Source organism: Bos mutus, chromosome X (genome assembly GCF_027580195.1).
Source record: "Bos mutus isolate GX-2022 chromosome X, NWIPB_WYAK_1.1, whole genome shotgun sequence".
In the NCBI taxonomy this organism is placed as follows: Eukaryota; Metazoa; Chordata; class Mammalia; order Artiodactyla; family Bovidae; genus Bos; species Bos mutus.
Genome location: NC_091646.1, coordinates 14,215,174 through 14,287,262, shown reverse-complemented (window position 1 = coordinate 14,287,262; position 72,089 = coordinate 14,215,174). Strand labels below are relative to the sequence as shown.

Here is a 72,089-nt window from a genome sequence, read left to right as displayed (position 1 = left end):
GTCACACTGGGAATCTGTTATCATCGTCTATAACTTAATTTTGCCTACTAGGTCTATTCAGGACTAATTCTATAACTCATACTTGCAACCTGATAATATGCTGTTTATTGCCAGGCCTAGTTGTATCACTTGCAGTTTGGATAGTACATTGTTTATGGAGGGAAGATTGGATTATACAGTCACACAATGTCCTGTGGTCAGACTTTCAATGTCCTCCAGACCCCTGTAACATGCCAGGACCTTTATATGAAAGAAAAGTTACTCAATGAAGGCATCAAGACCTTGCTGAAAACCTGTGTCTAATTCTCTTGAAACTTTCCTCCTTTTCCATCCAGCTTCCATATCAGCCACAGATACCTCTGGAACCATTGTGTCTGAGGGGTCAGCCCACTCTTAAGCTAGTGGTGTTTTCTCAAATTGGTTGATAGGGGGGAAAAAAAGTCCTTTTGGTGTTTTGAACACACGGCCTAAAGCTGTTTTTGAAAACACATGTGTGTGTAGTGGTGACCATAATGAGGCTGGAGCACAGTCATGCAATAGACACAGGAAACCCAGTGTGATGCCAAAACACTATTTGATTAAGTGATTTCCATGCAAAGGAAAGTTAAACATAGCTTCCTTGTGGAGAACATGCAAATAGCTGATGTTGGCTTTTACTGAACAGGAGACAGGGACAGAACTGTGGTAGGGAAACAGGTGAAGGAAGTAAACTTTATATATATATATATATATATATATATATTTACACATTTACACATTTCCCCCAGCATCTGCCCTGGTTGTATTTGTTTTATTGACAGTAAGAGAAAAAGCTGAATTGCATTCTCCTTGTCAGACTTCTCGGAGAAGGCAATTGCACCCCACTCCAGTACTCTTACCTGGAAAATCAGCCCTTCATTAAGAAAGAAAATAAAGTTGCTTCATGAACTGAAGCAGAACAAAGTAAAATGACAACAGCAATGAAGCCAGGTGACTAACAGAAATTAACACATTTTTGTGACAAACAAAAGAAATTAAGAAGTGGAAAACTGGTTGTGTTGTGTTCCTACTGTGGTCTATTTAATTGACACCAGGCTGCTTCTTACTGTGGAAGCAGCATTTTCAGTTACATGAGTTATAAATACGTTTTCCCAACACCAAGCCAAACAGCTCATTAACTTTTATCTCTTTTTTTACCTGAATGAAAGACCTTGTATCATATTCCTGTGAAAAGTACACAGCCAAACTATGCCAAATCCTAACAACCGTCTGCAGGAGTAGCCATGGGATGGCTCTATTTCTGAGCCACCAACTCTGTAGGTGTGTAAAAAAGCAGCTGGCTACCACCCCCAAATGGACACACTTTCAAATGTAGGATCACCAGCTGACTTTGCTTTCCATGGTAGAAAAATATGGTGTACATTTTGGTCTGGCTATTTACAATGAAAAAAGGTACAAAAGAGAAGGGAAGGCCCAATGTTAATAATGATCCAGGTCCATAAATATTCAGGGAGAATGTATGCCTTTTAAGGTCATCAGCACAGAAATTCTATGAAAGAAGTTTGTCTCAGTGAACAAGTCAGGAAAATTACTAGGGAGCCTTTTGCACTTATGGCACAGACCAGTGCAGAAAAAAGAATTATTACTGAAAAGGTCAGGGTTTCCCTCAGACTCACATGATGAAAGCATAAACATTGAAATCATGTTACTAAAGAGACAGTGCAAGTGAGAGAAGCTGCATGTGGACACCTGTACACTCTCAAAATAGCAGCATTTGAGAGGTGCTAATAACAACTATTCACATGATAATTTGGATTCTTACTACTTCTCCTTCTCCCTTTATCTTCTGTCTCCTGCCCTCTCTCTCTCTCTCTTTTTTTTTCATTAAATTTCCTTTAACTGTCTGACGTCTGTCTTCTCGGCATTTACAGTCAATTTAATTCCTCCCCCCGGAGAAGGCAATGGCACCCCACTCCAATACTCTTGCCTGGAAAATCCCATGGGGTGGAGGAGCCTGGTAGGCTGTAGTTCATGGAGTCGCTAAGAGTCAGACACGACTGAACAACTTAACTTTCATTTTTCACTTTCCTGCATTGGAGAAGGAAATGGCAACCCACTTCAGTGTTCTTGCCTGGAGAACCCCAGGGACGGGGGAGCCTGGTGGGCTGCCGTCTATGGGGTCGCACAGAGTCAGACACAACTGAAGCGACTTAGCAGTAGAGTGCTCAGGCTCCCACTTATCAGGATTACATGTTAAATTCTGGTGAAGAAGCAGTTTAAGGTGCTGGAAGAAATAGGGACTTAGCAGACAGAGGTGCCAGGTTGTCCTTCTGGCTCATCCCTTTTGGTGGGTGATCCTGGAGAGGGGTCAGGGGATGTTATTTAAATTCACTGACGCTCAGCTTCTTCACTTTTGAATCAGAGCTAATAATACCTGCCTTAGCTGTCATCAGCACACTGCCATGTCTGGCTCAGAACACCCTCTCTTCCTGAAATGCCTTCCTCTGTATCTGCAACTTAACATATCCACTGACCTGCCCTTTGAGTTTCCATCACAAAGCCTTCCTAGAAGGAAGCTTCTGTGCACCCTCAGTACCACATGACCTATTTCTATTTGAACACTTTATGTAGCCCATCAGAATTATATTGATGTTTCTGTCACTCACTGAACCAGGGGCACTGTGAAGATAGAAGTCATGCTTTTAGACCTCGAAATTCTAGCATCGAGGACAATTCCTGTTCCAGGTGAATGGCTAAAGAACTAAACATTTAGATAACTATGTTAGTCTTTGAATCTGACTTGTCTTAAAGATTAAATTACACATTGTATGTAAAGCACCCAGTGTGCCCAACACTAGGTTAGTTGTCATGTCTGCTTAATTAAAAAACAAAACACATAACAACTCCATGAGAAAAAGATTATTTCATAGGCTGCTTTTGTTTCTTGGATTGATGTTTGTCACAGAGTAGATGGCCTTGAGGCATCTATCAAGCTTTGCTCTTCAAGGGCAAATAAGAACACGCCAGTGCTGAGCCCTCCTGCCAGGTGCTTACTGGGCACAGCTGAAGGAATGAAATAATGAAACATCATCGCCCTGTAAAGCCCTTTTTTCCTCTTCTTGACATATTTAGATTCTTCTTTCTCTGAGCTCTCACATAACTGCTTATATTTCTATTACAGAGTTCTTCAGACTCTGCATGTCTGTTTTCCCTACCAGAGTACTTCCAAGCAGGTGCTCTTCTGCATCTCACTCATTCTCAGCATCTAGCACAGTGCCTGATAGAGTCTAAGTGTAATAAACATTTATATAACTGGGCTTTACCCATGTTTACTGGAGTAACAGTCAAAAGTATTCCTCTGGATCATCCTCTCATACAATGTACTCAAACTCTAGAAAATCAAACTTTCTTAGGTCTAAAATGATACACACTGCAGTGCTATCACCTTATTTCATAAATTAGAAATTCCAAAAGAGTTTATTAATAGATCCTCAAAACGGAAAGCTTAGTACAGAGAAGTCAAAGTTATAAGGTATTTCAAACTGGTGAATTTTCTGTAAATTTTCCCTATAGGATTCTAAGTCATCTATTGCCTATTTCCATTCAATATTGCTTGACTTGAGCTGACATTTACATAGACTGCCCCCATCCTAATGGAACGTGGTAGGAGGAATTGTAATCCATTGCAGTTTAGGCACATGCTCTTCAGCAGAAGTGACTTAATCTTGTAAGTGACCTGCTTCTGATGTTTCATTGTGCAGGTAACATACCATGAATATATAATAATGAAAAATTATGAATTTGACAGGAAAGGGAAAAGCCATTGATGATTTTAGTTTCCAATGACCTTTCTCTTCCATAAGAGGTTCCTTGGACAAAGATATACAGGCGATTTTGGAGAGCTACTCTGTATTCACAATTCATTCTGTTTGCTCCAAACATCTGTGTCTATTATTGGTGGAAATTAAGATAAATGAGACCTCCTGGAGATCTTCTAGCATTGAGAAAGTGTGCTCAAGTATAGCCAACTGTGGAAGAGATTCACTTAAAGCTAGTCAGAAGGCAGAAAATGGGTAATCATTCTCATTGCTGCTTTTAAGCCAGACCACTGGCCTTACTAGCATAGTGGGAGCCATTTGCATGCTTCCTGTTCAATGTGACAACATGGGGAATTACAAAGATCTTCACTGTGATGAGAGACAGCTCATGGAGTTACAATGTTTGATGTGGTAATAAGTGAATAACAATCCATCATACAAACTAGTTGAAATATAGACAAGGACAAAAAGTTGACAAAAAAAGTGCTAAGTTATGGGTTTAAGAAAGGAAGTAAACATAGGGAGAAAACAGATGAATGGAAACACTAGTAGTCATTCTGAGATCAAATCATTGGATACAATGTAAGTGAATGAGAGATGCAAGCAGACAAGGTTTTAGTCAAAGACTGAAATACTTTGGTTTAATATATATTAGAAGAGGACAAGAAATACCAGGTTATTATTAGGATATATTTATCAGGATGAGGATATTATCATGGGAATGGTTGGCTGATGTACAGTGAAAGTGAATATCAGGAAACGGAAGGGTTCATTATTTGGGGTTCAAAGAGGTGAATGGCCTGTGTGGTAACAGAAATTGGTATGAAGTTGAAATTATGACTAGGGCCAAAATTCTACAATGAATATGTAGGATTTTCAGGGGGTTTGGAGATGACAGCAATACAGAGAAGAAGGGTGTTGCAGCAACTACATAACTTTATAAGAGCAGAAGGTTTTGCCAACTTAATACAGTAATCTAGTCAGTTCAGGCTGCTACAAAGAAAACATCATAGACTGGGTGGCTTAAATAATAAACATTGATTTCTCACAGTTGATGCTGAGAAGTCTAAGATTAAGGTCTAGCAAATTAGATGTCTGGTGATGGCTCATTTCCTGGCTTATAAATGGCCATCTTCTCAATGTGTCCTCATATTGTAAGGAGCACAAGAACTGTCTGAGGTCTCTTCTGTAAGGGCACTAATTTCACTGATGTGGGTTCCACCCTCATGACCTAATCACCTCCCCATAATCCCACCTCCAATACCATCCCATTGGGGATTAGGGTTCAACACATGAATTTTAGAGGACACAAACACTCAGTCCATAGCAAGGAGTAATGGGGCAAAGAACAAGATAGATACCTCCTAAACTTGAGGTAACTGAGGAGGGAGAGAATAAACAAACTCTAGTCAACATACCTGCCTTGGAGGCACTGCTCTTGGACTACAGCCAATTTTGGTTGTGGAAAGTTAAAGAGAATATCATGACAAGTTTTGAAATCAAAAGAAAAAGGAAGTGGTTGGGATAGGAGTTTGTATAGCACAGAGCTATACAAAGCAGAATCAGCTGATGAACATGGCTTATATTTTGAGAGATAAGTACAATGATGATACAAGGGATTATAAAAGAGTGGGCTGTGAGTATTCTAATTTGATTATTCCCAGAGTATCCAGGAAGATGGCATGACTCTGGCCTCTCCAGAGAGTCAGGAGAGATATGAATTGAGGGTGATTCTGAGTGAGTTCAAGGCCAGGTGTATAGACAACGGGATTAACTAGCTTCCAGGATCCTCACTATATACTGAAATAGGTGGTGCATTCTGAATGCATAGGTTAAGAAAATCAATAAGCTCTTAAAATAAGCAATCAGATCATTCTGGTTTCTCTAAGAACATTACTAGTAGAGATAGAAAATCTCAGATGATTTTTGTCATAAAATGTATTTTCCCCGATTTGAGGACAAACATGTTAAAATCAGAAGGAAGGTGAATGGAAATAGCATCATCATTCCTGGCAAGATAAAACTATGTGATGTTTAATACTGTCTGAGATTTCTGGTAAGGTTGTTGAAAAATTGGAAACATGAGGATATTCCTCTTCCCTTAATCTCTTTTAAATACCTGTATTAGTATTCTACTGCTGTGTAACAAATTACCTCCAATTTAGTGGCTTAAAACAGTAAGTGGTTATTATATCAAAATTTCATGGGTCAACAATCTGGGCACGGTTTAACTGGTTTCTCTGTTCAAGGTCTCACAGGGCTCAAATGGCTGCTTTCCCATCTGAAACTTATGGTTCACTTCCAAAATCATTTAGGTTTTTGGCAGAATTCATTTCCTTGCAGCTGTAGAACTTATGGCAGCTTGCTTCCTCAAGGCCAGCAGGAGCACTTTGCTGCTGCTTCCAGGCTCTGAGCTCAGGGAAAACCTAAGCCCTTTTTTAAAGGATTCATCTGATTAGGTCAGGCCTGTCCAGGACAACCTTCTTTTTGATCAACTCAAAGTCAACTGATTAGGGACCTAAATTACATTTGCAAAATCTCTTTTCCTTTGCCACATAACATAACATACTCATAGGAGTGACATTCCATCATATTCAGGTTTAGTCCACACTCTAGGGAACAGAGTTATTTAAGAGCAAGTGGGTATCCTGGGATCCATTCTAGAATTCTGCCTAACACAGTATCCAAACAATAAAACTCCAGGCTGTCCAAAATTCTGATACACTTGTCCATAAATAGCTATTCACTTATGATCAGATGAAAAACTTCACCCTCTGACTATATGGTCTCTCAATCACACTGCATTTTTGTCTGGTTCTAGCCCTATAAATATTCTGTAACTGTGCTGGTCAACCTTTTTGTTTGTTCATTGTTACTCACCTAAAAAGTCTTTTTTCTAGACTTTTCTTCTTCCCAAATACCCTGCCCATGAAAATGTAAAACCACAGATAAACTGAATATTTGTTTGTATGCTATATATGCGTTTCATACACAAAATAGTGCAATTAAGTCCCTTCGTCCCCAAAGAATCAACTTTTCTCTCCTTGGGAGTGACACAGCCTCTGGAGTAATTATATTCTATATGATCAATGGACCATTAATACATAAATAATCACTGTGCCTTGTTCTTCCTTTTACTTTTGCTCTCTAGTCCTGATACGAGTTCCCATGTTCTATTCGCTACAATTCTATAATGGAATGCTGTAATGTTTAATGATGAGTAGGGTTTGCTATTGACTAGGATTTGGATAACCTGTGTCTGAGTCTGATTTTGCAACTGATTTTCTATGGGACTTTGGCAAACCAAACAAGATTTTTGTGGTGCCATTTCTTCAGTCTTTCAGAAGAGTACAATGTTGTAAGGTAAACCTTGGTATAATAGAGAAAATTAATTAGACATGCCTAAAGTCCTTAGAAAACAAAAGGACAATTCTTTATCATTTTAAAAGGAGATGAGAAAAATGAAGATTCTATTCCAGGAGCAGGGATTTAGAGATAAAAGATGTATAAATTATGTCAAATGTACTTTAACGATGTTGGCAGATCTCATTTGAATTCTGTGGAGGTTCATTATGTTGGCACAGGGGCCAAGGACAGCACCTGCAGTCATAAAACAATAACTAAACTTGTAATCAACTACAGTTCATGGAATCTTAGGCTGTTTTTTAACATATTCTCACCTTGTAGCCCTTGGGGACAGATTTGCCACCTGAAACATTCCTTCTGGAGCCACCACACTTTTGTTTTTGTTACAAAACAAGGAGAAGGGCTGGTGCTATTTCAACCAATACCCCAGACATCAACACATGCTAATGCTTTCATATACACTACAAGCACAAGGCTTTTAGGAGCAAAACAAGGTCTAGATCCTCATGCCATTGGTTCTACTGCCATAATTGCAGCAGTTTCAAAATATGACCAATATTCCAAGGTTTGAGATGTAACTTTCATTTGCCAAACCTTCAGTTTAACATTTTGATTTTCCATAAACCAAGAGCACATGAATAATGGCACTTCACACAATATCCTACCAAGATTTACTGGGGGATGGTAGGTGAAAAAGTGTGGAGTCCAAAGCACATCTAAAGAATTAGATTGGAGTTAATTAACATCACACTTTTGAAATTAAATGAAACTTCACGTTTTATGTATATTTATTTAAAAATGTGCCTCTGTTCATTTTGCCATAAGCCAAATGCTCACGATTTTTGAAAGCCCGTCTATTATTCTGTTTTCAAAGCCATTTCTACAGCTGTGAGAGTCTGATTGCTTTGATGAAATCAACATTATTGTTTCAGACTCAGCTAGGATCTGTGCTGTAAGTAAATTATTTCAACATCATTTTGCACTCAGAACACTAATAAAACTATTATTTCCTTGAACAGCATCTGGGAAATCACATCATTGTTATGATGAAAGTGACACATATGTTACACTTGAGTTGATGGACACAGTATGGAATCACCCTTGCCACAGTGTAGCAGCAATGAAGCTCAAAGACTAGACTTCAAGAGAGTTAGAGAAGGATTTCTAAGCATTTAGAGAGCAGAACACATCCCCCATGGATTAAAACTGAAGTTTTATTTACAAACTCATTTCATTTCAGACTCAAATGCTAGATTTATCTTCATCTCTATATGTGGAAAGCAACTGTTGAGCTAAAGAAAATTGGGCTCAGTGGCAAGATCCAGTGTGGCAGGAAAGCAGGCCAGGAAGTTATAGATCCTCCAGGCTGCAAGTAAAGCCTTTCTACCAACCCTTGCTCAACAAATACTTCCTCCTTTCCATCTGCAATCATCTTGATTTCCCTTTAAAACACTATGGCAGAAACCAACACAACATTGTCAAGCAATTTTCCTTCAATTAAAAAATACATTTAAAGAAAGAAGAAAAAAACACTAATGAAACTGAAAGAAATGACCTCTAAAGCCTTATGAGTTACTTGACAATACTTACAGGGACAACTTACTCAGTTCTCTTCATCAGCATGTAAACAAAAAGAACAAAGAGGATCATTCATCATCCCTTTACACAATGGTTAAGTTGAAACGCACTGTAGTCACCCTGAGGGGGATTTAGGATGGGGAAAAAAAAGATTGAAACATTCTCTGCTTTGGATATATGGGTCCCTAGATATTTAAGATGCATATCTAAGGAAGACTTTCAATGACCTCAGATTTTTGCAAGCAGTAAAATCATTAACTCTAGATGTCTGTTCTTTGTGATCTGCAGTAATCTTTTACCAAGATGTATGCTTGACTACATGTATTTCCCAGCCCCCATATTCTTATATTACCTGCCCCTCCCCTAACTTGTTAGGTGAGTCCCTTCAGATTTACTGAGAGACTTTTTCCCAGGCTATAGTCCTGTGTAATGTCCTTGTATAAAATTTAATTCACAATGCTTTTTAAGTGACAAGAGTTTGGAAACAGGCACAGGGTGAAATGATACATTGCAGAGGATGAGAGATGGTAGGCCATGCTATTCCACCAATGGAAGACTCTGTAGAGAAAACTAGAAGTCGACTTTTAAAATATGGTATTCCTAAAATTGTCCCTTTAATTACCTGTGGTGAACACACCTGGAATAGTTCTTGCCTGTAAATCACTTGTTCATATCTTGCTTATCCATCAGAATACAGCTCCCTGGTTACAGGCAACCCTAGTTCCTCTCTCCTTGTACCACCACCATTTCTACAAGTAAAGTAGCACTGCTAGCTCATGTTACAATGCTGTTTCTGCTTCTGGCTCAGGGTGCAAACTGACAGCTCTTCTACAGCAGAAGCAGTGCTTTATTTATCTTCATTTCTAACATATTCCCAGTGCCTGGCACTTAATATGTGATCAGGTGAATACATTCATAAATAAATTAACAAATGACTGAAAGTCTATAATTCTTAAGACTTCATCTTCTCCAAGCCACTTTTTAAAAATTGGAATAGATCAAATACTTTGTTCAGATGCACATGTAGTGATTGGGCTTATACAGTATTAACACAGATTTATGGAGAAGCTACAGTTTTGAGAGAGAAACATCTTTCATAACCACTTATCCATGAAGGTAAGCAGAGGGTATTTCTGCTACCTCTACAACTTAGTTCTACATTCTCAAGCTATTTATTGACCATCTGTTATGTGAACAAAACTGTCTTTGTTTTGGGGTACAGCAGTGAAAAAAAAATAAGACAAAAGGCTCTAACCAACGTGTAGTTTATCTAGCAGATGGAAATTTATTTGTGCTTCTTTTTTGTGTTAAGCACTCCAGTAAGTACTTGATGTGTATAATTTAATTTAATCTTCAGTACCACCCTATGAAGTAGCTAAACTTATTCTCAGTTTTACAATGGGGACATTAAGGCACAGAGGAGCTTACATAATTTTCTATAAAGTTTCAAACTTGCTTTTATGGCTTAAATTTCAGAGCTTTTTAAAAATTATAATTGCTGCCATCTTGGCTATGCTGTGATTCATAGAATTTATAGCAAGAAGGGTTCTCTAAATTAAGAATGATAGATCAGTATATTCTTCTTAGAATGTACAGTAAAGAACGATTCCCACAATGGGAAGAAGCAGTCTCAGACGAAACAAGGTCCTAAGTAAATCTATCTTCTCAGAAAGAAAACTATTAACATTAAACCAGAAAGTCCAATAATGTATTATAATAAATAAATAACATAAATCATATTATAATAGGGAGTTCCTGGTGCTAGAGGTTAGGGCTCTGTGCTTTCACTGCAGAGGTCTCAGTTTCAGTTCCTGGTCAGGAAACTAAGATTCTGTAAGTCATGTGGCATGTCCAAAAAAAAGAAAAAGAAATCATATTAGAGAAAACATAGCAAATCCATACCCATCCATTTATTTTCTTCATGTACATTATGTTTCAAATCTAGCCTGATTTTATTTTCAAGTGAACGTAGACAGAATTTGCTTAAAAAAAAATAAACCAACATATGCAGTTCAGAGCCTGAATATTTTATAGTTGTCAATTGTTTTCAGTCAGATCTCTGGGACTTATATGTGTTCACACACTGTGACCACAAGATTTTAAAAACATTAACAAAATCCAAGTATACTAGCTCAGGAAAACAAGATTTGAATAAAAATTTTCATAAAACGATATGAAGTGACATCAGAAAAAATAACACAGATTCGAGCTATAATAGAAGCATCATATATTCTTCTAAACCAATATTACTGTGCCATTATCAAATTTTTATATATCAAAGTTACTAATGTCTCCATAGCAAAAGGTACCTTTTTTTTTTTTTTTAAATCTGTCACTCTGTTTTACCTCATGTTCCTGCCTTCCCTCCTTTATCTAATCTTTACCCTTTTTCACTCAAAGATAATCCACCATCCTTGGATATTCCCACTGAACTCTGCTTGCAGTTTTGTTAAAGGCTGTACTTTGCACTCCTTGGTATTTGAAGAGTTAGTTGTTTACTTGTCTGCCTCTCCAATTAAGCTGTAAATTCCTTGAGGGGAAAGGCTATGACTTATTTATCTTCCTAGCATCCCACAGCACTTAGCACAGTGATTTACACAAAAGAGGTACTAAGCAAATGTTTGACAAATGAGTGAACATCACTCTACTAAAAAAAACAAAATCAAGAGCATTAAATGACACTAGTCATTTATCCATATGCCATCTTGCCCCAAAACATTTTAGAATGGTCTTGGTGGGATATGTCAACCCTCTTCATTTATTTTCACAAAACCCAAGTCCATTCAAGGATTGCTTCAGAAGATTATAAACAGTCTTATTAGAGAGCCTTAAGCATCAAATTACTTTAAGGCCTTATCATTTCTTCCACAGATCAAAAGGACTAGAACTTGAAACCAGCCATTCAGTGACTTGTTAACAAACTGGAGGGCGCTGCCTCAGGATGAGGAGCCTGGACTCTGGAGTGAGACTGTCTGGTTTCCAAATCTCTATCATTCACTAGCTCTTCAACTTTTACTTATAAGGAAAGATAAGTTAAATCTAAGGAAAGGGTCTCTTTTCCCTATAATGTTACAATGGTGGAAGAATTTTTGTGAGGATGAAATCAGATAATGCATATGAAGGAATACACACAGTGCTTGAAACTAAGTGACCACACCACTATCATCAGGCCTGGACCTGGTTTACAGACTTCACATCTCTAGACTTAAGCTTGTTTGACCCCAGGGCTCTAGAATTTCACTCTACTGCCCACCTTTGCTCAGCTTCGTCTATCAAACACCAGTGGTTGTGAGGAGGGTTTCCACATAAAATACAGGATACCAGTTAAATCTGAATGTCAGATAAACAAAAAATACTTTTTATCATAAGTATGCCCCGGGTAGTATCTTGGATATACACATACTAAGAAGTCATTCATCCTTTATCTGAGATTCAAATTTAACAGGGAACCTCATATTTTTATTTGATGAATCTGGCAACTCCTGCTCCAAAACATCAACTGCACTCCCTTGCCTCAAGCCCTTACAGATGAACACGAGTTTGCAGAGTTTGCATTTTAATTGCTTCCGCATTTACTCAGTTTCAAGTATTCACAGTTGTCAATTAGCTGGACCCAAGCTTGCAAGGAAAAGCTGGGCAGCTGTACTGTAGCTTCATGTGACTAAGGTTTTTACTTCTGGATGATATTGCATATTTGATATGAACTAGCTTTGGGTCAAACTCTAAATCTCCAATTCTGTTATTTTAATACCCTTAAAGTAGTTGGGGATGGTTTATAGAGATGACCTAAATAATTCAGCTCCAGTACATTCTAGATGATTTGTCTAAGAAAACACGGCTACATCAACACACACATCCAATAAAGAAGAGCCCAAACCAGTTCAAAGCATTATCTCGGGAGAGGGCATTGGGTGACATCTCCAACAACCAGTATACGTGTCTCTCTCTCTCTCTCTCTTTTTTTTCCCCCCACATGTGGTTAACCAGTATACGTGTCTCTCTCTCTCTCTCTCTTTTTTTTCCCCCACATGTGGTTGTTGTGATAGTTATTGTGTTCCCCTGCTCGAGCATATCTTAGCCTGAAATCAAAGAGGCAATATTAATTGTACTGGGCAGAATCCATCCCAACCTCATGCTTATTTCTGACATTCAGAAATTTGACATAAGGGATCTTTATCAGAGTATGTGGTGAGGTGCTACAAATACTGGTGCTACAAATTCTGGTGTGAAGACCATGTGATCTTTTAAAAATACATGTTTATGGGGCTTCCCTGGTGGCTCAGTGATAAAGAATCTGCCTGCCAATGTAGGAGATCTGGGTTCAACCCCTGATCCAGGAAGATCCCATATGCCTTGGAATGGCTAAGCCTGTGTGCCACAACTATTGAGCCTGTGTTCTAGAACCTGGGAATCACAACTACTGAGCCCACATGCTGCAGCTATGGAAGCCTGTGAGCCCTTGAGCCTGTGCTCTGCAACAAGAGAAGCCACCGTAATGAGAAGTCCATGCACCACAATTAGAGAGTAGCCCCCATTCGCCACAACTAGAGAAAAGTCCATGTAACAATGAAGACCATCACAGCCAAAAATAAATAAAACTATTTAAAAATACACACACACACACACACACACATATATATATATATATATATATATATGAATATGTGTCTATATTGGAGAAGCAAATAGCAACCCACTCCAGTATTTTTGTCTGGAGAATCCCATGGGCAGAGGAGCCTGGTGGGCTACAGCCATGGGGTTGCAAAGAGTTGGACATGACTGAGTGACTGTCACACACACACACACACTCATATGTCTATATATATAATTCAAGACTGGACAGTCGTTTCTATTGAGTTATAGTTGACTTACAACATTGAGTTACCAGCTGCTGTATAGCAAAGTGATACCATTCTACACATATATATATGCATCCTTCTTTATATTCTTTTCCATTATGGTTTATTATAATATATTAAATACTGTACTCTGTACTATGCAGTAGGACTTTATTTTTTACCCATCCTATGAATAAAAGCTTATATTTGCTAACCTCAACCTCCCACTCCATCCTTCCCCCAATCCCCTCCCCCTTGGCAACCACAAGTCTGTTCTCTATGGACATTTTAATTTAAAGATACTTTATTCTGGGTAAACTGAATTATTGCTATTAGTTGTTTAGATTTAGAGAGTTTTCTGGCTACCTCTCTTGAAGATATTCCACATGTCCCATATGATTCTCAAAGTTTTTCCTGATAACCATATTTGAAAGAATCAACTACATCTCTATTGATCCCCTTATCTTGATTTATTGTGTTTCTTAGTACTTGTTGCCTAGTTACTTTATCATAGCATGGACCTCTCTTATATTTCCTTTCACTGGAATGTAATAACAATAAGGACAGAAGTTTCATTTATCATAGTCATGGTCAGTGTTTAGAGAAGTGCTAGTAAGCCCATGGTAACCATACAATAAGTATTTTTAATGAACACACAAATAAAATAGAACAATAATAGCTGTTATTCTTTGTTGAGTGGCTACCGTGTGCTAGGCACTGTGCAAAATGGTTCTTCTATGGCAGAAGAAATGTGTTTTATTGTTCATACACATCTTCAAGAATGGATCCTGACAACTAACAGATGATTATTTCCTTGAAGGAAGTAATAACTGATAGGTATGGCAGAAAGTGAAGAGGAACTCAAAAGCCTCTTGATGAAAGTGAAAGTGGAGAGTGAAAAAGTTGGATTAAAGCTCAACATTCAGAAAATGAAGATCATGGCATCTGGTCCCATCACTTCATGGGAAATAGATGGGGAAACAGTGGAAACAGTGTCAGACTTTATTTTTCTGGGCTCCAAAATCACTGCAGATGGTGACTGCAGACATGAAATTAAAAGATGCTTACTCCTTGGAAGGAAAGTTATGACCAACCTAGATAGCATATTCAAAAGCAGAGACATTACTTTGCCAACAAAGGTTCGTCTAGTCAAGGCTATGGTTTTTCCTGTGGTCATGTATGGATGTGAGAGTTGGACTGTGAGGAAGGCTGAGCGCCAAAGAATTGATGCTTTTGAACTGTGGTGTTGGAGAAGACTCTTGAGGGTCCCTTGGATTACAAGGAGATCCAACCAGTCCATTCTGAAGGAGATCAGCCCTGGGATTTCTTTGGAAGGAATGATGCTAAAGCTGAAACTCCAGTACTTTGGCCACCTCATGTGAAGAGCTGACTCATTGGAAAAGACTCTGATGCTGGGAGGGATTGGGGGGCAGGAGCAGAAGGGGACAACAGAGGATGAGATGGCTGGATGGCATCACTAACTCGATGGACGTGAGTCTGAGTGAACTCTGGGAGTTGGTGATGGACAGGGAGGCCTGGCGTGCTGCGATTCATGGGGTCGCAAAGAGTCAGACACGACTGAGCGACTGATCTAATCTGATCTGATGGAAAGTAAGAACTGAAAGTGCTTTATGACCCTTAACAACTGTACCTTTAAAACATAAACATAAATACAGATTGTGGAAGATTAAGGAATTAGTATTGGAACTTTGGGGAAAAAGGCAAGATTAAGAGTAAGGGGCACTTGAAGAAAGAGTCTGGGAAAAAACTCAATGGCTGGAGTCAAATGGACTTTTCTGGTGGCAAAAAGATATCTAATATGAATTTTAAAGAGAAATTTTGTAATCACATAAATAATTCTTTATTTCTTCAACCAAACATTCTGTAAATTTTTTTATTTGTTGTTAGTGTCTATGTGTTTTCTCTGGTAAGATTTCAGAGAAGTGCCATGGTTTGCTCCAAGACATCCAGGAGAAGACAGCAGAGCTGCCAATACAGGATCAGTCACAGACATAAATAGAATCATTTGGGAGTCACCATGTAATCCAACTTTCCACCTAATATGAAATTAACTCCATCAGACTCTTAAAATATGGCTTCTGAACTAGAATGCCAATTGATGACAGATACACTTCCCCCCATACAATGGACAGATAAGTCCATTGGGTTTTTTTGTTTGTTTGTTTCCTTTTAACAGCTCTATTTTCCCCTTATTCAGATAATTTTTTTTTTTTACTGACCTGAAACCCTTGTGTCTATAACTTGCTTGTGCTTAGTGTCCAACTCTTTGCGACCCCATAGACTGTAGCCCACCTGGCTCCTCTGTCCATGGGCATTCTCCAGGCAAGAATACTGGAATGGATTGCCATTCCCTTTTCCAGGTGATTTTCCCAACCCAGGGATCAAATCCAGGTCTCTCGCATTGCAGGTGGATTCTTTACCATCTGAGCCAAATGTTATTTAAATGGTTTTTTTTTTTTTTTTTTTTTTAGTTTTTAAAGTAAGAAATGTATTTAGCAATTGGGTCCTCTTCTGGAGCTTTAGAAATACAGAGAACCTGAACATTACTTCCTTATATGTGCCATTGTGTCAACACAATGAAAATATCTATATGACTGGCAGTAACATGGACTTGACAAACACTTGTTAGGTAAATTAACAAATGAGCTTCTGTACTACTATGCCCTCTAGTCTTTTCTAAGAGTCTAATCGTTCTTCTCCTTGGGGATCCTTTCAGTATTTTTTGAAAATAACAATAAACTCCGTCTCATAATACCAGAGACATCTCTATACTCTAGTTGCACTTTTAAAGGGAAGTAAACCAAGTCAGAAAATAGTAGGCTTTGTTCATAGTTATAATGGCACATAAGAGGCTGTGTGCAAAGCAGATATTATGCGTTATGACACTTTGTCCATTTGAATATCTACTTGAAATGTCTGATAGGATGTGGCACATAGACCAAAATATCAAACAAGGAAAAAATTAGTCCCTTGACATACTTTGGCAGATTGAAAGGAATGAAGATATTAAAAAAATGATACCAACCTTTTTCAGTTTCCTGGATGAACCCCAAAGAACATAAACTACATTTTTCTCTCCAGCATTGGTTTTAAACACCATTCTCCTTCTTGAAATATGTTAGCATTTGGAAATAACAACTACCAAATCTCAAAGGACCAGAAGCACATCCTATCAAGTGTTGGAGAACTGTGTTCTTCCTCATTCATACGCAGAACTGTATTTGAAAGAATTTAATCATGGAGATACATGAAGAACAGGAACGGTGGGACACACTTTCCAAGAATAAGGATACTAATGTCTTTGCTAGGTACTAACTTATAGCAGGCACAAAGAAGTTAAGCCCATAACACCTTCAAAATAGTTTATGTTTTTAAGTCAGGTAAACAAACATGTTCACGAAGGAGTTAAGTTCAGTTCAGTTCAGTCGCTCAGTTGTGTCCAACTCTTTGCGACCCCATGAATCTCAGCATGCCAGTCCTCCCTGTCCAACACCAACTCTCAGAGTTCACTCAAACTCACATCCATTGAGTCAGTGTTGCGATCCAGCCATCTCATCCTCTGTCGCCCCTTTTCCTCCTGCCCCCAATCCCTCCCAGAATCAGAGTCTTTTCCAATGAGTCAGCTCTTCGCATGAGGTGGCCAAAGTACTGGAGTTTCAGCTTTAGCATCATTCCTTCCAAAGAAATCCCAGGGCTGATCACCTTTAGAATGGACTGGTTGGATCTCCTTGCAGTCCAAGGGACTCTCAGGAGTCTTCTCCAACATCACAGTTCAAAAGCATCAATTCTTTGGTGCTCAGCTTTCTTCACAGTCCAACTCTCACATTCATACATGACCACAGGAAAAACCATAGCATTGATTAGATGGACCTTTGTTGGCAAAGTAATGTCTCTGCTTTTGAATATGCTATCTAGGTTGGTCATAACTTTCCTTCCAAGGAGTAAGCATCTTTTAATTTCATGGCTGCAGTCACCATCTTCAGTGATTTTGGAGCCCCCCAAAATAAAGTCTGACACTGTTTCCACTGTTTCCCCATCTATTTCCCATGAAGTGATGGGACCAGATGCCATGATCTTCATTTTCTGAATGTTGAGCTTTAATCCAACTTTTTCACTCTCCACTTTCACTTTCATCAAGAGGCTTTTGAGTTTCTCTTCACTTTTTGCCATAAGGGTGGTGTCATCTGCATATCTGAGGTTACTGATATTTTCCCTGGCAATCTTGATTCCAGCTTGTGCTTCTTCCAGCCCAGCGTTTTTCATGATGTACTCTGCATATAAGTTAAATGAGCAGGGTGACAATATACAGCCTTGACGTACTCCTTTGATTCAATTAAGTGACTAGGGTGATTTAATCTATGAACAGAAAATGCAATTTATCCTGTTGATCAGACAAAAGTCAGCAGTCCTCTGACAGGGGCAAAAAGAGCTTATCCTATTGTCCAGGCAATCTTGGTGCCATAGGAGGAGTTTCACCAAGGGCTTTACTGGGAGCCGAGAGGAAAAAGACATGAGCCTCACCAGCTCACTTTCACAGTAAAGGAGATTTCACCAGAAACCTGACCCGGCCTCAGCATTTGACATTCAAGAGACGTGTGTTTATCTTTCCACCTGCAAAAAGGTGGTAGTCATTTAGCTGTACCTAAATTATTAGCCTGAGTAGCCAAATCTGGGCTCTTGTTCCAAAGAGAAGCTGGCTTCTGCAGTCAGCTGTGGGCATGGCAACCATCCATTGGCGTCAACAGATTGGCCTGGTAAAATATTCCAGAAATCAGTGTATGCAAATGCCAAACATATGAAGAAGACACTTGGAGCAAACATGCTGTGAAGAGAGGAGACACAAAGAAAGGATTGAAAAGGATATAAGAGGAAATAGCTCTCCATCTCATGTCGTTTCTACCAGACCTTGGAAATCTTGAAGGAAAAATGTGATGTTATCTCCAAGTTTTTCATCACCATTTTTTGTTATGGGTATGGGGTTCAGTAATGGTTGTGCACTCATTTCAGTAAGATGATTTCCTTCAGAATATTTGCAATGTCTCCTTCTGTATGGAGATGTTAAGTGAGCTTCTGAAAATGATAGTGTAAACTAAAAACATGAAATAAGTTCATTTATATTTTAATTAAACCTAGTAGCTCTGGGTCCACTCTGGGCTCTCCTTGGATGAAGAGGCTCTATCTTACAGGACTGAAACACATAAAGACAAGCAATATCTTTCATCTTTCTTTACTTCCACTTCTTAGGGACAAAATATGATAACATAGGCAGGTACAGGAGGAGATAGGTTATCTGGGGTTGGGATCATGGAAATATGTTAACTGAGATTTCTTGTACATTGAGTTTGAAGAGACAGGTAAAGAGTTTCAAACATGTGGTTAGGGCCATTGCACTGTGCAGCCTTTTGAAGCTTGAGACAAAGTAGGGGAATATGTGGTTCCATTTAATTTCTGCATGACTATTTTAGACAAATTGGCTCTTGATTAAATTACTAGAACAAAAGTCCAAAACAGGGCTGGATGGCTATATATAGATATGAGTTATATAATATGTACCAAAATTATGAAGCTAGAAAGTAAATACACAATAATTCATATCATTTAATAGGCAGAATTATTTACAGGCTTCTGTTACTGTAATCAAAACCAAAAACAGCTTCTCTCTCTGGAAACTACTCTTCTCAATTATATATTTTTGCCAAAAGGCATTTATAACCTATAGAGGCCATGTACCAACCTCCATCTCCATCTTTCTAATTTTGGAAAATGATTTTCATGGATATTTAGGATCTGTGAACTATACCGATAATGCATTTGGAATGATCTCATGAAGAGATTATTATCAAAACTCATTTAGAATAATGAAGAAGTCAATTTTAGACTTAGGAAGAAAGGGAACAAATGATTTCATACTGAGTATCTTATTGAAGAATAGGTTTAGCTGTAGAAAAAAAAAGGAATATTATGAGGGTGGTAAGAAGCACATGACCATATGAGTCTATTCCATGGTTAATAGAAAATACTTTCAAAATAGAAAAAAAAAATTGCCTCTCAGGGAGAAACAAATATGACTAAATGTAAAAGGTTCACCAAAGAAGGTCTTGTTTTCTTATATACCTAGGAAAAAATAAAACACAAAACACAAATCTCTTAAAAGCTTAAGCAACTGCATAAAAAAAAGAATGTAAGACCTTTGTGACTACACTTGCTGCAGTTGACATTGATCACCAGTGTTTTGCAGCCAACCATAATTATGTTAAGCTTCTGTATACTAACCTGCCATTTCTGAACATGGTAGGCAAAAAGAAGAGATGACACTGATTGTTATATGATCAATCAGCCCTACTTGATCTGGTTTATGGGACAAGGATGGGTTTGAAAAGTATTTTTCACAGTAATTACAGAAGTCATCAGAGAATGGTATTCTTCTATGTGATACTAGAAATGAAGTCTGTTTAGAGGTTGAATTAGAAATCATGCATGATTTGTGGCTATAAGTAATTGTCTTGAGAGTCTAAAATTATGGCTAGCCCAAAAGAGCAAGCATAATACTAAAGGAGAAAAAATGTCTCCAATGGTCATAATAAAAACCGTATTTTTAATCACCAACACATTAAATGTAGTAGATTTGATATGCAAATGTAAAGAAATGATTTCCTCATGATAATCTTGGTTACGTGCACAGTATAGACTGGGTATTCATGATAGTCTTTGTTAGACAGCCAACGTCACAGTTAGTTTCTGAGATTTCCTCTTGAATGAAGCAGTAATATGAAAAGTTCCAGGAAACAAATTACTCTTCTAGTCTCCTAAGATCTGATTTCCAGCCACTTTAGAACAAATGTTCCTGGCGGCTCCTTAAGAAATTCATCTAAGTGTTACTAGAGCCATCTTATGGAAAACACAAATGAACTCTTTGGTCAATCCAATACTTGACAAGTAATTGGATACTGGTGACTCAGTTATTTTCCTTACATACCAGGCTGAGTTTTCTGTTCTCTCCACATGCCTTATAGTGATCTTGGTACTAAATTTATTAATCCTTTCTTTCCTTCATTCCACTACTTATTGAAAGACAGAGAAATGACAGACACTGTACTTTTTATGGGGTATTTAATAATGAATACAAAAAAATTCATACTCTCATGCCTTTTATTTTAGGGTAGAATAGCATAATGTCAACTCCATACAAACACAATTGTATGGCCTGATGTTAGGCTGGTGGCACAAGAAATACTAGAGGAAATAGTTTAAAGTACAGACTCACCTTAGCTCCCACTCATACAGATTTTATTTCACCAAGTTTGGAATGAAATCTGGCAATTTACAGTTAAAAAACAAAGAACAATCTTTCTAAGTGTGATTTATGGTTTTTTTTAATATGTATTTATTTATTTTAATTGGAGGCTAATTACTTTACAAAATTGTAGTGGTTTTGCCATAGATTGACATGCATCTGCCATGGGTGTACATGTGTTCCCTATGCTGACCCCGCTCCAACCTACTTCCTCATCCCATCCCTCTGGGTCATCGCAGTGCACCAGCCCCAAGCACCCTGTCTCATGCATCGAACCTGGACTGGCAATCCTTTTCACATATGATAATATACATGTTTCAACGCTATTTTCCCAAATCATGCCACCCTTGCCCTCTCCCACAGAGTCCAAAAGACTGTTCTATACATCTGTGTCTCTTTTACTGTCTTGCATACAGGATTATCATTACCACCTTTCTAAATTCCATATATATGTATATATATATATATATATATATATATATACATATATATGGTAGTATACTGTATTGGTATTTCTCCTTCTGGCTTCTTCACTCTGTAAAATAGGCTCCAGTTTCATCCACCTCATTAGAACTGATTCAAATGTATTCCTTTTAATGGCTGAGTAATATTCCATTGTGTATATATACCACAGCTTTCATATCCATTTCTCTCCTGATGGACATCTAGGTTGCTTCCATGTCCTGGCTATTATAAACAGTGCTGCAATGAACATTGGGGTACACGTGTCTCTTTCCCTTCTGGTTTCCTCAGTGTGTATGCCCAGCAGTGGGATTGCTGGATCATAAGGCAGTTCTATTTCCAGTTTTTTAAGGAATCTCCACACTGTTCTCCATAGTGGCTGTACTAGTTTGCATGCCTACCAACAGTGCAAGAGGGTTCCCTTTTCGCCACACCCTCTCCAGCATTTATTGCTTGTAGACTTTTGGATAGCAGCCATTTTGACTGGCGTGAGATGGTACCTCATTGTGGTTTTGATTTGCATTTATCTGATAATGAGTGATGTTGAGCTTCTTTTCATGTGTTTGTTAGCCATCTGTATGTCCTCTTTGGGGAAATGTCTGTTTAGTTCTTTGGCCCATTTTTTGATTGGGTCATTTATTTTTCTGGAATTGAGCTGCAGGAGTTGCTTTTATGTTTATGAGATTAATTCTTTGTCAATTGCTTCATTTGCTATTATTTTCTCCCATTCTGAAGGCTGTCTCTTCACCTTGCTCGTAGTTTCCTTCGTGTGCAAAAAAAGATTTTAAGTTTAATTAGGTCCCATTTGTTTATTTTTGCTTTTATTTGTAATACTCTGGGAGGTGGGTTGTAGAGGATCCTGCTGTGACTGATGTCGGAAAGTGTTTTGCCTATGTTTTCCTCTAGGAGTTTTACAGTTTCTAGTCTTACATTTAGATCTTTAATCCATTTTGAGATTATTTTTGTGCATGATGTTAGAAAGTGTTCTAGCTTTATTCTTTTACAAGTGGTTGACCAGTTTTCCCAGCACCACTTGTTAAAGAGATTGTCTTTTCTCCATTGTATATTCTTGCCTCCTTTGTTGAAGATAAGGTATCCATAGGTGAGTGGATTTATCTCTGGGATTTCTATTTTGTTCCATTAATCTATATTTCTATCTTTGTGCCAGTACTGTACAGTCTTGATGACTGTAGCTTTGTAATATAGCCTGAAGTCAGGCAGGTTGATTCCTCCAGTTCATTCTTCTTTCTCAAGATTGCTTTGGCTGATCGAGGTTTTTTGTATTGGAAAACAAATTGTGAAATTATTTGTTCTAGCTCTGTGAAAAATACCGCTGGTAGCTTTATATGGATTGCATTGAATCTATAGATTGCTTTGGGTAGTATACTCATTTTCAATATATTGATTCTTCCAATCCATGAACATGGTATATTTCTCCATCTATTTGTGTCCTCTTTGCTTTCCAACATAAGTGTTTTATAGTTTTCTATATATAGGTCTTTTGTTTCTTTAGGTAGATATATTCCTAAGTATTTTATTCTTTTCATTGCAATGGTAAATGGGATTGTTTCCTTAATTTCCATTTCTGTTTTCTCATTGTTAGTGTATAGGAATGCAAGAGATTTCTGTGTGTTAATTTTATATCCTGATACTTTACTATATTCATTGATTAGCTCTAGTAATTTTCTGGTGGAGTCTTTAGGGCTTTCTATGTAGAGGATCATGTCATCTGCAAACAGTGAGAGTTTTCCTTCTTCTCTTCCAATTTGGATTCCTTTTATTTCTTTTTTGGAGAAGGCAATGGCAACCCACTCCAGTACTCTTGCCTGGAGAATCCCATGGACGGAGGAGCCTGGTAGGCTGCAGTCGGGGTCGCTAAGAGTCGGACACGACTGAGCGACTTAACTTTCACTTTTCACTTTCATGCATTGGAGAAGGAAATGGCAACCCACCCCAGTGTTCTTGCCTGGGAATCCCAGGGACGGAGGAGCCTGGTGGGCTGCCATCTTTGGGGTCGCACAGAGTCAGACACAACTGAAGTGACTTAGCAGTATTTCTTTTTCTGCTCTGATTGCTGTGGCCAAAACTTCCAAAACTCTATTGAATAGTAGTGGTTACAGTGGGCACACTTGTCTTGTTCCTGACTTTAGGGGAAAAGCTTTCAAATTTTCACCATTGAGAATAATATTTGCTGTGGGTTTGTCATATATAGCTTCTATTATGTTGAGTTATGTTCCTTCTATTCCTGCTTTCTGGAGGTCTTTTTATCATAAATCGGTGTTGAATTTTGTCAAAGGCTTTCTCTGCATCTATTGAGATAATCATATGGTTTTTATCTTTCAATTTTTTAATGTGGTATATTACATTGATTGATTTGTGGATATTGAAAAATCCTTGCATCCCTGGGATAAAGCCCACTTGGTCATGATCTTTTTAATATGTTGTTGGATTCTGTTTTCTAGAATTTTGTTAAGGATTTTTGCGTCTATGTTTATCAGTGATATTGGCCTGTAGTTTTTTTTTGTGTGTGTGTGTGTGTGGCATCTTTGTCTGGTTTTGGTACTAGGGTGATGGTGGCCTCATAGAATGAGTTTGTAAGTTGACCTTCTTCTGCAATTTTATGGAAGAGTTTGAGTAGGACAGGTGTTAGCTCTTCTTTAAATTTTTGGTAGAATTCAGGTGTGAAGCCGTCTGGACCTGGGCTTTTGTTTGCTGGAAGATTTCTGATTACAGTTTCAATTCCTGTGCTTGTGATGGGGGTGTTAAGATTTTCTATTTCTTCTTGGTTCAGTTTTGGAAAGTTATACTTTTCTATGAATTTGTCCATTTCTTCCAAGTTGTCCATTTTATTGGCATATAGTTGCTGATATAGTCTCTTATGATGTCCTGTATTTCTGTGTTGACTGTTGTGATTTCTCCATTTTCATTTCTAATTTTGCTTGATTCTTCTCCCTTTGTTTCTTGATGACTCTGGCTAATGGTTTGTGAATTTTATTTATCTTCTCAAAGAACCAGCTTTTGGATTTGTTGATTTTTAATCTTCTGTTTATTTTGCATTTATTTCTGCCCCAATTTTTAGATTTATTTCCTTCTATTAACCCTGGGGGTTCTTCATTTCTTCCTTTTCTAGTTGCTTTGGGTGTAGAGTTAGGTTATTTAGTTGACTTATTTCTTGTTTCTTGAGGTAAGCCTGTATTGCTATGAACCTTCCCCTTAGCACTGCTTTTACAGTGTCCCATAAGTTTTGGGTTGCTGTGTTTTCATTTTCATTCATTTCTATGCATATTTTAGTTTCTTCTTTGAGTTTTGCTGTGATTTGTTGGTTATTCAGCAGTATGTTGTTCAGCCTCCATATGTTGGAATTTTTAATAGTTTTTCTCCTGTACTTGAGATATAATCTTACTGCATTGTGGTCAAAAAGGATGCTTGGAATGATTTCAAATGAGAGTGCCAGGCTGCGTTGGCACAGGAGCAGCCGAGAAGAGCTATCCCATGTCCGAGGTCAGGGGCGGCGGCCGAGACGGGCTACCACATGCCGGAAGTCAGGGAGGCGGCTGAGAGGTGCTACCCCATGCCCGAGGTCAGGGCAGCGGCCAAGAGGGGCTACCACATGCTCGAGGTCAGGGGAGGCAGCTGAGAGGACCAACCCCACGTCCAAGGAATGGCAGATGCACAGGCACAGGAGGGCCTAGAGGAGCTACTCCACGTTCAAGGTCAGGAGGGGTGGCCGTGAGGAGATACTCCTAGTCTAAGGTAAGGAGCAGTGGCTGCACTTTGCTGGAGCAGCCGTGAAGAGATACCCCATGTCCAAGGTAAGAGAAAACCAAGTAAGGCATTAGGTGTTGCTAGAGGGCATCAGAGAGCAGACACACTGAAACCATAATCACAGAAAACTAGTCAATCTGAACACATGGACTTGTCTAACTCAATGAAACTAAGCCATGCCCTGAGGGGCCACACAAGACGGACAGGTTATGGTGGAGAGGGCTGACAGAATGTGGTCCACGGGAGAATGGAATGGCAAAACACTTCAGTATTCTTGCCTTGAGAACCCCATGAACAGTATGAAAAGCCAAAATGATAGGGTATTGAAAGGGGAACTCCCCGGGTCATTAGGTGCCCAATATGCTACTGGAGATCAGTGGAGAAATAACTCTAGAAAGAATAAAGGGATGGAGCCAAAGCAAAAACAATACCCAGTTGTGGATGTGACTGGTGATGGAAGCAAGGTCTGATGCTGTAAAGACCAATACTGCATAGGAACCTGGAATGTCAGGTCCATGAATCAAGGCAAACTGGAAGTGGTCAAACAGGAGATGGCAAGAGTGAACGTCAACATTCTAGAAATCAGAGAGCTAAAATGGACTGGAATGGATGAATTTAATTCAGATGACCATTATATCTACTACTGTGGGCAGGAATCCCTTAGAAGAAATGGAGTAGCCATCATGGTCAACAAAAGAGTCCAAAATGCAGTACTTGGATGCAATCTCAAAAACGACAGAATGAACTCTGTTCGTTTCCAAGGCAAACCATTCAATATCAGGGTAATCCAAGTCTATGCCCCAACCAGTAATGCTGAAGAAGCTGAAGTTGAACGGTTCTATGAAGACCTACAAGACCTTTTAGAACTAACACCCAAAAAGATGTCCTTTTCATTATAGGGGACTGGAATGCAAAAGTAGGAATTCAAGAAACACCTGGAGTAACAGGCAAATTAGGCCTTGGAGTACGGAATGGAGGAGGGCAAAGACTAATAGTGTTTTGCCAAGAGAACGCACTGGTCATAGCAAACACCCTCTTCCAACAACACAAGAGAAGACTCTATACATGGACATCACCAGATGGTCAACACATAAATCAGATTGATTATATTCTTTGCAACCAAAGATGCCAAAGCCCTATATATTAAGGGAAAAAAAGACAGGGTGCTGACTGTTGCTCGCATCATGAACTCCTTATTGCCAAATTCAGACTCAAATTGAAGAAAGTAGGGAAAACCACTAGACCATTCAGGTATAATCTAAATCAAATCCTTTATGATTATACAGTGGAAGTGAGAAATAGATTTAAGAGACTAGATCTGACAAACAGTGCCTAATGAACTATGTACGGAGGTTCATGGCATTGTACAGGAGACAAGGATCAAAACAATCCCCATGGTACAGAAATGCAAAAAAGGAAAATGGCTGTCTGAGGACGCCTTAAAAATAGTTTTGAAAAGAAGAGAAGCGAAAAGCAAAGGAAAAAAGGAAAGCTATAAGCATCTGCATGAACAGTTCCAAAGAACAGCAAGGAGAGATAAGAAAGCCTTCCTCAGTGATCAATGTAAAGAAATAGGGGAAAACAACAGGATGGGGAAGACTAGAGAGCTCTTCAAGAAAATTAGAGATACCAAGGGAATATTTCATGCAAAGATGGGCTCGATAAAGGACAGAACTGGTATGGACCTAACAGAAGCAGAAGATATTAAGAACAGGTGGCAAGAATACACAGAAGAACTGTACAAAAAAGAGCTTCACGACCCAGATAATCATGATGGTCTAATCACACACCTAGAGCCAGACATTCTGGAATGTGAAGTCAAGCGGGCCTTAGAAAGCATCACTATGAACAAAGCTAGTGGAGGTGATGGAATTCCAGTTGAGCTATTTCAAATCCTGAAAGATGATGCCGTGAAAGTGCTGCACTCAATATGCCAGCAACTTTGGACAACTCAGCAATGGCCACAGGACTGGAAAAGGTCAGTTTTCATTCCAATCCCAAAGAAAGGCATGGCAAAGAATTGTCAAACTACTGCACAATTGCACTCATCTCACACGCTAGTAAAGTAATGCTCAAAATTCTCCAAGCCAGGCTTCAGCAATACGTGAAATGCAAACTTCCAGATGTTCAAGCTGGTTTTAGTAAAGGCAGAGGAACCAGAGATCAAATTGCCAACATCTGCTGGATCATGGAAGAAGCAAGAGAGTTCCAAAAAAACATCTATTTCTGCTTTGTTGACTATGCCAAAGCCTTTGACTGTGTGGATCACAATAAACTGTGGAAAATTCTGAAAGAGATGGGAATACCAGACCACCTGATCTGCCTCTTGAGAAACCTATATGCAGGTCAGGAAGCAACAGTTAGAACTGGACATGGAACAACAGACTGGTTCCAAATAGGAAAAGGAGTACATCAAGGCTTATTTAACTTACATGCAGAGTACATCATCAGAGACGCTGGGCTGAAAGAAACACAAGCTGGAATAAGATTGCTGTGAGAAATATCAATAGCCTCACATATGTAGATGACACCACCCTTATGGCAGAAAGTGAAGAGGAACTTAAAAGTCTCTTGATGAAAGTGAAAGAGGAGAGTTAAAAAGTTGGCTTAAGGCTCAACATTCAGAAAACAAAGATCATGGCATCTGGTCCCATCACTTCATGGGAAATAAATGGGAAAACAGTGTCAGACATTATTTTTGGGGGGCTCCAAAGTCACTGCAGATGGTGATTGCAGCCATGAAATTAAAAGACACTTACTCCTTGGAAGGAAAGTTATGACCAACCTAGATAGCATATTCAAAAGCAGAGATATTACTTTGCCAACAAAGGTCCATCTAATCAAGGCTATGGTTTTTCCAGTGGTCATGTATGGATGTGAGAGTTGGACTATGAAGAAAGCTGAGTGCCGAAGAATTGATGCTTTTGAACTGTGGTGTTGGAGAAGACTCTTGAGAGTCCCTTGGGCTGCAAGGAGTTCCAACCAGTCCATCCTAAAGGAAATCAGTCCTGGGTGTTCATTGGAAGGACTGATGGTGAGGCTGAAACTCAATACTTTGGCCACCTCATGCGAAGAGTTGACTATTTGGAAAAGACTCTGATGCTGGGAGGGATTGGGGGCAGAAGGAGAAGGGGACGACAGAGGATGGGATGGCTGGATGGCATCACCAACTCAATGTACGTGAGTTTGAGTGAACTCTGGGAGTTGGTGATGGACAGGGAGGCCTGGCATGCTGCTTTTCATGGGGTCGCAGTGATTCGGACACGACTGAGTGACTGAACTCAACTGAACTGAAGGCTAGACCTATGGCCCAGGATGTGATCTATCCTGGAGAAGCTTCCATGTGCACTTGAGATTAAGGTGAAATTCATTGTTTTGGGGTGAAATGTCCTATAGATATCAAGTTGATATAACTGGTCCATTGTATTATTTAAAGTTTGTGTTTCCTTGTTAATTTTCTGTTCAGTTGATCTATCCATAGGTGTGAGTGGGGTATTAAAGTTTCTCTCTATTATTGTGTTATTGTCAATTTCCACTTTCATACTTGTTAGCATCTGCCTTACATGTTGTGGTGCTCCTGTGTTTGGTGCATATATATTTATAATTGTGATATCTTCTTGGATTGATCCTTTGATCATTATGTAGTGTCCCTCTCTGTCTCTTTTCACAGCCATTATTTTAAAGTCTATTTTATCTGAAATGAGTATTGCTACTCCTGCTGTCTTTTGGTCTCAATTGGGGTGGAATATTTTTTACAGCCCTTCACTTTCTGTCTGTATGTGTCCCTTGTTTTGAGGTGCGTCTCTTGTAGACAACATGTATAGGAGTCTTGTGTTTGTATCTATTCTGTTAGTCTTTGTCTTTTGGTTGTGGCATTCAACCCATTTACTTTTAAGGTAATTATTGATAAGTATGATGCCATTGCCATTTACTTTATTGTTTTGCGTTTGAGTTTATACACCCTTTCTGTGTTTCCTGTCTAGAGAAGATACTTTAGCATTTGTTGGAGAGCTGGTTTGGTGGTGCTGAATTCAGCTTGTGCTTGTCTGTAAAGCTTTTGATTTCTCCTTCATATTTGAATGAGATACTTGCTGGGTACAGTAATCTGGGTTGTAGGGTTTTCTCTTTCATCATTTTAAGTATGTCCTGCCATTCCCTTCTGGCCTGAAGAGTTTCTATTGAAAGATCAGCTGTTATCCTTATGGGAATCCCCTTGTGTGTTTTTTGTTTGTTTGATTTTTGTTTGTTAGTTTTTCCCTTGCTGCTTTTAATATTTGTTCTTTGTGTTTGACCTTTGTTAATTTGATTAATATGTGTCTTGGGGAGTTTCACCTTGGGTTTATCCTGTTTGGGACTCTCTGGGTTTCTTGGACTTGGGTGACTATTTCCTTCCCAATTTTAGGGAAGTTTTACACTATTATCTCCTCAAGTATTTTCTCATGATCTTTCTTTTTGTCTTCTTCTTCTGGGACTCCTATGATTTGAATGTTGGGGTGTTTAACATTGTCCCAGAGGTCTCTGAGGTTGTTTACATTTCTTTTAATTCTTTTTCTTTTTTCCTCCTTGCTTCATTTATTTCTACCATTCTATCTTCCACCTCATTTATCCTATATTCTGCCTCCATTATTCTACTGCTGGTTCACTCCAGGGTGTTTTTGATCTCATTGATTGCATGTTTAATTATATATTGACTCTTTTGTTTCTTCTAGGTCTTCGTTAAACATTTCTTGCATCTTCTCAATCCTTGTCTCCAGGCTTTTTATCTGTAACTTGATTTTCTTTTCAAGATTTTGGATCATTTTCACTATCATTCTTTGGACCTCTTTATCAGGTAGATTCCCTATCGCTTCCTCTTCTGTTTTGGTTTGGTGGGCATTTATCCTTTTCCTTTATCTGCTGAGTATTTCTCTGCCTTTTCATCTTGTTTATGTTGCTGTGTTTGGGGTGGCCTTTCCATATTCTGTCAGTTTGTGGTTCCTCTTTATTGTGGAGGTTCCTCACTGTGGGTGGGGTTGGACAGGTGGCTTGTCAAGGTTTCCTGGTTAGGGAAGGTTGTGTTGGTGTTCTGGAAGGTAGAGCTGGATTTCTTCTCTCTGGAGTGCAATGAAGTGTCCAGTAATGAATTTTGAGATGTCAGTGGGTTTGGTGTGACTTTGGGCAGCCTGTATATTGAAGCTCAAGGCTATGTTCCTGCATTGCTGGAGAATTTACGTGCTATGTCTTGCTCTGGAACTTGTTGGCTCTCGGGTGGTGTTTGGTTTCAGTGGAGGTATGTAGGTTTTTGATGATGTATTATCGATTAATGTTCCCTGGAGTTAGGAGTTCTCTGATATTCTCAGGTTTTGGACTTAAGCCTCCTGTCTCTTGTTTTCAGTCTTATTCTTACTGTATCCTCAAGACTTCTCCATCTATACAGCACCAATGATAAAACATCTAGGTTAATGATGAACAGTTTCTCCACAGTGAGGGACACCTGTAGAGGTTCACAGAGTTACATGGAGAAGAGTAAGAGAGCAGGTAGATAGAGGTGACCAGGAGGAGAAGAGGGGTGATCAAAACGGTAGAGAGCATGCTAGCCAGTAATCACTTCCCTATGTGCTCTCCACAGTCTGGACCCCTCAGAGATGTTCACAGAGTTACACAGAGAAGAGAAGAGGAAGTAAGGAGACAGAGGTGGCCTGGAGGAGAAAAGTGGGAATCAAAAGGATAGGGGCAGATCCAGCCAGTAATCAGTTCCCTAAGTGTTCTCCACAGCCAGGAACACACAAAGAGATTCACAGAGTTGGGTAGAGAAGAGAAGGGTGAGGGAGGAGACAGAGGCGATCTGGTGGAGAAAAAAGGAGATTCAAAGAGAGGAGAGGGCAATCAAGCCAGTGATCTCACTCCCAAGTGAAAATGGGTACTGAAGATTGTGTTCTTAAAGCTACAAAATTGATAACAAATACCACAAAGCAAAGATTAAAACTCTAGAGTAGAAGTTAGATTCTCAAAAATACAATATTAAAAAAAAGAATAAAGTCACAAAAATTGTAAAATATACATATGAAGCTTGCTTTAAAAATAGAGTCCTTTTTTCAGGGTAATTGTAGGTTATAAAAATGAAAATTAAAGGAATAATAGAGGACTTAAATTTAAAAATTAAAAAAAATGATAATAGTAAAATTATCTAAAAAAAAAAATTATCTAGGAATTTCTCTGGAGCTGTTGTGGACAGTGTGGGGTCAGTTCATTTTCAGATAGTTCCTTGATCCCTCTCATGCTTCTTCTCAAGATTTGTAGGCCCCTTCCTATGTAGTCATTGCTAACTACAGGGTTTTAATCTGGTGCACCTGTTACTTCCAATGTGGTTCCCTCTGTTTATTTTAGCTTCTTCTGTTTGCTGGTCTCTTCAGTGTCTAATTTCCGCCCTGACACAATGGGGCAATGGTGGTCACATTTTTAGGCTCACTTGTTCAATCGTGATGTGGGGAGGGAGGAACACTGCAAACAAATATTATTGGTGTGTGTGGGGAGTGCTCGCAGTGTTTCAGCCAAACTGGATTTGTCCCATTCACAGCGTGTATACTTTCATGGTCTATACTTCTCAGGCTCTAGGTTGCTCTGCCAGGAACTGTCTGAAGCAGGCCCTGGGTTGCCTGCACTTCCCAGGTCTAAGTCACTCAGGTTCACATTCTTGTGTACTCTACAAATGTGCAGACTCAGTTGGGCCTGCGTTTTGTGCCCTTCCCAGGTCCGAGCAGCTCAGGTGACCAGGTGCTTGGTGAGCACAGTCACCCCCAGGTGGGAGAGTCCATCTTATTGCCCCCCGCCCCAATTCCAGCTGCTCGGTTTTCTGGGTGTACAACAGGCGTGCCTTCTCAGGTGTGCTGTGTGTCTCTTCTGGAGGGCTAATCTCTGGCTGTGACCCTCCCAGCAGATGTCAACCATCCAGAATCCCAAGAACTCTTGGTTAGCAACGGAGCCTGCTTGCAGTTCTGTAGAGGATGCCTCTCTGGGGCCGCAAGTGCCCCTTTCTGGCTCTGGCTGCCCCTGCCTGCCTGTCTCCAGTGGGGCATGGGCCGGTCCACAGCAGGCTAGCTCTGCTCAGTTCTTTGTTCTATGAGCGGGCCTGGCAGTGTCAGGATAGGGCTTTCTGCCGGATAGTTCTCTTTCTCTCTCTCTCTTTCTTTTTCTTTCTCTCTAGCTATCCCACAGTGTGAGTTGCTATCTCACATTAGTTCCCTTAGATTGCCCTTGGGGCATTCAGGCCCAGTCCTTACCCTAAGCAATGCACCCTGCACCTCCCTGTTCAGCCCCCGCTTGCTAGTGGTGGATCTGAGGGTCTGTGCTGCTTCTTTGCTGGGAATTGCCTTTAGGCACGTAATCTGTGGGTTTTATTTATTTATTTTTCCTTCTAGTTATGTTGCCCTCTGAGATTCCAAGACTCGCCACAGACCCGCTGGTGAGAGTGTTTCCTGATGTTTGGAAACTTCTCTCTTTTTAAAGACTCCCTTCCCAGGATGGATCTCTTTCCCTACCTCTTTTGTCTCTCTTTTCATCTTTTATATATTTTGTCCTATCTCTTTTTGAAGAGAATTGGCTGCCTTTCTGGGTGCCTGATGTCCTCTGCCAGCATTCAGAAGTTGTTTTGTGAAATTTGCTCAGCATTCAAATGCTCTTTTGATGAATTTGTGGGGGAGAAAGTGGTCTCCCCATGCTATTCCTCCTCCATCTTAGGACTTCCCCCCCAAATGTGCTTTTTGGTACACAGCCATGCTTGGGAACTATCCTAGTATACAATGAGAACTGATATTGTAGGAGGAAACAACAAACCACCTATTCGTTCTGCCCCATTAGACAGATGAGAGCTAAGACAGCACCTGAGGGCTCCATGGTTGGGGAGTGAGGCAGTGTCTAGACCATATCTGACTGGAGTGGTGCCTTCAAGAACTTAAGGTGTCAAAGAGTTTGAAAGACACAGAGAGAATCAAAATCAATAAATTCAAAAACTATAGGTAGAGTATATATTTTAAAAGCCAAAAATAACTATTGGGGGCTGAAAGTCAAGATTTGAGGGGCAGAGGGAATAAGAGTAAAAGTCAGAAGACAGAACAGGAAAGATGGCAGGAAAAGTAGGAGAAATTCCCAATTTTGTGTACCTGGCATTGTATTGCCTAGTTAACTGTCTTGTCTCAAAGTACCATGAAAGTGTAAATCTCTGTGATTAAAAGCCAGGCGCCTTTCTTGCTACCATGCTTTATAAGGGCTTCCCCAGTGGCTCAGTGTTAAAGAATCTTCCTGGTTTAATTTCTGGTTTGGGAAGATAACCTGGAGGAGGAAATGGCAAACAACTCCAATATTCTTGCCTGGAAAATTCCATGGACAGAGGAGCCTGGCACTCTATAGTCCATGGGGTCGTAAAGAGTCAGACACGACTGAACATGTATGCAAAGTTAAGTGTAATTATTCACAACCTACAATTCAGGAAACAGTACACAGCTACTTAACAGAAGTGCCCGAACTGAAATCCACGAGTACTCATTTTGCAGAGCAATAATGGTTTTGGTGACATGGTTTAGTATTTTTTATGTTGTTGGTTTTATCTTAATATAGAAATGGGTCACATTTATTGAACAGTCACTAGCTCCTAGACCTTTGTATACTAAATGCTTCCTATGCAATAACTCATATAATTCCCATAACAGCTTTTTGTGGTAGTTATTGTCCCTGCTTTTCAGATGTGGAAACAAGTGGGGTGTCAATGATAAATTGGAGAGCCAAGACTCAGGCCTAGAGTTGTCTGGCTTTAGACTTCATTCTCTAGAGATAACTCAAATTTAATCTGCTTTCTAGTACACAGAGAGCAAGGATGACAACAAAAATTTCCTTGACATTTTAATTCAAACTTCCACATCCTCACTTTCCCACCTGGAGATAATATACTTAATGGTAAAGGTAGTAGTGAAACTGTGAGATTATCTCCTTGATTGGATATTATCTTGAAATAAAGATAAGATTAATGGTTTTTACCTTCAAGCTATATAATGAGCCATTCATATAAATATAAGTAATTAAATTTTAGATTCTTAAACTTCACTGAAGCTAGATATATGACACTGGAAGGATGTCTTTTCCTATAAGTAAGCCTCTCCCTGCATATTTATAACTTGGAAATGCCTACACTTCCACTAAGTTTTGCCAGATTAGAAATGATAATTTTCAAGGTCCTTTCCTATAAGGCATCACATGGAATCATTCGATATCTTTCTAGGCTTAGAGAGACTAGTCATTACATTTTTACTTAATAGATATGAAATCCAAAACTCAGGTAAAGTTAAATAAATTAAGCAAAAAAAAAAATCAGATAAAAGTCATACTAATTAGGGCCAGAAATGGTGTTAAAGTTCAGTGTTTTGGCTTTTCATCTTAAGCTTTCTCCCAGGTAAAAGAATCAGTGATGGAGAGATGTAAATCAATTTTTATGATAATTAAAGACAATTTAAATGATCACATACCAAAAATTAGACATTTCTGCATTTCTGAAATTTAATATTATAATTCTTTATATTGGCCTTCTAACATTTACCAGATGAATAACCAAGTTTAAGAGTCTTTGATTACATAGCTTTTGTCAATATGGTGATACATATTTATACTTATGGGGCATTATGCATTGAGTTTGCAGACTGTATATTTGTTAATACTAACTAATAAACCACTATTGACTGTTTCTTCTTTGATATTATTATTTTGTTGATGATAATACATAGCAAATTTGTTTGACCATATGGCAGGTGGGAGATTTTTGCTGTCACCATTGGAGCAAAGAAGATTTATAGTTGAATGTACTTTTTTAGCATAGCAGAAATTATATTTTCAGATCCTTTAAATGAGTGAATTTTGAGCTGTAGATATGGGAAATACTATATTTATAACTGTGTAAATGTGATCAATACTAACACAATATGGTACTGCTTTTTTTTGCAAAATAAAATTAGGTTGATATTCAAGCCCAAAAGTAAACATATTAATTCTCATTTGACATTTTTTACCTAAGAACCTTAAGATGTAAATAGATACATTCATATAAAAATACAAAAATATTTTATGTAAAATTCTATCATATGAAAAATACTAGTGGCATAGTTACAGTTTAGAATTCCCTAATTTAGAATGTGTGATTTTAAAAAAGAAATCAACTCTTTAAATTTCAACATTTAAACATGTAACGTCTTAATAAGAGAAATAAATGTTTAACATTTAAATTCTATACCATATGTGGTGGAAAACTCAATGCAGTAACATGAACACATCTCTCAAGCATATGCAGGCTTTAATCCATTTCAGTGCTGCAGTTATGAAAATTTCTTTCCTGGTCACAGATGTATCAGAAGTAGAAACAACAGGTTAACTAATACAACCATGCCTGAAATTAAGTATATGCTCATATTTAAAACAGAAGTCACTAACTTATGCTCCTGAAATTGATGAATACTCATTCTGTGGTGATACAACATAAGATTAACTGTTAGGACTTCAAGCTAAAAATGGCAATTATGTGCATTTATCTATTTTCCTTCCTAGAAGACCAATAAATTAATAAGAAAGGATTTTTTTTTAAATGACAACAGCAAATGAAATGGGAAGGGAATCAAGAAAAAGAAGTGATTCAACAAATATCTAGAAGATGGTAAGCAGATAAAGGACTGATGACACAAAGCAGAGGAAGCCATAGCCTAGAAAATATGCAGAGGACCTATATTCAATGAGAAAACCTGTCTGCCAAGTTCAATTCCTGACAAAATTAGGACATAGAAATCCAGGTACAAAGGATATGATCTGTGGTATTTGTATCTGAAAACAAGAGAATTAAAAAGTATGAGGAACAGATGCACCCAACATGCAGAAAGATTCATTTATTTTTTTCTATTGTTTTTCTATTCTGTATGTCATTAATTTTTGGAATCTAATCATTATTTTCTTCTTCCATCTGTTTGCTTTAGGCTTATTCTTTCTTTTCCACTGTCTTAAGGTGAAAAATTACAATAATGATTCGAGATGTTACAGTTTTGAAAATATAGGCCTTTACAGCTACAAATTTCCCTCTATGTACTGCTTTAGAGGCACTCTATAAAATTTAGTATGCTGTGTATTTTCATTCATCTCCAAGAACTAATTTCCTTTTGCTTTCCTTCTTTGGCTGACTGGTTCCTGAAGAGTGTGCTGTTCTATTTCCATATATTGATTACTGTTTCAAATTTCTTTTTGTTATTAAATCGCAATTTCAATAAATTAGAGTGGGCAGAGGACATACATTGTTAGCATTATTAGCCATTTAAATTTGTTAAGTTTTGTTTTATGGCAAAAGCATGGTCTATCCTGAAGAATGTTTCATGTTCACTCAAGAATAATGACCTTTTTGCTGTTATGTAGTAGACCGTTCTATGTATCTATGTCAAGTTGGCTTATCTAGGTCTTTTTTGGCTTTGGAAAAGACCCTGATGCTGGGACAGATTGAAGACAAAAGGAGAAGTGGGCAGCGGAGGGTGCGATGGTTGGATGGCATCATCGACTCAATAGATAAATTTGAGCAAACTCTAGAAGATAGTGAAGGACAGGGGAGCCCGGCATGCTCTAGTCCATGGGATCACAAAGGGTCAGACACGACTTTGTGACCTAACTGGCTGTTAGGTCATTACCCATTAATGAAAATAGAGTCCTGAAGTCTTCAACTATTATTGTTGAATCATCTACCTTACACTTTATTTCTGTCAGTTTTGTTTCATGTATTCTACGTTTCTGTTTTTAGATGTGTATGTGATTAAAACTGTCATACCTGTCACATGGAATCATTTTTTATGTTATTACAAAATGTCCTTATCTCTAATAATATTCCTTTTAAAGCATACTGTTTTTGGTATCAGTATAAACATTACAGGTTTCTTGTGGTTCTAAGTTTTCTCCTATTTTATAATGTAGGAGTTTCACAGATTTGAATTTTACATTTAGGTCTGTGATCCATTTTGAGTACATTTGCATGTAAGATCTATGTCTAGCTTAACTTCTTTGCCTGTGAATGTCTTATGTTTGCTCCATTGTATTATTTTTACTCCTTTGTCAAAGATCAGTTCAGTTCAGTCATTCAGTCATGTCCAACTCTTTGCGACCCCATGAACCACAGAACGCCAGGCATCCCTGTCCATCACCAACTCCCAAAGTCCACCCAAACCCATGTCCATTGACTCAGTGATGCCATCCAACCATCTTATCCTCTGTAGTCCCCTTCTCCTCCTGCTCTCAATCTTTCCCAGCATTAGGGTCTTTTCAAATGAGTCAGCTCTTCTCATCAGGTTGCCAAAATATTGGAGTTTCAGCTTCAATATCAGTCCTACCAATGAACAACCAGGACTGATCTCCTTCAGGATGGACTGGTTGGATTTCCTTGCAGTCCAAGGGACTCTCAAGAGTCTTCTTCAATACCACAGTTCAAAAGCAGAAATTTTTCAGCACTCAGCTTTCTTTATAGTCCAACTCTCACATCCATACATGACCACTGGAAAAACCATAGCCTTGACTAGATGGACCTTTGTTGACGAAGTAATGTCTCTGCTTTTTAATATGCTGTCTAGGGTGGTTATAACTTTCCTTTCAAGGAGTAACCGTCTTTTAATTTCATGGCTGTAATCACCATCTGCAGTGATTTTGGAGCTCAGAAAAAAGTCAGCCACTGTTTCCACTGTTTCCCCATCTATTTCCCATGAAGTGAAGGAACCAGATGCCATGATCTTCGTTTTCTGAATGTTGAGCTTTAAGCCAACTGTTTCACTCTTCTCTTTCACTTTCATCAAGAGGCTTTTTAGTTCCTCTTAACTTTCTGCCATAAGGGTTGTGTCATCTGCATATTTGAGGTTATTGATATTTCTCCCAGCAATCTTGATTCCAGCTTGTGCTTCTTCCAGCCCAGCGTTTCTTATGATGTACTCTGCATATCAGTTAAATAAGTAGGGTGACAATATACAGCCTTGATATACTCCTTTTCCTATCTGGAACCAGTCTGTTTTTCCATGTCCAGTTCTAACTGTTGTTCCTGACCTTCATACAGGTTTCTCAAGAGGCAGGTCAGGTGGTCTGGTATTCTCATCTCTTTCAGAATTTTCCACAGTTATTGCGATCCACACGGTCAAAGGCTTTGGCATAGTTGACAAAGCAAAAATAGATGTTTTTCTGGAACTCTCTTGCTTTTTTGATGGTCCAGAGGATGTTGGCAGTTTGATCTCTGGTTCCTCTGCCTTTTCTAAAACCAGCTTGAACATCTGGAAGTTCCCGTTTCACGTATTGCTGAAGCTTGGCTTGGAGAATTTTGAGCATTATTTTAATAGAGTGTGAGATGAGTGCAATTGTGCGGTAGTTTGAGCATTTTTTGGCATTGCCTTTCTTTGGGATTGGAATGAAAACTGACCTTTTCCAGTCCTGTGGCCACTGCTGAGTTTTCCAAATTTTCTGACATATTGAGTGCAGCACTTTCATAGCATCATCTTTCAGGATTTGAAATGGCTCAACTGGAATTCTATCACCTCCACTAGCTTTGTTCGTAGTGATGCTTTCTAAGGCCCATTTGACTTCACATTCCAGGATGTCTGGCTCTAGGTGAGTGATCACACCATCGTGATTATCTGGGTCTTGAAAACCTTTTTTGTATATTTCTTCTGTGTATTGCCACCTCTTCTTAATATCGTCTGCTTCTGTTAGGTCCCTAACATTTCTGTCTTTATTGTGCCCATCTTTGCATGAAATGGTCCCTTTGTATCTTTAATTTTCTTGAAGAGATCTTAAGTCTTTCCCATTCTATTGTTTTCCTCTATTTCTTTGCATTGATTGCTGAGGAAAGCTTTCTTATATCTCCTTGTTAATCTTTGGAACTCTGCATTCAAATGGGTGTATCTTTTATTTTCTCCTTTGCTTTTCTCTTCCCTTTTTTTCACAGCTATATGTAAGGCCTCCTCAGACAGCCATTTTGCTTTTTTGCATTTCTTTTTCTTGGGGATGGTCTTTTTTTTTAGTTTTTTTTTTTAATATAAATGTATTTATTTTAATTGGAGGCTAATTACTTTGTAATATTGCATTGGTTTTGCCATACATCAACATGAATCCACCATGTGTGTACATGTGTTCCCCATCCTGATCCCCGCTCCCACCTCCCTCCCCATACCATCCCTCTGGGTTATCCCAGTGTACCAGCCCTGAGCATGCTGTATCATACATCTAACCTGGACTGGTGATCTTAATTCCTGTCTCCTGTACAATGTCACGAACCTCCATCCATAGTGCATCAGGCACTCTATCAGATCTAGTCCCTTAAATCTATTTCTTACTTCCACTATATAGTCATAAGGGATTTGATTTAGGTCATATCTGAATGGTTTAGTGGTTTTCTCCACTTTATTCAACTTCAGTCTGAATTTGGCAATAAAAAGTTCATGATCTGAGCCACAGTCAGCTCCCAGTCTTGTCAAACATCAGTTGACTATATTTATGTGGGTCTATATCTGGGCTCTCTATTCTGTTTCACTGATCTATTTGTCTATTCTTCTGCCAATACCACACTGTCTCGACAGATTTCTGTAAGTCTTAACTCAGGTAATGTCTGTCCTACAACTTTGTTTTTCTTCAGTGCTCTGTTTGAATACCTTAGAATAGACTTTTGAATCAGTTTGCTGACATCCACAAAATCATTTACTGGGATGTTGACTGAGATTGCATTGACTTTTTGAATCAAATTGGAAATAATTGAAATCTTGACAATATTGGGTCTTCCTATCCATAAACATTGAATATCTCTCAATTTAAAAAAAGTGACTGACTAGCTGATACTAGCATTGTATCTGCAACCAGCCATAATTACTTAGTTCCAAAAAGGTTTTATTTTAATATAAAATCAAGTCTTTCACATTTTCTACATATTGAATGGATTATAATGTCATCTGTGAACAGTTTTATTTCTTCCTTTGCAATCTGTATATATTTTATTCCCTTTTCTTGTCATATTGAATTTGCTAGAACTTTTAGTACAGTGTTGAAAAAGTGAGGTAAGATGAGACTAATGTAGCACGTTAATTTATTTAATTTTTTATTTTTTAATAAAATTTATTTATTTTAATTGGAGGCTAATTACTTTACAATATTGTATTGGTTTTGCCATACATCAACATGAATCTAGCACGGGTGTACACGTTTCCTCATCCTGAACCCCCCTCCCACATCCTTCCCCATACCATCCCTCTGGGTCATCCCAGTGCACCAGCCCCAAGCACCCTGTGTCATGCATGGAGCCTGGACTGGTGATTTGTTTCATATATGATATTATACATGTTTCAATGCCATTCTCCCAAATCATCTCACCCTCTCCCTCTCCCACAGAGTCCAAAAGACTGTTCTATACATCTATGCCTCTTTTGCTGTCTCGCATACAGGGTTATCGCTACCATCCTTCTAAATTCCATATATATGCGTTAGTATACTGTATTGGTGTTTTTCTTTCTGGCTTACTTTACTCTGTATAATAGGCTCCAGTTTCATCCACCTCCTTAGAACTGATTCAAATGTATTATTTTTAATGGCTGAGTAATACTCCATTGTGTATATGTACCACAGCTTTCTTATCCATTCGTCTGCTGATGCTCATCTAGGTTGCTTCCATGTCCTGGCTATTATAAACAGTGCTGCGATGAACATTGGGGTACACGTGCCTCTTTCAATTCTGGCTTCCTCGGTGTGTATGGCCAGCAGTGGGATTGCTGGGTCATATGGCAGTTCTCTTTTTAGGTTTTTAAGGAATCTCCACACTGTTCTCCATAGTGGCTATACTAGTTTGCATTCCCACCAACAGTGTAAGAGGTTTCCCTTGTCTGCACATCCTCTCCAGCATTTATTGCTTGTAGATTTTTGGATAGCAGCCATTCTGATTGGTGTGAGATGGTACCTCATTGTGGCTTTGATTTGCTTTTCTCTGATAATGAGTGATGTTGAGCATCTTTTCATGTGTTTGTTAGCCATCTGTATGTCTTCTTTGGGGAAATGTCTGTTTAGTTCTTTGTCCCATTTTTTGATTGGGTCATTTATTTTTCTGGGATTGAGGTGCAGGTGTTGCTTGTGTATTTTTGAGATTAATTCTTTGTTAGTTGTTTCTTTTGCTATTATTTTCTCCCATTCTGAAGGCTGTCTCTCCACCTTGCTTATAGTTTCCTTTGTTTTGCAGAAACTTTTAAGTTTAATTAGGTCCCATTTGTTTATTTTTCTTTTATTTTCAATATTCTAGGAGGTGGGTCATAGAGGATCCTGCTGTGATTTATGTCGGAGAGTGTTTTGCCTATATTCTCCTCTAGGAGTTTTATAGTTTCTGGTCTTACATTTAGATCTTTAATCCATTTTGAGTTTATTTTTGTGTATGGTGTTAGAAAGTGTTCTAGTTTCACAAGTGGTTGACCAGATTTCCCAGCACCACTTGTTAAAGAGATTGTCTTTAATCCATTGTATATTCTTGCCTCCTTTGTCAAAGATAAGGTGTCCATAAGTGTGTGGGTTTATCTCTAGGCTTCCTATTTTGTTTCATTGATCTATATTTGTGTCTTTGTGCCAGTACCATACTCTCTTGATGACTGTGGCTTTGTAATAGAGCCTGAAGTCAGGCAGGTTGATTCCTCCAGTTCCATTCTTCTTTCTCAAGATTGCTTTGGCTAATCAAGGTTTTTTGTATTTCCATACAAATTGTGAAATTATTTGTTTTAGCTCTGTGAAAAATACTGTTGGTAGCTTGATAGGGATTGCATTGAATCTATAGATTGCTTTGGGTAGTATACTCATTTTCACTATATTGATTCTTCTGATCCATGAACACGGTATATTTCTCCATCTATTAGTGCCCTCTTTGATTTCTTTCACCAGTGTTTTATAGTTATATATAGGTCTTTAGTTTCTTTAGGTAGATATACTCCTAAGTATTTTATTCTTTTCATTGCAATGGTGAATGAAATTGTTTCCTTAATTTCTCTTTCTGTTTTCTCATTATTAGCGTATAGGAATGCAAGGGATTTCTTTGTGTCAATTTTATATCCTGCAACTTTACTATATTCATTGATTAGCTCTAGTAATTTCTGGTGGAGTCTTCAGGGTTTTCTATGTAGAGGATCATGCCATCTGCAAACAGTGAGAGTTTTCCTTCTTCTTTTCCATTTTGGATTCCTTTTATTTCTTTTCCTGCTCTGATTGTTGTGGCCAAAACTTCCAAAATTATGTTGAATAGTAATGATGAAAATGGGCACCCTTGTCCTGTGCCTGACTTTAGGGGAAATGCTTTCAATTTTTCATCATTGAGGATAATGCTTGCTGTGGGCTTGTCATATATAGCTTTTACTATGTTGAGGTATGTTCCTTCTATTCTTCCTTTCTGGATGGGTTTTGATCATAAATGGATATTGAATTTTGTCAAAGGCTTTCTCTGCATCTATTGAGATAATCATATGGCTTTTATTTTTCAATTTTTTAATGTGGTGTATTACATTGTTTGATTTGTGGATATTGAATAATCCTTGCATCCCTGGAATAAAGCCCACTTGGTCATGATGTATGATCTTTGTAATGTGTTGTTGGATTCTGATTGCTAGAATTTTGTTAAGGCTTTTTGTATGTATGTTCATCAGTGATATTGGCCTGTAGTTTTCTTTCTTTCTTTCTTTTTTTTGTGGCATCTTTTTCCGGTTTTGGTATTAGGGTGATGGTGGCCTCATAGAATGACTTTGGAAGTTTACCTTCCTCTGCAATTTTCTGGAAGAGTTTGAGCAGGATAGGTGTTAGCTCTTCTCTAAAGTTTTGGTAGAATTCAGCTGTGAAGTCGTCTGGACCTGGGCTTTTGTTTGCTGGAAGATTTTTATTACAGTTTCCATTTCTGTGCTTGTGATGAGTCTGTTAAGATTTTCTATTTCTTCCTGGTTCAGTTTTGGAAAGTTGTACTTTTCTAAGAATTTGTCCATTCTTCCAAGTTGTCCATTTTATTGGCATATAATTGCTGATAGTAGTCTCTTATGATTCTTTGTATTTCTGTGTTGTCTGTTGTGATCTCTCCATTTTCATTTCTAATTTTACTGATTTGATTTTTCTCCCTTGGTTTCTTGATGAGTCTGGCTAATGGTTTGTCAATTTTATTTATCTTCTCAAAGAACCAGCTTTTGGTTTTGTTGATTTTTGCTATGGTCTCTTTTGTTTCTTTTGCATTTATTTTTGCCCTAATTTTTAGATTTCTTTCCTTCTACTAACCCTGGGGTTCTTCATTTCTTCCTTTTCTAGTTGCTTTGGGTGTAGAGTTAGGTTATTTAATTGCCTTTTTTCTTCTTTCTTGAGGTATGCTGTATTGCTATGAACTTTCCCCTTGGCATTGCGTTTACAGTTTCCAACAGGTTTTGGGTTGTTGTGTTTTCATTTTGATTCATTTCTATGCATTTTGGTTTCTTTTTTGATTTCTTCTGTGATTCGTTGGTTATTCAGCAACGTGTTGTTCAGCCTCCATATGTTGGAATTTTTAATAGTTTTTCTCCTGTAATTAAGATCTTACTGCATTGTAGTCAGAAAAGATACTTGGAATGATTTCCATTTTTTGAATTTATCAAGGTTAGATTTATGGCCCAGGATGTGATCTATCTTGGAGAAAGTTCTGTGTGCACTTGAGAAAAAGGTGAAATTCATTGTTTTGGGGTGAAATGTCCTATAGATATCAATTAGGTCTAACTGTTCTATTGTATCATTTAAAGTTTGTGTTTCCTTGTTAATTTTATATTTAGTTGATCTATCCATAGGTGTGAGTGGGGTATTAAAGTCTCCCACTATTATTGTGTTATTGTTAATTTCCCCTTTCATACTTGTTAGCATTTGTCTTACATATTGTGATGCTCCTATGTTGGGTGCATATATATTTATAATTGTTATATCTTCTTATTGTATTGATCCTTTGATCATTATGTAGTGTTCTTCTTTGTCTCTTTTCAAAGACTTTGTTTTAAAGTCTATTTTACCTGCTATGAATATTGCTACTCCTGCTTTCTTTTGGTCTCTATTTGCATGGAATATCTTTTTCCAGCCCTTCATTTTCAGTCTGTATGTGTTTTGAGTTGGGTCTCTTGTAGACAACATGTATAGGGGTTTTGTTTTTTTTATCCATTCAGCCAGTCTTTGTCTTTTGGTTGGGGCATTCAACCCATTTACGTTTAAGGTAATTATTGATAAGTATGATCCCATTGCCATTTACTTTATTGTTTTGGATTTGAGTTTATACTCCCTTTTTGTGTTTCCTGTCTAGAGAAGATCCTTTAGCATTTGTTGGAGAGCTGGTTTCGTGGTGCTGAATTCTCTCAGCTTGTGCTTGTCTGTAAAGCTTTTGATTTCTCCTTCATATTTGAATGAGATCCTTCCTGGGTACAGTAATTTGGGCTGTCGGTTATTTTCTTTCAACACTTCAAGTATGTCTTGCCATTCCCTCCTGGCCTGAAGAGTTTCTATTGAAAGATCAGCTGCTATCCTTATGCAAATCCACTTGTGTGTTATTTGTTGTTTTTCCCTTGCTGCTTTTAATATTTTTTCTTTGTGTTTGATCTTTGTTAATTTGATTAATATGTGTCTTGGGGTGTTTCGCCTTGGGTTTATCCTGTTTGGGACTCTCTAGGGTTCTTGGACTTGGGTGATTATTTCCTTCCCCATTTTAGTGAAGTTTTACACTATTATCTCCTCAAGTATTTTCTCATGATCTTTCTTTTTGTCTTCTTCTTCTGGGACTCTTATGATTTGAATGTTGGGGCATTTAACATTGTCCCAGGGATATCTGAGGTTGTCCTCATTTCTTTTAATTCGTTTTTTGTTTTTCTTTTTTCTTCTCTGATTCATTTATTTCTATCATTCTATCTTCTGCCTCACTAATCCTATCTTCTGCCTCCATTATTCTATTTGTTCCCTCCAGAGTGTTTTTGATATCATTTATTGCATTATTCATTATATATTGACTCTTTTTTTTATTTCTTCTAGGTCCTTGTTAAACTTTTCTTGCATCTTCTCAATCCTTATCTACAGGCTATTCATCTGTGATTCCATTTTGTTTCCAAGATTTTGGATCATTTTCACTATCATTGTTTGGAATTCTTTTTTTTTTTTTTTTGGAATTCTTTATCAGGTAGATTCCCTATCTCTTCCTCTTTTGATTTGTTTGGTGGACATTTATCCTGTTCCTTTACCTGGTGGGTATTCCTCTGTCTCTTCATCTTGTTTATATTGCTGTGTTTGGGGTGGCCTTTCTATATTCTGGCACTTTGTGGAGTTCTCTTTATTGTGGAGTTTACTCGCTGTGGGTGGGGTTGTACTGGTGGCTTGCCAAGGTTTCCTGTTTAGGGAAGCTTGTGTCGGTGTTCTGGTAGGTGGAGCTGAATTTTTTCTCTCTGGAGTGCAATGAAGTGTCCAGTAATGAGTTATGAGATGTAAATGGGTTTGGAGTGACTTTGGCCAGCCTGTATATTGAAGCTCAGCTCTATGTTCCTGTGTTGCTGGAGAAGTTGCATGGTATGTCTTGCTCTGGAACTTGTTGGCCCTTGGGTGGTGCTTGGTTTCAGTGTAGGTATGGAGGTGTTTGATGAGCTCCTGTTGGTTAATATTCCCTGGAGTCAGGAGTTCTCTGGTGTTCTCAGGATTTGGATTTAAGCCTCCTGCTTCTGGTTTTCAGTCTTATTTTATATAGCCTCAAGCTTTCTCCATCTATACAGTACCATTGATAAAACATCTAGGTTAAAGATGAAAAGTTTCTCCACAGTGAGGGACACCCAGAGATGTTCACAGAGTTACGTGGAGAAGAGAAAAGGGATCAGGGAGATAGAGGTGACCAGGATGAGATGAGGTGGAAACAAAAGAGGAGAGAGCAAGCTAGCCAGTAATCACTTACTTATGTTCGCTCCACAGTCTGGACTGCTGAGAGATGTTCACGGAGTTATACAGAGAAGAGAAGAGGGAGGAAGGAGACAGAGGTGGCCAGTAGGATAAAGGGGGGAATCAAAAGGAGAGAGACAGATCCAGCCAGTAATCAGTTCCCTAAGTGTTCTCCACTGTCCAGAACACACAAAGAGATTCACAGAGTTTGGTAGAGAAGAGAAGGGGAGGGAGGAGATAGAGGCGACCTGGTGGATAAAAAGGAGAGTCCAAAGGGGGAGAGAGCAGTTAAGCCAGTAATCTCGCTCCCAAGTAAAAATGGGTACTGAAGACTGGGTTCTTAAAGGTACAAAATTGATAACAAATACCAAAAAGAAAAGATTAAAAATCTGGAGTAGAGGTTGGATTTTCAAAAATTCAATATTAAAGAAAAATAAAAAAGTCACAAAAATTATAAAATAAATATGCATGATATTTGCTTTAAAAATAGGGTCTCTCTTTTTATTTTTGCAAAGTAATAGTAGAATATAAAAGTGAAAATTAAAGGAGTAATTGAGGACTTAAAAAAAAAATTAAAGCATGATAGTAAAAACAGTAAAAATGTATTTCAGGCTTTCTCTGGTGTTTTTGTGGGCAGTGTGGGGTCAGTTCATTTCAGATAGTTCCTTGATCCAGCTTATATTTCTCAAGATCTATAGGCCCCTTCCTATGTAGTTGGTACTAACTGCAGGGTTTTAATCTATTGCTCCTGTCACTTCCAGGGAGGTTCCCTCTGGTTTAGCTTCTTCTGCTTGCTGGTCTCTTCAGTGTCTAATTTCCACCCTGACACAGGGGGCGGTGGTGGACACTTTTGTAGGCTCACTTGCTCAGTCGTGCTGTGGGGAGGGAGGGACACTGCAAACAAATAACACTGGTGTGTGCTCACAGTGTCTCGGCCACACTGGGTTTGCCCTCACTCACGGCATGTGTGCTTTCCCTGTCTACACTGCTTAGGCTCTAGGTTGCTCTGCCAGGAACTGTCTGAAGCTGGTCCTGGGTTGTGTGCACTTCCCAGGTCTGAGCTGCTCAGGTTCAGGTACTTGGGTACTCCTCAAAGGCGCAGACTTGGTTGGGCCTGCGTTTGGTGCCCTTCTCAGGTCCAAGCAGGTCAGGTGACCAAGTGTTTGGTGAGTGCGGTCGCTGCGACTTATCACCTCCCCCATCCCTGCCACTCGGTTTTCTGGGCGTACAACCAGCACACCTTCTCAGGCAGATATTGACTGTCCAGAATCCCAAGAAATCTTGGTTAGCAATGAAGCCTGCTTTCAGTTTGGTAGATAATGCCTCTCTGGGGCCATGACTGCCCCCTTCCGTCTCTGGCTGCCCTTGCCTGCCTGTCACTGGAGGTGGATGGGCCAGCCTGCAGCAGGCTAGCTCTGCTCAGTCCTTTGTTCTGTGAGCAGGCCTGAAGGTGTCTTAGGTTAGGGCTTTTCATGTGGTAGCTATCCCACAGTCTGGTTTGCTATCCCAAGTTAGTTTCCTCAGATTGCCCTTGGGGAATTCAGGCCTGGTCCTTACCCTAAGCACTGAAGCCCACGCCTCCCTGCCCAGCCCCACTTGCTAGTGGTGGATGCAGGCGTTTGCGCTGCTTCTCCCCCAGGGGAGTTACCACTGGGTACGTAATCTGTGGGTTTTAATTACTTATTTATTTTTCCTCCTGGTTATGTTGCCCTCTGTGGTTCCAAGGCTCACCATAGACTCGGCAGTGAGAGTATTTCCTGGTGTTTGGAAACTTCTCTCCTTTTTTTTTTTTTTTGAAACTTCTCTTTTTTAAGACTCCTTTCCCGGGACGGAGCTCTGTCCCTACCTCTTTTTTTTTTTTTTTTCTGTCCCTACCTCTTTTGTCTCTCTATTTATCTTTTATATTTTTTCCTACCTCCTTTAGAAGACAATGGGCTGCTTTTCTGGGTGCCTGATGTCCTCTGCCTACATTCAGAAGTTGTTTTGTGGAATTTACTCAGCGTTCAAATGTTCTTTTGATGAATTTGTGGGGGAGAAAGTGGTCTCCCTGTCCTATTTCTCTGCCATCTTAGGACCGTCCCCCTAATTCATTTAATTTTTGACTCTTTTAAAAGTGATTTCCTTCTTGGTTGCTTTAGAGCTTACCATTGCCAATCTTAAATTATCAGAATCTGCTTAAGATTTATACTTTTGCCACTGTGATATAGAGATTATACACTTATATCTCTACTTTCTCTCTCCCTTTTTGTGATATTATCATTAAGCATATTGCATCTATATATGTAGTAACCATTGTATAACATTACATTGTTAGAATTATTGCTTTATATAATTTTGTGTTTTAAAGAAGCTCAGACACAACAATGAAAATAAGCAAACAATTGTAAGTTGTGCATTCTTAACTTTCATTTCTACCATTTCTTGATCTCATCATTTTTTTCCTATGATTTTGAGTTACAATTTGCAGTCACTTCCTTAGCCCAACACAGGTGTGCTTCCCCTACTTCTTGTTAAATCTCAGACCAGACCTGTTTTGCAGTGTTGAAGCAGAATTTATTCTAAGTAAATGTAGGTTTTTGCTCTTAAGTCCTAGAAGTTTATTGGATTATATCCACCCACATTATTGAGGGTAATTTCTATTTAAGGACAACTGATGACATATGTTAATCATGTTTACAAAATACTTTCACAGCAACAGTTAGATGACTGTCTGAATGAGTAACTTGGTACTAAAGTCTAGCCAAGTTGACTGGTAAAACTAGCCAGTAAAATCCATATTGTTGTGCTTAATGGTGCCATACATTTCTCTGAGGTGTATTTTTTAAAATGTCTTCATTTATCCCTTCTCTTTGTTGTTCAGATTGCATAGTCTCTATTGGTTTATCTTCAGAATCATTAATTCTTTCTTCCCCCACTTAAACCTACTGCTGAGCTCTTCTAGTGATGTTTTTTAAAATTTCAGTTACTGTACTTTCAACTAAAGAATTTCCATTTGTTCTTTTATATAATTTCTGTTTATTAATGCTTTTGATTTGATGTGACTTTGCTGTCATATTTTCCATTACTTCCTAATCAGTGTTTCTTCATTCTTTGAATACATTTCTAATAGTTACTTTGAAGACTTTTCCTGTTAAATATGACATCTATTTGTCCTGGTGAAGAGTTTCTGGTTCCTGAATTTTCTTTTTTCCAGTGGATGGCTCATACTTTCCTGTTTCTTTGCATGTCTTGTAATCTTTCTTCTAACATGGACGTTCTAAATAAAATGTTGTAGCAACTCTGGATACTGGTCTGTCTTCTCCAGGGCATTTTGTTATTTGCTTTGTAATTTGGTTAATGACTGGCAGAGTTTATTTTAATGAAGAGCATATCGTCTCTAGGAATGAGAAGCCCCGATGCTGCACTTGAGGATACAAAGTCTTAAGTATGCCCATGTTCTCCCTGGGATGAAATGTTTGCTGCAGAGCTCTTTTGTCTCTTTCCTTAACTGCTTCCTGCTGGTAAACTCTACTAATCACTGGCTGATTGCTCAACTGTTCTCAACAATGTCCTTGGGCATAAATTGCTCCACAGATTGATTCAATCAAAGGTAGTCTCTCTTAAAAATATAGTCTGCAAAGTCAGTGTTTGAGACCCCTTTTAATAATATGAGGGCTCCTCTAGATTTTTATCTTTTCCAATTATCTCAACAGTTGGAAGTCAGCCTAACCCTACATGTCAAATTCATCTGCCTATCTTTTCCCAACTAAATTTCATCAAAAACAAAGATAAATGTAAGCAGATTAAAAAAAAAAGAACAAAATAAGGAGAAAAACATGAGGGAAACATTAAAAAAAAGAATTTATCTCATAGTTTCAAATCATGGCTAATAGAAGTTCTGCAAAGGGAGAACAGGGAGTCTATGAGTACAAAATATCCAGTAAATAATAGAAAAGAATTTCCCAAAGCAAAAATACACAAATCTTCAGATCAAAGGGTGCAGAACAATACGAGAAAATTAAGACTATTTCCTATGAATATAATTGTAAAACTATATAACTGCAATGAAAATTACAAAACATAAAATCTTTCTGAGAGATTGGGTGGGGTTGCATAAGGACTGAGCCACGTACAAAAGAATAAGTGTCAGATTAATATCAAAATTGTCATCAGTTATGCTGGGTGCTAGAAGCCAATAAAGAAATGTTTCACAGTTTTGAAAGGAAAGTGTGTGTGTGTGAAATTTTATGCTGACCAGACTCTGAAAATGAAGACAGAATATAGAACTTTTCAGGCAGCAAGGACTTCAAAGTTTGCATCTCATCTATTTCAGAATGTTACTTAGGAATGTACTTTAGGGATAACACAAAAGGTGTAAACTGAGAAGAAAAAGAAAATAGGATCTAGTCAAACAGTAAGGGAAATTCCAGGATAGCAGTTATTCAGGTGTCCTACAGAATCAGCAGTCCAGCTGGGAGTGTGAGGACAGGGGATTCAGAATGGAAGATTCTGGGATGTGGAAAGAACTGATAGACTCAATACAGTAAAAGCTGTCTTAGAAAACTTTGAGGTCATGGTAAAATCAATGTGGTTTATGGAAAAGGAGCATCTAACTGAAATTGATTCTTGAAACACTCTCCTTTGTATAGCTAAGTGGTTGTGACATTGGACCTGGAGACAGGAATGTGGTTTTAAGCATATTGCTCATCTCTGAAGTGGCCACCATTTACATTGCCAATGTTAATTGATCTTTATTATGCTTTTTTTTTTCCATTTTAGAGTTTTGGACAAACCACCAAAATGTTAATCATGCTTACAGATCAGACTAAGACCATTATCAACTTTGAGAAGGTAAAGATCAAAATGGAACTGACACTGAAAGTTAAACAAGATGGAAGGGAGGGTGAACCCACTGATTTCCTCATCTGAAAAGAGGGGAATCAAGAGAAATGAAGTAGTTAATGTTGCTTAAAGTTGCCGATGATATGATAGAACCACAGTGGGAGGAGGGAGACAGAAAAGATGAATGATGATGTAAGTAAGCTAAAATTCCAAAATGTAAAAGCAAGTAAATGACAATAACATCAACAAGACTGTACTAGCCACTGTTTTAAGGGCTTCACATATATTAAATCATTTAATTCTCATAATGATCTAGGGACAATGCTATTTTTATTCTTATTTTGCAGATGAAAAAATGAGCATAGAGTGCTAAATAACCCATTCATGATCACTCATCTAGTGAGTGGTGAAGCCATATTCAAATTTAGACAAGCTGGCTCCACTGTCCTTGTTTTAATCTGCATGCAAATTGCTTCTTAAAACAGTTTTAGACAATGTCTGAAGTTGATAAATAAGACAAAGGAATTATTTATTTTTATTATATTGTACTCTTCAATATTTCTCCTATTCAAGGATTACTTTGGTAGATTAACCCACAATCAACTCTCTGTATCCATGGGTTCTGCATCCATGGATTCAACCAACCACAGACTTTAAAATATTAAAAAAAAATCCAGAAAGTTTCAAAAAGTAAAACCTGAATTTGCTATACAACTATTTACATACCATTTACATTATCAGTTCAGTTCAGTTCAGTCACTCAGTCGTGTCCAACTCTTTGCGACCCCATGAATCGCAGCACGCCAGGCCTCCCTGTCCATCACCAACTCCCGGAGTTCACTCAAACTCACGTCCATCGAGTTGGTGATGCCATCCAGCCATCTCATCCTCTGTTGTCCCCTTCTCCTCCTTCCCCCAGTCCCTCCCAGCATCAGGGTCTTTTTCAATGAGTCAACTCTTCGCATGAGGTGGCCAAAGTACTGGAGTTTCAGCTTTTCTTCAACACCACAGTTCAAAAGCATCGATTCTTCAGTGCTCAGCTTTCTTCACAGTCCAACTCTCACATCCATACATGACCACTGGAAAAACCATAGCCTTGTCTATACGGACCTTTGTTGGCAAAGTAATGTCTCTGCTTTTCAATATGCTATCTAGGTTGCTCATAACTTTCCTTCCAAGGAGTAAGCGTCTTTTAATTTCATGTCTGCAATCACCATCTTCAGTGATTTTGGAGCCCCCAAAATAAAGTCTGACACTGTTTCCACTGTTTCCCCATTTATTTCCCATGAAGTGATGGGACCAGATGCCATATTTACAGCTATTTACATGACATTTACTGTATTAGGTATATGTAATCTAGGGATGATTTCAAGTAAACAGGAGGATGTGCATAGGTTACATGCAAATAATACACCATCTTATATAAGGGATTTGAGCATTCATGGAGTCAAGTATCCATAGGGAGGTCCTGGAACCAATGCCTTATATTGGGTTGGCCCAAGAGTTTGTTTGGGTTTTTGCATAAGATATTATGGAAAGATGACATAATGAATTTTGGGGCCAACCCAACAGTTACTGAGGCAAGACTATAATACTCTACTAGGCAACCAATGACAGAGATCAACAGCTGGCAGGGAGATGCACATGTGCTTGAGACATTCAGTTCAATAAACCTGGAGAGTGGTTTGTCATCCCTCATCCTTGACCACTCTTGCCCTTTCTTTCTGAAAAAATTCAAATCACCCTTCAAAATGAAGCTTAAGCTTTACTTTCTGCCCTATGAATAATGGCTATGGTGGAATCACACTTTACATGGAGGTTAGGTTCCAAAAGGCAGGTTATAAGGCTAAAATTATCAACAGTCAAAGTGAAACTTGACATTCTCATAGGAAAATGCTGTAATATAAATCACTCTGCTGTCTCTCAATATATCTAACAGTCATTTTTCTTCTAAATTTGGAACAGATTGCTGTTGCTTCGGGTGAGCTGCACAAGAAATAGTTGGCTGGTGTTTTAAGGCCATGTCATATGAATAATACCTGTTTTTATACTTTGTAATCTCATTAAAAATTACTGGGTACAACAGCTATCTCAAGTTCCATTTATAGACTGTATTCATTAAATGGAGTGGCAGGCACCACTTAAGATGCTGTTTTTCTCTTCTTTTTATTTGCTGAGTTCATATATTTGCATTCCTATAAAAATAAAAGGAAGAAAGATGTTTAAATTCTCTGTAATCCTTCTTTTTGGTTTTCACTAAAAATTATACACACCTATCATTTTATGTTGAAATGATACATAATGTAATTTAGGTAGGAAGGAATGATGGAGAATGATGGATCACTGAGCAACAGAAGAATTGACAGAGATACAAGGATGATAGACAAAAAGATCTTATATTAATTAGTAAGATGTTAGATGGTTGCTCAGATACAGATAGGGAGGTCTAGGAGTAGAAATGGACAGATGAATAGTCGGGACGATGAATAGAGAGTCTGATAGACAGTCTGTCGGAATGATAACTGACAACATAAAGATGGTGATGAGAGAACCCGATGAGGTGATGGTGTGAAGGAGACTGAAATGGATGAGGATACAAATACATGCAGACATTTCTGCATTCATTCAACAAATATTCATTGGGTGACTCTTAAATGCCAGTTACTCTATTACACAGTGGAGACAACAGTGAGCAAAAGGAAACATGTGATCCCTGTCCTTACTGAGTTAGACAGAGTTAGACATTATTGTGAGAGTGTCAGATACTACAAAGAAATATTCTTTTTACAAAAAATCAAAGGGTCAGAAAGGGATGGACATTCACGTTTAGGAAGGGTGGTCATTAAAACCCCCACACAATAATGTGGCTGAATGAGGAGGAGGCGAAGGTAATAATGATACTATATGGATAACAGATATCAAGAGTTGATGGAGATGGGCATTTGCAGAGTAATAGAGCTAGGGGGATAAATAAATGAGAAGAACAAGAGCATAACAGATGATGGAGAGATATAAGAATGATGGTAAAGACAGGCAATTAATGTTAAATGAATGAATGCAAAACGTTAAAAATGCAGAGGAAGATAAATCCTGCTGTAGTGGTGATATGTAAAGCTGAAACTCTGGAGAAATTGATGGATGGTCCATTCAGAGGAAAGTTCCAAGCCCATGTTCTATATTTGTACGCTGTCACACAATTACATGTCTTTAATTCAAGGAAATAAGCTCACATGAAGACAGTGTCTACCCAGATCAAAGACAACAAGTATTTTTAAACTGAATTCACATGAAAATAAATCAATGCAAACAAAGCTTTGAGGAACTGCTTTTGCTGTACAAATGACTAGATTCACACACATTTTTTTTTTTTTTCACAATGTATTTTTAATCCATTTCAACAGTAGAATCCGATAGTAATTATCTACCAGAGTTATTGGCTTACAAAAGCTCCTTAAGCTTCCCGAGTCCCGTAATATGATGGCTGCTCCCTATTTTTAGCCATCAGTAATGGTTGCCTAGCAGCCCTGGAAACTCCTTTGTCAGAAACCACTATCACATTGTGGATGACACTGGGAAAATAGGCTGCCTGCAAACTCTCACCCAGCATGGAAGCCACTCAGCTCGAGCTGCCAAGAGAGAACTTTCACAAGACACCCAAAGAAAGAAATCTGTTCTGTCAAGGAGGGAGATAAGTGTGACACGAAACAAGGAGAGGCTTGGAAGTTCTTTATGTTCACTTCAAACGTCTTCTAAGTACACAATAATGGAAAATAGGGTTGACATTTAGGGGTACATTAAACAGTGCTGACACATTTTTCAAATAAACTGAAAATGGCCTTGAGTCTGTAAGGTGCTTTGTTTTACCTATCCTATGTAAATTCCCATTCATTCATTCAACACTAACACTCTACTATAGCTGCTGCTGCTGCTAAGTCACTTCAGTTGTTTCGGACTCTGTGCAACCCCATAGACGGCAGCCCACCAGGCTCTGCCGTCCCTGTGATTCTCCAGGCAAGGACACTGGAGTGGGTTGCTGTTTCCTTCTCCAATGCATAAAAGTGAAAAGTGAAATTGAAGTCGCTCAGTCATGTCCGACTCTTAGTGACCCCATGAACTGCAGCCTACCAGGATCCTCCACCCATGGGATTTTTCCAGGCAAGAGTACTGGAGTCAAAAGCCTTATTACCTGATACACTGGTGACCAATTGTATCAACCACCCTTGTGATTAATTGAAAACCTTGGTTGAAACTGGAAATAATTTAAAAATGACATACATACCTTAGATAATTTAATATGAAACCATATAAATTATTTTCTTGATGTAGGGTTAAGACCTTATCATTGAGTGTGGGTCCTCTGATTTCACTTTCTCATGGTCATTATTATATACGCCACATGGTATGGCATTATCTCTTTCACTTTTTTTTTTTTTTTGAAATGTAGCATAAGTGTGAGGACACACATGAAGGAATCAAGGTACAGAATGCTTACAGATTTTTATTTTATTTTGTCCAATCTCTCCCCCACACCTAATTCTAAAACCATTACAATAAAATTAGCAACACACCTCTATCAACTCTTCTCGAATCATTTAATTTATATTTCACAGAAAAAAGATAGATCTCATTTAAAATTCCTACTGATTCACTTATATAATATTCAATTAAATAAAACTGTTAAACAGTAGTAAGGTACCCTTGACATAAAGAGGTTTGGAAACAAACATAATGATTCTTGGTAAGCATGAAACTCAACAGGTAGATCCAGATGTGTCCAAGTAGGAAGCTATCTGCTGTGTTTTCAGTGTGCATTTGAGTGTCAATCAGTGTTTTACAGAAGGAATAAAGAGCATTGTTCATCTAGTAAGAGGTCAGGTAAGAGTTTCAAGTCTCCATGGCAGTCATTGTGTCAAGCTTCATTTATATGAACTTGTAAGCCACTGTCCTCAGGGAACCAAGTTTGTACATTAATATCACAATTCAAAAATGCTCCCTTTATCCAGGTGACTTAAGTCTGAGTCCTTGCTCCCTCTTTAAGTCAAGCTATGGCATTTGTCAGTAAATTTCTCTAATTTTCTGTCTAGAGTAGTAAAACTGCAGGTAGATATCCCTAAAGTTCCTTGCTGCTTTTTGGTTATAATAATTGGTTTTCAGAGTTTTAGAGTTGCTATTTTTGTTTAACATATACAGAGAACAATTAAATCATTGATCTTTATCTTCTTATTTCTGATTAAGAGTCAATAATGCTTTTAGAATGATATATTCCAGGTCTGGAAATATAAGAAATGTTTTACTTACACATGACTGGTGGTAGTCTGATACAATGGAAGGGGTGATGAACTAGGAGTCAAAAGACTAGGGCTTGAATGTCAATTCTGATCATTTACAGCTTCACGTTCAGGGAAACATCCACCGACCTCTGGGGATTTCAGTTTATCCTCTGTAATCTAGAATAATAATATGTGTATAAGTTATGTAGTGATGGGTAATAAATTATTTCTATCTTGCAAACTTAAAGCAAACAAAAATTGTTATTTCATAGTTTATATGGGTCAAGAATTCAAGAATGGCTTAGCTAGGTGGTTCTAGCTCAGAATATCTCTCAAAATTGCAAGTGAGGAGGTGAGATGGGCTTTACTGGGACTAAAGGATACAGTCTCAAGCTCACTTATGTGGCCTCAGTTCCTCACCGAGCAGAAAAGAAGGGTAGAAGTGGTGAGAGAGACAGACAGAGAACCCAGAAAAAAATCTACAGTCCTTTTGTAATCAATGGAAGTGATACTTCTGCCAGAATCTCCTCACTGGAAGCAAGTTATAAAGTTCAGCCCATACACAAAGTGAACTCAGTGTCACTTCTTAAAGAGATGAGTAGCAAAGAATCTGCAAATATAATTTAAAACCAACGAATATGTAGCAATGATGCTAACACTCTTCCACCTTCTAAAGTGTTTTCCATCTAATCTTATTTGAGAGGAGCAGCAGCATCTGCAATAATTAATGACAAGAATGAAATGTATTTATAAGTGAATTATTTCTATATGGCAGCTACTTCTGCACACCCCTCCCAAATATACTGGCTGGGACCTCTGGTCTACTGTCTTCCTACTGACAATTTAGTTCTCAAGAGTGATCGCAGAGAGGTGACCACAGAGCAAAGCACAGTTCCTTTTACCAGCCTATCACAGTCATCCTCCGACAGGGCCATATAGGCTGTTAAGTTGTTCTATTTTCACAGCACTCAGACATACAGAAGAGACCTCCTACCCCAAGATCACTAACCCAGAACTGAATACTGGACATACATTTTCTTAAAAGTCTCACTGACCTTTTCTCACTCAACACTTTTCTCTAAAATTCTCCATCTTTATGTCATATTGGCCAAGCTGTCTCTAGTCTTCATATTCATTCATTCTTCATCCATCCATCCATTCTGTATGGGCCTACCTACATAGGTTAAGGTATCACATAACAAGATGGGAGTGTAAAACTGATGAAGTCAAGTGATAATTTATTTGGAAAATTGCATAATATGATAATTACTTATAATGTTAATATAAATGAGACATCACATCTGACTACACATTTCCTTTGCTCTATGCTCTCAAAGTTGAAATAGCCTAGAATTTGGCCTGGTGAAAGACTTACTAAAGACTGAGACATTTATACAGATTATCTTCCCAATAAACTGCTCAAGTCAGTGTTTTTCACAGACACATGCAAATATCAGTTTCATCTGGCATCAAACAGAAGGGGCTAAACTCCCTCTAGGCCATGCTATGACCTGGCCTATGTGTGTGGAGCATGCCTCCTGCATACTGGCTCTATCTCCTTTCCTGTGACAGTGTCTGAGTGGGAAAGCCCAAGGGAAGAGGGTCTTTGCCCTCACCTTGACTTTCAGTTTTGGGATTCAGTTCAGTTCAGTTGCTCAGTCGTGTCTGACTCTTTGCGACCCCATGAACCGCAGTACACCAGGCCTCCTTGTCCATCACCAACTCCTGGAGTCCACCCAAACCCATGTCCATTGAGTTGGTGATGCCATCCAACCATCTCATCCTCTGTCGTCCCCTTCTCCTGCCCTCAATCTTTCCCAGCATCCTGGTCTTTTTAAATGAGTCAGCTCTTCACATCAGGTGGCCAAAGTATTAGAGTTTCAGCTTCAACATCACTCCTACCAATGAACACCCAGGACTGATCTCTTTTAGGTTGGACTGGTTGGATCTCCTTGAAGTCCAAGGGACTCTCAAGATTCTTCTCCAACACCACAGTTTAAAAGCATCAATTCTTTGGTGCTCAGCTTTCTTCACAGTCCAACTCTCACATCCATACATGACTACTGGAAAAACCATAGCCTTGACTAGACGGACCTTTGTTGACAAAGTAATGTCTCTGCTTTTTAATTTGCTGTCTAGGTTGGTCATAAATTTTCTTCCAAGGAGTAAGCATCTTTTAATTTCACAGCTGCAATCACCATCTGCAGTGATTTTGGAGCCCAGAAAAATAAAGTTAGCCACTGTTTCCACTGTTTCCCCATCTTCGGTTACTGGGATTACAGCCCTACTAACCACCCAATCTGACTGAAGGGTAAGGTGCAATGTCCTCTGAATGGCTACAGGCAGAATGTTCAGTGTAATATTCGTAGCATAAAACTGGGTCACACACATTTACAGAGACACTTTCCTTTGGGACAGTTATCTCCACAACACAACTCTTGCCTGCCATACTGATCTCAGCTCCACACTCTCTCCCCTGCTTACTCTGTGACAGTCACACTGGCCTCCCTGCCACTTTTCAAATGCACCACACATTTGCCTTTCCTTATCTCTATATCAGGAATCCAGTGTTCAGTTACTTACATTCTTTGTGTGTGTGTGTGTGTGTTTGTGTTTGTATTAGTCGCTCAGTCGTGTCCGACTCTGCAACCCCATGGACTATAGCCCACTGGGCTCCTCTGTCCATGGGATTTCCCAAGCAAGAACACTGGAGCGGGTTGCCACTCTCTTCTCCAGGGAATCTTTCTGACCCAGGGATTGAACCCATGTCTCCTGCATTGCAGGCAGATTTTTTTTTACTGTTTGAGCCATTCTTCATATTAATGTGTAAATACAAGTTGTATCTCCTAATGTTTAGTGTTTAGATGTGACAATTAAGAAATTGTTCATTTTTTATTAAATATAACAATATTAATCCAGTAGCCTAAATGACACGTCTATGAATTATAACTTCTATCTTCAAAACAAAATACGTAGTGAGTAGAGTGACATTGTGTTAAGACACACTGTGTCTGAAAGTGTAGCTTAAAAAAAAGACAAAAAGACATCTGGATTTTTTATATCTACTTCATTATTCTACCTGGAATGAAATGTTTTAGTTGAAGTATATCAATAAAATCCAGCCACACACAGAAATCAACTATGCAAAGAAAGGTGTGTGCTGGATAATTGTAGAATTTCTATTTGATACTATGTCAAAACTCAGAAGATGGTGGCTTCTTAAAGATTATTTGCAATGTGGAATTTGTAACCAAATATGATGAATCATTCATATTCACTTGCATTAAATTCCATTGGTTTATTTTATGCCGTGGATCCTTTACTGGTGCCTAATTTGTGACACTGTGCATTGGTCATTTAGAAAATGGTAGTTCACTGAGTGAGACAGATCTTCCAAACATTGACACTTCTCATTCATGGAATATAAAAAGGCACTTTTTTTTTTTTTTGGTCACTTTTACTACCGATCTCATTCAGAAAGTCTATTAAGTATTGGGAAGTCATCAGGCTCACAAAGTTGATACGGATTTTCCAAAATTTCGATTTTCTCTTGAATTTTCAAAGATTATCATTGGCAACAAATACTGTTGCTTATTTTCCTTGACGTGATGGACTCAATTCATTTCTGAGAAACTGTTGCCAAAATTCCAACTCCGAATAACAATGATTTGTCTGCCAGTTGGTCTGTCAGTAAAAATGGCAGTCCACCAATGAAAGCAGCTACCTTAGTTTGTAACTCAAGCAATCAGAGAAGTGCTTTTTCTCAAAACCACATTATTATTTTTGTATGCAGCACTTGTGCTTGATGTGAAATTTCTCATTTTGTCACCAACATTTTATAACACCTGCACTCAAGATTCAAGATTTAACAAAATCTCTAAATTTCACTGCTTTGTTCAAGATTTTAAAAAATCACTAAATTTTACTTCTCCATTAAAGACATATCATCAGGTAAGACTTGCTTGCTTTTTGTCTTTTTTTCCTCCCATTTTATGTGACCAAGAGAAATACAGTGTCTTCTAGTACATTGTGGTACCACTGTCTTGACTCGTTCTTATATGCCGCTATTGATTTTACTCCATGAGTACAAAAACCAACAGTGAAAAAAAGACAATATCTTAGTAATATTACAAAAATAACCTTTTCCTTGCTGACTCTCTGAAAGAATCTCAAAGACAACCTCAACTCCAGCTGAGAGGGGTCTCAGGACCACACTTTGAGAACTACTCTTCTAGGTATGTATTTAGAGTACAATTTCTGGGACAAAGAATATATACTCAATTTTACTACAAACTGTAAAATTGCTCCAAACTGGGTAATGTCAATTTCTGTTCCCACTGGCTGTATATGAAATTTCCAATTTATAGCCCTTGTTATTGTCAAAGTTTTTAATTTTTGCACAATTCCATTCCTGGGGCCAAGTAATGTTTTTTGTTTATTAGAGTAGTTTATGAATATATAAGATAGTCTAATAAAGATGCTATATATATTATGATACATTCAATATGTATAGATATTCAAATACATATGTATATTCAAAGAGCAGCATACTATGCACATTGCCCTGTGACTTATTCCCACTATTAACATTTCTTAGATGTATTTCCTTATCAGAAAATATAGACCTGTTTTATTATTTAATAGCTGAAGAGTTTTACAGTTGATGTATTATCATAATCTAACCATTACTTTTTCTTTTTTTAATGGTCGCTTTTTACAAATTCTATATATTAATCCTTCTTCAGCAATACATGTTGCAAATAAAATTTCTCAAGCTTGCTTTTGTCTTTGCACTGTTTATGAGACCTTTACCAAAGCTTTTAAATACAACATAAGCCATATAGAATTATTGTCTTTGTATTTTTTCTGTTTTTTTCTTTAATGTATGCTTTCTTATCCTGCAGTCATTGAACCACTCTTCATTATATTCTAAAAGTGTTGCAGTTTTGATTTTCACATTCAGTTCTTAAATCCACCTGGATTTATTTTTGTGCCTGGTGTGATGCATAATCTAATTTTATTTTTTTCCATATGGGTGACCAGTTTTCCAGCATAATCTATTCTATCCCCGGAAACTGCATTGCCATCTTTCATACATTAAGTTTCCATATATAAGTGGGTCTGTTTCTAGGCTCTTCTGTTCCACCTCCCTATCTGTAATCTACACCAATACCACATTGTCTTAATTACTATGCTTTTAAAATAACTGTTGATAGGTAAGAGAAGAATTCCCACACCTTATTGTCCTTTGAGATTGTCTTAATGATATTTGTAGATGGATGACAGAGAAATTATATTGTGGATATTGGTCTGTAATTTTCCTTTCTTTAAACATACTCTTTTTATAGAGTTTTTTATATTGCTTCACACAATTGATTTCATTTATAATAAATATTCTTAATAGTTTTTCTTTCCTCTGCCTTTATAAGAAATATTTTTCATTGTGTTTTAGAATTTTGGTGTGCAGGCTCATTTTTAGTGGGAGTGATTTATTTTCTCATTCTCTTCCTCTTCAATCTCTCTCTCAAACACACACACACACACACACACACACACACAATTTCCCTGTAATAAACTCTGCCTCATGTTTATTTAGCTGCATCCACCAAACTGGGTCCCACCCAGACCTAGTCTTACTTATGATGTTAATCATTAGCCACAGATCAGACAGTCGCAGAGCCACCAATTGAATAATGTCAGTCTCTGATCACAAAAGTTTATCTTTGTACTTTGGATTCCATAGTTCTTAGTTCCCTCTAAGTCTCATAAGTCTAAACATTTTCTCAATTAAAAAACATGGGGATTACCAACTTAGGGCCTAGCTTCCAGCAATGAACTTTCCTCTGGTACCCTTTCTTTAAAGAAGGACTTTTAGTTTCTAACACAACCCCTGATTGTACTTGCCTGTTTACACAGAACCCAACCGAGCTGCAGCTCGAGCCCATACTAGCATCCTCTTTATCTGTTGTTCCTTTGGTTCCTACAGATACCATAGTGCTTTCAAATTGGATTTTTTGTTATTTTTGGTTTTGCTTTCTTATATTTTATCTGTCCTTGCATATGCTTGGTGTGAAGAAGGTGGGTTAAAATGTGCACTTGTTGTGCCAACTTGCCCAGACCTGGTATGCCTTTGCAGTAGTTTCACACAGTACCTTTTATATTGACTTTTGATAGTTTTGTTTGTTTGGTGTTGATTTTGTTTGAAATGTAACAATGATCGTGATTTTAAAGAGTACTTGGAAGAAATAAGTGTATTTTTTCAATTTCTGTAATTCATTCTGGTTTATCTTTTATGGACTTGCTGATGCTTAAATTTAAATTTTTGGAGCCTGCTATTAAATAACTGACTCAAACAGCACAATTGAACAAAACAGTTTATCCTTAATGCACTTTGAGAAAGTTCATCATGAGCTATTCCTTTCTCTCTCTCTCTTTCTGCTATATCATAGAAAGACAGACAATCCTGAGCTGTCGTCAAGACTATCGAGAAATAGACTGTAATATTAGATCACTGATCTGGTCAATATCAGGGCCACCCACAATAGATGGCCTCTTGGATTTCAGAGCAATGTGTAGGCAATTCACAAGCTAATAATTTCAGGTTAAAGCACAGCATTTGCTTTCAACCCCAAACCTGCAGCAGTTGTAAAGGACTTCCCTATATGACCAGGTGGTGCTGGAGGCAGCATGTGACCCTGAAAGTACTCACACAGAGGCTTTAAGTTAAATTAAAGGCTTGCACACAATAAGATATTTCAGGGAAGCTCACTACATTAAATGTTAATAGTGGGGATTTTCACCTCAAATTATTTCTCAAAAGAAGAAGCTGAAATACTTTGAGAATACAATGGGAAGGTAATATCTTGGTGTCATGATTTTCACTGCTTTTGCCATCCACACTAAAGAAAATCTTTCTCTGCTCTTAGTAGAGTTATAAATTAAGCTCACTTGCATCATTAATAGCAGCAAATTGGAACCCTTCAAGATTTTTTTTTTATAAAGAAGGAAGAAGTCCCAATCAGTCACCAAGGCTCTGTTTTTGCCCACACACTCACCAGTAATTGACATAACATGGAATAGTTTCCATGGCGTCATTGGAAATGATTCTAAATATACTAGTCTCTGAATACAGGATTGAAATATTAAACTAGATATGAAATTATTTCAGTAAAGAAAGGTCTTGACATATGTTTCCATCATCATCTAAACACATGCACGTGCACACACACACACACAAAAGAGTAAGCATTGAAAGCTTGTTTATGTGCAATATTAAAGAGTTTAAAGACATAGAGCATGCATTTTGGGTAGGGAGATGCTGATTATATAATAAATTAACGGGAGAATGTCCAAGAGTTAAAAGCACATCTCTGTGTCTCCTAGAGATGTATACAGTATGCTCCACCCATCTAGTATACAACAACATTTGTTTCCTTCTGACTAAAAATAACACATTCTTATCACTGCAAGTTAAAAATGGAGGGTTTCACAAAAACCTCTTTAGAAAGAAAACTAAAATCACCAATAATCACACTGTCCAAGATAACTGCTCAACAATTGCTCTTATGTGTTTTCAGTCTTCTTCCAGTATTTGTGTGTATTTGAATAATAAAAATCACAGTTCATATGCTTTCTGTATTGTATCGCACTTTGTTTTTGACTTAAGATTAAGTTTTGAGAAATTTTATTTTTTATCATTTCTATTGTTAAATGTTATTTTAAAATGGATCATAATAATCCACCCAAAACTTATGGAAATATTATTCAAGTTTTTCATTATTTACTTTGGGACTTTTAGGTTCATTTGCTTTGGGGGTATTCCAAATAAAGCCACATTTAACATTTCTAAGCTACTTCCTTAGGTGGCTCAGACAGTAGAGTGTCTGTTTGCAATGCAGGAGACCTGGGTTTGATCCCTGGGTCAGGAAGATCCCCTGGAGAAGGAAATGGCAACCCACTCCAGTACTATTGCCTGGAAAATTCCATGGATGGAGGAGCCTGGTAGGCTACAGTCTATGGGGTCACAAAAGAGTCAGACACGACTGAGCAACTTCACTTCACTTAACGTATCTATGCACAAATCTAAACCTTTTCAAGGAAAGTCTTTGTCATGATGTCATTTACTATTTTTCCTATACACACTGATATACATCCTATTTTGTCTCATTCTAATGTACTCAGTTCTTGCATCTTAAAAAAAAAATCCTATGATTCCACTTCTCCATTCAGCAATGACTCTTTTGACCTTCAAAGGCAATTTTTAAAATTTTGTTGATTCTCTCCAGTTCCTTATATACCACATCCTGCCAAGGCATTCCAATCTGATTTTGTTCTCACCACTATACTGAAATCTGTCCAACTAAGGTTACTAAAGTTAATCAACTTTGCACCAGTAATGTAATATAAGCCTTCAGATATTTTATTTCTTAACCTCTCTGTTATGGTCAGTCTGACTGACACCTACCTTCTTGAAACATTCTTTCTGCTTGTATCACATTCTCGCTTTGCCTAAGCTTCTCAAGTGTATACCTTCTATTTAACTTTGTGTGTATCTACTCACTTTTAAAGGCACATTTACACATCAAGTCTTCTTTGATATGACTCTACTAGATTTCTCTGATTTTACCAGATCTTTCAGATTCAAATAACATACTGAATCCTTGCCAGCTGAGGTCATGATATTCAGCACCAACTTCTAGTTTAGCACTCGTTAATTAAACTGTACTTTAATCATATTTTTTTCTCTATTGTTGATTTCCCTATTGGTTGGGAATATATCTTGCCCACATTTGTATTTGCTCATACTGTTTCCAACAGTCCAGTCTCTTACTAAGTGCTCATTAAATGCTTACTGAATGAATGACTAAATCATAGCTGCTCTCTTAGAGCTTAAGTGTGGCTGTATGAAGAGGATCCAATCAAATCAGCTCAAATGAATAAGAGATGTATTGTAAGGACATATGAGAATTTCACAGAATATAAAAAAGACTCATGGGAATTTGGAATCCAGACAATTATTTTTCTGTGTCTATTTGAGTGTATGTGTGTGTGTGTGTGTTACTTCATTCTCCTGTTTCTCTCTGACATGCCTTTTCTGCTCAATTCTCAGCAAACACACATCAATTGATCAATGAGAATATCCCAGAACTGAAGCTTTAACCCGCAAATCTACATGAGTCTTAAACTTGACTCCCCCACTAATGACTGACTCGGTAACTGAGCTACAAAACAGCCTCCAATAAGGAGAGTCTACAGTGTCCATCCCTATTTCATTTATCTGTGACCCAGGATGAACTCATTATGTGATATATGAGTAAACCTGCCCATCTAGGTTGTGCACAGGGGATACACAATTGTCTTTCAAGCTTTTAGTACTATAAGAATTGTCACTCCTTCAGAACTCTGCCCCATGCCATTCTGGGCCTTGCACTCCCTACTCCTGTCTTGATTCTTGGGGACTTCAATATTCCCACAGAAAATTCTCCCAACACTCTGAGATCTTAGTTCCTTACCCTCCTTTCTTCCAATGTCCACCATTCTACTTCACTCACTCATTCCTATGGTCATAACTGTACCTAGTGACCACCATAACCATTAACCACCCCCCCTCATAATCTACTAAGAAATTTCAAGCATCTGACAATCTGACCATCACTTCCTATCTTTCCACCTTATTGCCTCTAGAAATACAATTTCAACAACCTTCCAGGACTACAGATCCTTTCTTTTCATGTCCCTGATTTTTGATATATTTTCTTTGCTCTGTACTCAAATTACTTTTGGTTTTAAATTATAATAACCATTTCTGCATATACCTTCAATATCCCTGTCACCCTATCACCTCATCAGTATGCTCTTGATTATATTAAAACCTGTGTTAAATTCTATTCTCCCTGTTCAACATATGAATACTTGACAGTTGCTCCCTCCTTCATTCATAAAATCTTTTACCAAGTCCTGTCAATTTTACCTCTTCAAAGTTTATTTTCTCCCAACATATGTACACCTTTAGCTAATGCATGTTGATATATGGCAGAAATGAACCCAACATTTTAAAGCAATTATCCTTCAATTTAAATAAAAAAAAATAAATGAACAAAGTGTATTTTCATTTTCCTATTAATGAGCTACTTCAGTCCACCATCAATTCTTGCAAGTATTTTTTCAATAGCCTCCTCACTTGACCTTCTTTGTTACATGCTGCTAAGTCACTTCAGTCGTGTCCGACTCTGTGTGACCCCATAGACGGCAGCCCACCAGGCTCCCCCGTCCCTGGGATTCTCCAGGCAAGAACACTGGAGTGGGTTGCCATTTCCTTCTCCAATGCATGAAAGTGAAAAGCGAAAGTGAAGTCGCTCAGTCGTGTCCGACTCTTAGCAACCCCATGGACTGCAGCCTACCAGGCTCCTCCATCCATGGGATTTTCCAGGCAGAAGTACTGGAGTGGGGTGCCATTGCCATGCATCCTCCTCTAAATCAGTCTCCACAAAATTCCAGAGTTGTTTGCAGTTCAAATCTACGCATATCACTGCATTGCTTAAAACTAGCAGTATTTGGTTGGCCAAAAAGTTCATTTGGGCTTTTTTCCATATCCCAAATGAAATTTTTGGCCAACCCAGTAGTTCCTGATTGCCTGTTGGGGGGGGAAAAAAAACCCTCTAAAATAGACTACAGTCTTTCCAACTCTCCTTTTATGAAAACTTTTGGACTCATACTTTATATAGCTCCAGCAGTGAAAAGCTTGGAGCCATAACATGATTGTGTACAAACACACTTGCTGGCCTGACAATGTTGTGTGATACCAACACACTCTACTATTTCAAGAATTTACGTTTTTTTTTTTTTCTCTGCATACAATACTGTTTATGTGTCTGTTGCCCAAGGTATACCAGGAAGATAGAAACCGATATTGTTTAGGAATATCTAGGTCTTTGGAGAAGGCAATGGCACCCCACTCTAGTACTCTTGCCTGGAAAATCCCATGGACGGCGGAGCCTGGTAGGCTGAAGTCCATGGGGTCGCTGGGGGTCGGATACTCTCTGTGACTTCCTTTTCACTTTTCACTTTCACGCATTGGAGAAGGAAATGGCAACCCACTCCAGTGTTCTTGCCTGGAGAATCCAGGGACGGGGGACCCTGGTGGGCTTCCATCTATGGGATCTCACAGAGTCGGACATGACTGAAGTGACTTAGCAGCAGCATCTAGGTCTTGCTCCAAATTTTCAAGTACCCCAACATCACCTTCACCACCAATGGAGTAAGAACATGCCTTTTCTGATATGAATTTTGGTTTAAAAAGTGTGTACACATACCCAAAAAAGATAGGGGATAGATTTTTTTGTCAGTTCCTCTGCAATGGGATTACAAACACTGGGTATATAAAAGGGCAGTGAAAGTCTAGAAATTCATGAACCAGGCAAGATGCAAACCTGCCCAGAAAGTATAACTGGGAACTGCATGAAGCAAAAAAAAAAAAAAAAAAAGATCAAAATACGCTACATCTGTTCCCATCTTGGGTGGCCGTTTCACTTCAAATAAAATCTTGTATTCTTTGCAAATTAAACTGAGAACTTTATCTAATTTTATACTTGGAATGTGTGTCCTATCTACTCTGGCATTTAGATATATTTTTAATGAGATATAAGCTTCTGAGTATCAGATTTACAATGATTAAGCAGATGTTAGAAGTGAAAACTGTTCAATATTTATAGTGACTGTTTAGAAATATACATCAAGATTTTAAATTGAAATAATCTTTGGTTCAACAATTCTGAGTCTAGAAATGTATCACAATGAAATTATATGACAATTTGGCATTGGTACACACATAGGCTCACAAATGATTTAGTTGAACAATTGTTTAAATAATGAGAAATTCAAAACAGATGGTTAATAAACTATTATAGTAAATCCATTAAATGGTGCCCTGTGAAGTCATTGATGATAATGAGGAATAATTATATCAATTGACACAAAAAGGGCACTACAACATATTGTTATTATGGAGTGAGAATAGCAGAATGCATAGAGTGTATAAAGCAATACACACACTCATGCACACACACATACACACATTCAGACTTGGAGTATGTATGACTAAGAATACATCTGAAAAGACATTTTTCTACATATTGTAAATTTTTAATTCTATTAATTTTGGGCTCTTTTTACTTTCTTCATCATACTTTTCTATATTGTTTGAATGTTTCAAAATTATCATGTATCGATTTTCTAAACAGATTAAATTTTATGTGAAATTTTATTACATATAATTTTATTTTAATTAAACATAATTTTACTAAAGCTATTAAATTTTATGTTAAATGTTAAGCCACTAAAGTACAAAAACATATTAGTGCATGGTTTTATTAGAATGTTTGGATGGATGAAGAAGACCTTTAGAAGACTAACATGTAAGACATATTTAATACAGAAAAAGATAAATAGTTGTGACTTCAAAATAGTTAAAAATTTCAGCAAGAGGAATCAAAAAGCAAATGAACAAGCACTAACAACCATAAGCAAAGATTACAGCTACATGGGAATTGAGGCAAATATTCATAACATGTTTAAAAAGAAATTGGTGACTATTTTTAAAATATAAGGAACACTTACAAATAAATAAGTGTGTGTGACTAGACTAGCTCACTAGACTAGCTCACATTAATTGACATTACTTATTTAAAATTTTAATATAATGTGAACTTAACAATCACATATCTATGGCTAATGGAATATGACAGAATATTATTTTCCTTACCTACTGAGATTGACAAGCCTTTCCTCAAAAGTCATATGCAAAAATCAGTGAAAATACTCAGGGCCTGGTTATGTGTGTTTTCATAGGAATGACCTATTTATATTTAATTAACTTTTACTTAAGTATATTTGATTTTCAACATTGTGAATTTCAGGAGTACAGCAAAGTGATTCAGTTATACATAGTTTTTTTTTTTTCAGATTCTTTTCTATTATAAGGTATAATAAAGTACTGAATATAGTTCCTTGTGCTTTACAGTAAATCCTTGATATTTAATATTTTTATTGCAGTATAATTCACATTAGGAATGACCCTTTGAAACTCACAGGCAATTCTCCATTTTCTTTCCAGAAACAGAACTGTTTTCTCTTAAAAAAAAATCAAAATATTTTAAACTTTAACTTATGATATTCCAAGTAGTATAAAACAAGCATAGAATATCTGTGGGTGTTTACCAACTAACATGGAATGGATTTGAAAATAAAAATTGTAAGCACACTTCTACAGGGCTCTGAGCTTCTCTTCCTTTAGCCTAAGAAGCTGGGCCTGGCAGGGGCATCCAGCTCTTTCTCTCCTTTATTGTGATGGTACAGCAACAGTCTGGCAACAAGCCCATGGACTTCAGAGTCAGAAGGAGGGATTGTGCATACCACTTCAGCCATATGCTAGCTGGGTGATTCTTTATGAATGACAAATACACAAGCTTCAGCATGTAGAATTACTGAATCAAAAAAAAAAAAAAAAAGAGGTTAATAATGTCCCCTCAGAAGGCCACTTCTGAGGAGATACCAAGGGAAACTTTCATGCAAAGATGGGCTCAATAAAGGACAGAAATGGCATGGACCTAACAGAAGCAGAAGATACTAAGATGAGGTGGCAAGAATACACAGAACTATGCGAAAAATATCTTCATGACCCAGATAATCACGATAGTGTGATCACTCACCTAGAGCCAGACATCCTGGAATTTGAAGCCAAATGGGCCTTAGGAAGCATCACTATGAACAAAGCTAGCGAAGGTGATGGAATTCCAGTTGAGCTACTTTAAATCCTAAAAGATGATGCTGTGAAAGTGTTGCACTCAATATGTCAGCAAATTGGAAAACTCAGCAGTGGCCACAGGACTAGAAAAGGTCAGTTTCAATTCCAATCCCAAAGAAAGGCAATGCCAAAGAATGCTCAAACTACCACACAATTGCACTCATCTCCAACACTAGTAAAGTAATGCTCAAAATTCTCCAAGCCAGGCTTCAGAAATACATGAACCATGAAATTCCAAATGTTCAAGCTGGATTTAGAAAAGGCAGAGGAACCAGAGATCAAATTGCCAACACCCATTGGATCACTGAAAAACCAAGAGAGTTCCAAAAAAAAAAAAAACATCTATTTCTGCTTTCTTGACTATGCCAAAGCCTTTGACTGTGTGGATCACAATAACTGTGGAAAATTCTGAAAGAGATGGGGATACTAGACCACCTGACCTGCCTCTTGAGAAATCTGTATGCAGGTCAGGAAGCAACAGTTAGAAGTGGACATGGAACAAGAGCCTGGTTCCAAATAGGAAAAGGAGTATGTCGAGGCTGTATATTGTCACCCTGCTTATTTAACTTTTATGCCGAGTACATCATGAGAAACGCTGGGCTGGATGAAGCACAAGCTGGAATCAAGATTGCCAGGAGAAATATCAATAACCTCAGATATGCAGATAACTATGGCAGAAAGTGAAGAAGAACTAAAGACTCCCTTGATGAAAATGAAAGAGGAAAGTGAAAAAGTTGGCTTAAAGCTCAACATTAGGAAAACTAAGATCATGGCATCTGGTTCCATCACTTCATGGCAAATAGATGGGGAAACAGTGGAAACAGTGGCTGACTATTTTTTGGGACTCCAAAATCACTGCAGATGGTGACTGCAGTCATGAAATTAAAAGACGCTTACTCCTTGGAAGGAAAGTTATGACCAACCTAGACAGCAAATTAAAAGGCAAAGACATTACTTTGTCAACAAAAGTCTGTCTAGTTAAGACTATGGTTTTCCCAGTAGTCCTGTATGGATGTGAGAGTTGGACTACAAAGAAAGCTAAGCACCGAAGAACTGATGCTTTTGAACTGTGGTGTTGGAGAAGACTCTTGAGATTTTCCTGGACTGCCAGGAGATCCAGCTAGTCCATCCTAAAGGAGATCAGTCTTGAGTGTTCATTGGAAGGACTGATGTTGAAGCTGAAACTCCAATACTTTGGCCATCTAATGTGAAGGGCTGACTCACTTGAAAAGATCCTGATACTGGGATAGATTGAGGGCAGGAGGAGAAGGGGATGACAGAGGATGAGATGGTTGGATGGCATCACGGACTCAATGGACATTAGTTTCGGTAAACTCTGGGAGTTGCTGATGGACAGGGAGGTTTGGTGTTCTGCAGTCCATGGGGTCGCAAAGAGTCAGACATGACTGAGAGACTGAACTGAACTGAACTGAACAGAAGTCCACTTAGAGAATGTAACAAAACCCTGAGTGTGATGTCTGGAACATAGTGCGGGTTGAATAAAAACAACTCCAGGGACTTCCCTAATGGGCCAGTGGGTAGGACTTCACCTTCCAGTGCAGGTGGTGCAGGTTCAATCCCTGGCCAGGGAGCTAAAGTCCCACATAACTTGTGTTCAAAACAAACAAACATCCCATAAAACAGAAACAGTAGTGTAACAAATTCAAACAGACCAAAAAAAAAAAAAAGTCCACATTAAAAAAATCTTAAAAAAAAAAACTCTAAAAATAATGAGAATCTATAATAGAGTGGTGGGAATAGGAGTTGTACTTCCCTTCCCTTTGCAGGAGTTATCAATTTCTCATCCTTTTATCTCTGTTTGTAGGATTCAGTTTAAAGACCATCACACAGGAGTTTTGTCTCTCAGTACTGGCAGCGTGAGGAGCGTTGAGTCTGCAAGTTTGCCCTTCTGAGATGGGCACTGGCATATTTCTCTATATGTGAACAGGTCATTCAGCTCATGCATGAAGGGCTGATCTTGTGGAATCCTGCTCTGAGCTAATTATATTTTTAAATTGCCCTCATTATAAATTTGTGAATGTCAATAAGAATTATTTAAGTACAGTGAAAAACAAAATGGAATGCCAAAGTTATGAGATATCTATCTGTTTGACTACTGGACTGGGAATTGCAACCACTGTCTTA

General features: G+C 38.1%; 1 long non-coding RNA gene across 1 annotated transcript; it reads left to right on the top strand.

Annotated features, from left to right (window-relative positions):
* The first annotated feature begins 45,625 nt into the window (after nt 1-45,625).
* LOC138986353 (uncharacterized) lies at nt 45,626-53,000 on the top strand. Its single transcript, XR_011463185.1, has 3 exons — nt 45,626-45,692; nt 50,811-50,882; nt 52,839-53,000. It is a non-coding gene; the product is annotated as an uncharacterized lncRNA (long non-coding RNA).
* The last annotated feature ends 19,089 nt before the right edge of the window (nt 53,001-72,089 follow it).